Raw genomic sequence first — 72,089 nt, forward strand, 5'->3', positions numbered from 1 at the left:
TGACGAGGAGGGAGTAGTTCTCCCTCGAGGCTGAGGGTATGCACCAGTAGCTATGTGTTTGATCTCTCTCTCTCTCTCTCTCTCGTGTTCTTGAGATGATACGATCTTGATGTATCGCGAGCTTTGCTATTATATTTGGATCCTATGATGTTTCTTCCCCCCTCTACTCTCTTGTAATGGATTGCGTTTTCCCTTTGAAGTTATCTTATCGGATTGAGTCTTTAAAGATTTGAGAACACTTGATGTATGTCTTGCCGTGCGTATCTGTGGTGACAATGAGATATCACGTGATTCACTTGATGTATGTTTTGGTGACCAACTTGCGGGTTCCGCCCATGAACCTATGCATAGGGGTTGGCACACGTTTTCATCGTGATTTTCCGGCAGAAACTTTGGGGCACTCTTTGAGGTTCTATGTGTTGGTTGAATAGATGAATCTGAGATTGTGTGATGCATATCGTATAATCATACCCACGGATACTTAAGGTGACATTAGAGTATCTAGGTGACATTAGGGTTTTGGTTGATTTGTATCTTAAGGTGTTATTCTAGTACGAACTCTAGGGCTGTTTGTGACACTTATAGGAATAGCCCAATGGATTGATTGGAAAGAATAACTTTGAGGTGGTTTCGTAGCCTACCATAATCTCTTCATTTGTTCTCCGCTATTACTGACTTTGGAGTGACTCTTTGTTGCATGTTGAGGGATAGTTATGTGATCCAATTATGCTATTATTGTTGAGGGAACTTGCACTAGCGAAAGTATGAACCCTAGGCCTTGTTTCAACGCATTGCAATACCGTTTACGCTCACTTTTATCATTAGTTACCTTGCTGTTTTTATATTTTCAGATTACAAAAACCATTATCTACTATCCATATACCACTTGTATCACCATCTCTTCGCTGAACTAGTGCACCTATACAATTTACCATTGTATTGGGTGTGTTGGGGACACAAGAGACTCTTTGTTATTTGGTTGCAGGGTTGCTTGAGAGAGACCATCTTCATCCTACGCCTCCTACGGATTGATAAATCTTAGGTCATCCACTTGAGGGAAATTTGCTACTGTCCTACAAACCTCTGCACTTGGAGGCCCAACAACGTCTACAAGAAGAAGGTTGTGTAGTAGACATCAGCAATATGATATAAACCCCATCTTTTTATCCTCAATGGCAACAATACATTACGTGTCTTTTCCCTTTCTGTCACTGGGATCGAGCACCGCAAGATTGAACCCAAAGCTAAGCACTTCTCTCATTGCAAGAAAGATCAATCTAGTAGGCCAAACCAAACTGATAATTAGAAGAGACTTGCAAAGATAACCAATCATACATAAAAGATTTCAGAGAAGATCAAATATTGTTCATAGATAGACTTGATCATAAACCCACAATTCATCAGATCTCGACAAACACAGCAAAAAGGGTTACATCAAATAGATCTCCAAGAAGATCGAGAAGAACTTTGTATTGAGATCCAAAGAGAGAAAATAAGCCATCTAGCTAATAACTATGGACCTGAAGGTCTGAAGTAAACTACTCACACATCATCGAAGGGGCCATGGAGTTGATGTAGAGGCCCTCCATGATCGATGCCCACTCCGGCGGAGGTCCGGAAAAGGCCCCAAGATGGGATCTCTTGAGTATAGAAGGTTGCGGTGGTGGAAATAGGGTTTCGTGGTGCTCCTGGATGTTTTCAGGGTATATGAGTATATATAGGAGGAAGAAGTAGGTCAGTTGAGCCACGAGGGACCCACAAGGGGGGAGGGGGCGCCCAAGGGGGTAGGCGCCCCCTGCCTCGTGGCCTCCTCGGTTGTTTCTTGACGTCCACTCCAAGTCCCCTGGATCGTGTTTGTTCAAAAAATCACGCTCCCGAAGGTTTCATTCCGTTTGGACTCCGTTTGATATTCCTTTTCTGCGAAACACTGAAATAGGAAAAAAACAATAATTTGCACTGGGCCTTGGGTTAATAGGTTAGTCCCAAAAATAATATAAAAGTGTATAATAAAGCCCATTAAACATCCAAAACAGAATATCTAATAGCATGGAACAATAAAAAATTATAGATACGTTGGAGACGTATCAGGCACAAGGACGACACAATGTAAATGGCGTTCGCCGCGAGAAGCGAGACGACTACCCATGATGACGGGAAGAAGTGCAGTACATAGTCGCCACCTCCGGAAACACGCTCTTCATCACATACTCATGCATGAACGGCCCCACCGTGTCGCTGCACTCCTCCCACGTCATGTCCGGGTGCACGCCCAACATCGCCTTGATCTCCGCCTTGTTGACGAACTTGCCAGCGCCCACCAACGGATACGACCACTGCTTGGCGAAGTCGTAGAGCGTGGCAAGGTCCATGACATTCTGTAGTCGGTCGAGAATGCGGCCCCGCGCGTCAGACACCTCCCGCCACCACCTCCGTCTGCAACGCCTCTAGCTCCCCACACCGTCGTGCGTTGACGAGCCCCGTGAAGTAGGCCGAGTCGGCGTGTGTGGCCACCTACGCGACAGGGTGCGTGAGCCCATTCCTGATGGCCACACCGCAAAGGATGTGCCTTTGGCCCCGCTGATGGCGGGCTGGTCCCTAGGGATGAGGACGACCGGGTGATGACGCGACGCTAAATCCGATGCCAAGCGATTGTTGAGGAAGAGCAGCAGAAGCGGCGATTCCAGGCAAAGGGGTTGCGGGAGAGCACGGGGCCGCCCGGGCCAGTGCCCGGCGGAGCCACGCCGACTGGCGACATGGCGTGGGGCGAGGATGAGGACGAGGTGGGTGCCCCGTGTAGGAGGTCAGGGTGGCCGGATCTGACGTTTTTTGGCGGTGGTGGGACTTGGTGGCGACGTGGAGGAGGGCCGGGGGCGGGTTGACTCTTGTTTATTCTATGTAAAGGAACAGAGGGAGAAAGGTAAGAGAGAGGGAAGATAAGTGATCAAGTGCAAACACGTTCCCAGCGAGCCACCAACGTGCGCTCCAAAGCATCGCTCGGCCCTGACTCGCTGGAAACTGCCAAGAGATGCCTTAAGAACCATGCTATGCAGGGCCAATAGTATTCGATGTAACCAAACAACCCAACACCAAAAAGATGATGCATACAACGGGCCTGATTGCGATTTTGTGGGCTACCAAACGCGTCCTTAACCTTTGCAAAATCAATGGGTGGTGGACTGGTGGTGACCAATAGTATTCCTTACCCCGGGGTGGGGGCTTGATGCTGCTACAATTCGCTCAAAAAAGATGCTACTAAATTTGCTGCCATGCTTCTAATGGCCATGGCAGATCATTTAGACAGCTGCACCTGCCCGTCTCTACAATGTTGCCTATGTTCCCACCAAATGTACTAGTAGAAAATTGCTATCAATTCCATCGATGATGCCTGCCTCAAAACTGTGCTCATGAGTGGAATTCCCACTCATGTTTAAACCAGATTTTTCTCATATATTTTTGTGATAGTCACATCGATTTGCCTACTAATGACTAATAAATTTGAAGGGTTACAAATCTCCTTGTTTATATTGTTCCTTACAAAAATGTGTGATTTACATGAAAATTCAAGTCATATACTGAATATACTGATGAGAAGATTGTGCATGGTATGACCATCACTGGTTGTACCGCTACTCGTACCCCTGCCACCGCTTTGATGACACCATCCCCGACGACTATCGCAAAAGTACCCGATGCTTATTCATCGTACAGGCGCCCCAATATCCGTGTCTGTCCATTTGCACTATATAAAGGAGAGGAAAACCCTCGAGGAGTCCTAAGAGTTTTGAGTTCGCCAGTTTACCTTCCCGGTAGTCACCATTCCCATCCACATCGCCTTTGTGCTGCCACCATCGCCATCTCCACCACCATAGCCTCCATCTACATTAGTTTAATTACTTGCAATTGATATTACATCATGATCATGAGCATTGTAAGACTTTCAATCATTTATCTTCAAGTAACTTTGCTTATAATGTCTATTCTTTTGATTTATTCGCGATGTGTGAGTAGTCCCCTCGGGCTAAGGGCTGAGGCTTAACTTCGCAACCCCATGTATGTGCATTAGGAGATTGTTAGTTTACTTTGAGATAATATTATTTATATGTGTTGTGCAATTATATTATCTCTTCTCTCTACCTCAATCCTAGGGTTCGCTGGTACCTAAGATACCAAAGATCGAAACACAGAGGGTTAAAGTGTTGAGAGGAGTTGAAAGCTATGTTAAATGTTGGTCATAGTAAGATTAATATGATAGCTGGAATAAAATCTTTAGTGGTAATTATGGTGTAGTCAGTAAACGCCTAATGTGTTTGTCTGGTTATCATTAATAACGGAGATAACCCCATGAGTCAGATAAGGTCTCGGTTGGACAACAGAACCTCGATTTGGCGGTAGTCGGTCCTGGGATTGGATGCATTTCACACATAGCTCATGCACTACATATGTAGCAATGTTTACTAGTGCCATGTTGATTTATCTAGTTTGTATCCCGAGCCCATGTGTACGAGTGCAGATGAAATCTTAAGCCCGGGCCTATTTCTTTATTACTGCTTCCACCGCCTCTGCGGTTGGTCAGGCAAACTCGAACGTCTTGAAATAACAAGTATTTGCAGATATTTTTGTATCAAGCATCATCACTTTATGGATTTGATAAATTATAGGGTCTCTAGAGAAGAAGGCTATATCTACATCCAAAACAGGATCGATGATAATCAACCCTTTTTCTGGCTCCACTGACAAAGAAGATTCTTCCCTAGTAAGGATACTCTATTTTCGCGTCAGTTTTAATTTGTTTTTGTCGTCAATCTATTTTTTGCAAGTTAAGAAAACTCAATAATTTACCATTATGGCCACCAAGAAACTTGGGACTTCACTGCTTCCAAGAATGATTATATGTGTACACCTATTGTACAATATTATGTTGCGGTTAAGCAATATAAGATTAAGCTGAACTTGGTTATCTTTGCCCATGTTACTGATAATTTGCAAATCAAATTTTTTAAGTAATAAAATCTAATGAATGACGCCGGGTTTTGCATGTTTCTTAGTAAGGAGATACTTTAGACCTTGATGATCTATATCAACTGTTACTTTAAAATCAATAATATATGATCTAAACTTATCAAAGGCAAAAATGATAGCGCACTTATGAACGTGCCTTGTTACCTTGCACTGCATCGAACATTTGTTGGAGGAGTGTGCTTCTTCTTGGCGCGCTTCACTGTCGGCCTTGGCAACAGGGAGGCGATGGGTTTATGAAACCTGTCGTGGAAATTGGACACAACAACATCTCCCCACAGTTCGTTGTGCTCGGCCTCGTCTCCGGATAGGCCAGAGAAATTTCCAATCTGCCTCCAAGGAAAACCCTATTTGTCGCATGTTGCAACAAACTGTTGGGGCTGCGCACAGGGGCACCCCTGACTGGGCCGAACCCTATTCCCCACGTAGGTTGCTTGGTAGCGAGTAATCCTATCACCGTGTGATCATTACGCCTGACATTGAGCCAACCATATTTTCCATGTTCGGCATACTCCATGTTCTGAATATGGGAAGGATCTAAAGCCTTCCCACACCACTTTTTCTTTTTGTTTTTTGCATGTTCTTTTTATTCTGGGTTTTCCCTTTCCTTTTTCTCTTTTTTCATTTTGCGACCATCTTTCAAATCCATGAACATTTTTTCAATATGTGAACATTCTTAAAATCGTGAATATTTTTCCAAAAATTTGAACATTTTTTAAAAATCGTGAACAAGTTTTTGCAAAATCATGAACATTTTTTTTGAAATCATGAATTTTTTTGAATTCATGATTTTATTTGTGACTTTTTTGAAATTGCGAACAGTTTTTGAGTTTGCAAACATTTTACAAATCTTCTAACATTTTAATTCGAACACTTGTTCAAATCATGACCATTTCCTAAATTCATGAACACTTTTTGAGATTCTGAACATTTTTAAAAATATGTCAACATTTTCTGTAATATCTGAATTACTTTTGAAATTTAAGAATATTTTTTAACTTGGAAATATTTTTCCAAACCTGTGAAATGCAGAACTATTTTTTTAAGTCCTGAACATTTAAAAAAATAAAAACAAACAAAATAAATAGGAGTGTCCTGCCCCACAATATCAAAGTTGAGTTCAATCTTGTGGTTACTAACGTGCACACAACTATTGTTGCAAGATCAGGCACCAGGGGCCCTCTCGTCCCAAAAGCGCAATATGCTGACTGATAGCAAGGTGAGTAGGTGCCGGATCAGTACAAACTCTCCGAAATCGGTATGAGCCCTTGAGATTTGAAAACCGTACTATCGGTAGTATATGCTATCACCAGCAAGTATTATGGAAGATCCTAGAGGGCAAACTCAAGATTCTAATGCAGCGATATGGCGCTAGTCGGTGCTATAGGAGAAGAAACAGAAGTGCTAAAGTGAAGAGGAAAGTCGACAATGTCCTCCAAAGACCAAAGTTATATGGTTTTTTTTTAGACATGACCAAAGTTATATGTGATCGGCTATTTCTGCTTTATATGTCTTCGCGTTCAGAAAACTCCACGATCAAAACTGAAACTAAAGCAAATTTCACGCGCGCCAGTAAATCTTTGGACACCAGCCACGTGGTGGGTCGTCGGCCCATGTAAGCCTCGGTTTGCCTCAGTATGATGTGTATGAAAGTATTTAAAAAAAACTCAAAACAGAAAGTATTTAAAAAATATTAAACATGTATAAAAATATTCCTGATGTGTACGACAAATGTACAACGTATATGAAAAATAGTAAGCATTAAAAACATATATTGAGAAAATGTAATCATGTATTAAAATATGTTAAGTATGGTACTGATGTGTACGAAATCTAAGGCATACAGGAAAAAAATAGAGATCAAAACATATATTCGAATGTAATTATTTATTTGAAAATTTTAAACATGTAGAGAAAATGTTCCTGATGTATGCAGAACATGTACAACATGTATGAAAAAGTAGTCAACTAAACATATATATTGGGGAAGCGTTAATAATTTATTTAAAAAATGTTAAACATGTATAAAAAATGTTACAGATGTATGCAAACAATATATAGTGTGTATGAAAATAGTATTCATTAAAACATATATATTGGTGAAGTGTTAATAAATTATTTTAAAAATACTAAACATGAATAAAAATTTCCCTGATGTTGACAAAAAATCTTGTGTGTGAAAAACGTAGATTTAGTCGGCCTCGGCCCAGTAAATCTTTGGACACCTGCACGTGGTCGGCCGTCAGCCCATGTAAGCCTCGGCTTACCTCAGTATGATGTGTATGAAAGTATTTAAAAAACCCTCAAGACAGAAAGTATTTAAAAAATATTAAACATGTATAAAAATATTCCTGATGTGTACGACAAATGTACAACGTATATGAAAAAAAATAAGCATTAAAAACATATATTGAGAAAATGGAATCATGTATTAAAAAATGTTAAATATGCTACTGATGTATATGAAAATCTAAGGCGTACATGGAAAAAATAGAGATCGAAACATATACTCGAATGTAATTATTTATTTGAGAATTTTAAACATGTACAGAAAATGTTCTTGATGTATGCAGAAAATGTACAACGTGCATGAAAAAGTAGCCAACTAAACATATATATTGGGGAAGTGTTAATAGTTTATTTAAAAAATATTAAACATGTATAAAAATATTACTGATGTAGGCAAACAATATATAGTGTGTATGAAAAAGTAGTCATTAAAACATATATATTGGTGAAGTGTTAATAACTTATTTAAAAATGCTAAACATCAATAAAATACCCCTAATGTAAAACAAAATCTATATTGTGCTTGAAAAAGGTAGACGCGTGTAGGAAAAGGAAAAAGGAAAAGTAAAGATAAAAATAAAAAACCGATGAACCGAAAAGAGAAAACAGAAACCAGAAAACAGACAAAAGAACAAAGAAAACAAAATAAAACCGAAAAATGAAAATACCATAGAAAACCGAAAATAAAAAAGAAGAAAAAAAACCAAACCAAAGGGAAAAAAGGAAAATACACCAAAACCTGCTCCCAGAAACCGCTATTGGGCCGAAGCATCTTGCGCTCACCTACTGCGAGTCGGAGTAATATGTCTGACACACATAGCTCTCACGGGTTAACCGGTCCAGAACCCAGTGTTTGCCTTGGATCCTGCCTCAACGGTTGGTTTTGCGAAGTTCAATGTTGACAGTACAGTTTAAGAAACGATGGAAGCTATTGAGGCTATTTGATGAGACCAAAGCGACCTCTATCTTGATTCATCTTCACATGCATTTAGTGACATAATTGATGTATCGACTCTAGAAGACCTAGTGTGTCGGGTAGCCCAAGAGCCAAGACATTGCCGATGATCCACTAGTCATGCGGATTCTAATAGCTTTGGATTGTGCCAAAGTTGTAAAGGATATCTCGGATAAAGCAGGCGGGCATCATGGAGCGATAGCCAATCAATGCTCGTGTAATTTCGAGGAATGCAACTTCATCTATGACAGACAAGATAGCGATCATGAAGCTGAAGTTTAGCGAAATACTCTCTAGATTTAAATTTTGGATGTCATGTCCGGCTTACTGCGCCACATGATCCTGTAACAGTTCCTTTGAACATTGTTGATCCATAAAATGCAGCCAAGTCTCTAACAAAAGGCAACTGTGTGTAGCCAACTTTTTTATATTTTATGGTTTTTTTCAATTAAAAAAAGTTTAGCAATTTTTTTTACTAAAAAAGGCTTTCACCCTGCTTTTTTATAAAACACCGATCCACAAGCATCACGATACAAACTCACATCACCACTGCACACGGCACACACACCCAAGGCAAGATACAAAGGTGCCGAGCACCGCCGCACCATCCCCAATGACTACCAAGCCACTACAAATGCGCAAGGACGGAACCGCTCGGAGCCAACAGAGACCTTGTCCAAGGAGAGGTGAGACGGGAAACAACGGAACAAGGACTCCAAGATGGTGCCTCCTAGAAGGGAACGATCACTGATAGCCGCCATCACCCGATCAGAAAGATCGAGTTTTCACTCGACGCAACTCGAAGGAGTAAGGACACCACGACAGAGCCTTCATGAAGGATACAGTGTCCACGAACGCCGGCGCTATCGGCCAATACAAGATTGGGCAAGTGATGTACCCCGGCACGACCACCCCTCCGATGCATCCTAGCTCCGCCTGAAGGAAATATGCCCTAGAGGCAATAATAAAGTTATTAATTATTTCCTTATATCATGATAAATGTTTATTATTCATGCTAGAATTGTATTAACCGGAAACATAATACATGTGTGAATACATAGACAAACAGAGTGTCACTAGTATGTCTCTACTTGACTAGCTCGTTGATCAAAGATGGTTATGTTTCTTAACCATAGACATGAGTTGTCATTTGATTAACGGGATCACATCATTAGGAGAATGATGTGATTGACTTGACCCATTCCGTTAGCATAGCACTTGATTGTTTAGTTTGTTGCTATTGCTTTCTTCATGACTTATACATGTTCCTACGACTATGAGATTATGCAACTTCCGTTTATCGGAGGAACACTTTGTGTGCTACCAAACATCACAATGTAACTGGGTGATTATAAAGGTGCTCTACAGGTGTCTCCGAAGGTACTTGTTGGGTTGGCGTATTTTGAGATTAGGATTTGTCACTTCGATTGTCAGAGAGGTATCTCTGGGCCCTCTCAGTAATGCACATCACTTAAGCCTTGCAAGCATTGCAACTAATAAGTTAGTTGCGGGATGATGTATTACGGAACGAGTAAAGAGACTTGCCGATAACGAGATTGAACTAGGTATTGAGATACCGACGATCGAATCTCGGGCAAGTAACATACCGATGACAAAGAGAACAACGTATGTTGTTATGCGGTCTGACCGATAAAGATCTTCGTAGAATATGTGAGAGCCAATATGAGCATTCAGGTTCCGCTATTGGTTATTGACTGGAGACATGTCTCGGTCATGTCTACATAGTTCTCGAACCCGTAGGGTCCGGACGCTTAAAGTTTCGGTGACGATTGTATTATGAGTTTATGTGATTTGATGTACCGAAGGTAGTTTGGAGTCCCGGATGAGATCGGGGACATGACGAGGAGTCTCGAAATGGTCGAGACGTAAAAATCGATATATTGGACGACTATATTCGGACATCGGAAAGGTTCTGAGTGATTCGGCTATTTTCTGGGGTACGGGGGAGTTACGGGAATACGAGGAAGAAGTAATGGGCCTCATGGGCCAAGTGGTGGAAGAGAGGAGGCAGGGCGCGCGGCCCCCCTAGCCCAAACCGGATTGTACTAGGGGGCCGGCCCCCCTTTCCTCCTTTTCCTCCTTCTCCTTCCTTCTCCTTCTCCTCCTTCCTTTCCTCCTCCTAGTAGGAGTAGGAAAGGGGAGTCCTACTCCTACTAGGAGGAGGACTCCTCCTCCTGGCGCTCCCATAGAGGACCGGCCGCCCCCCCCTTGCTCCTTCATATACAGGGCAGGGGGCACCTCTAGAGACACAAGTTGATCAGTTGATCTCTCCCAGCCGTGTGCGGTGCCCCCCTCCACCATATTCCACCTCAGTCATATCGTAGCGGTGCTTAGGCGAAGCCCTGCGTCGGTAGCAACATCAGCACCGTCACCACGCCGTCGTGCTGACGGAACTCTCCCATGAAGCTCTGTTGGATTGGAGTTCGCGGGACGTCATCGAGCTGAACATGTGCTGAACTCGGAGGTGTCGTGCGTTCGGTACTTGGATCGGTCGGACCGTGAAGACGTACGACTACATCAACCGTGTTGTGCTAACGCTTCCGCTTTCGGTCTACGAGGGTACATGGACAACACTCTCCCCTCTCGTTGCTATGCATCACCATGATCTTGCGTGTGCGTAGGAAATTTTTTGAAATTACTACGTTCCCCAACAGTGGCATCCGAGCCTGGTTTTATGCGTAGATGTAATATGCACGAGTAGAACACAAGTGAGTTGTGGGCGATATAAGTCATACTGCTTACCAGCATGTCACACTTTGGTTCGGCGGTATTGTTGGATGAAGCGGCCCAGACCGACATTACGCGTACGCTTACGCGAGACTGGTTTTATCGCCGTGCTATGCACACAGATGACTAGCGGGTGTCAGTTTCTCCAACTTTAGTTGAACCGAGTGTGGCTACGCTCGGTCCTTGAGAAGGTTAAAACATCACTAACTTGACAAACTATCGTTGTGGTTTTAATGCGTAGGTAAGAACGGTTCTTGCTCAGCCCGTAGCAGCCACGTAAAAACTTGCAACAACAAAGTAGAGGACGTCTAACTTGTTTTTGCAGGGCATGTCGTGATGTGATATAGTCAAGACGTGATGAGATATAAGTTGTTGTATAAGATGATCATGTTTTGTTGAAGTTATCGGCAACTGGCAGAAGCCTTATGGTTGTCTCTTTATTGCATAAGATGCAAGCGCCAAATAATTGCTTTACTTTATCGCTATGCGATAGCAATAGTTGCAAGAGCAATAGTTGGCGAGACGACCATGTGACGACACATTGATATAGATCAAGATGATGGAGATCATGGTGTCATGCCGGTGACGATGGAAATCATGACGATGTTTTGGAGATGGAGATCAAAGGCACAAGATGATGATGGCCATATCATGTCACATATTTTGATTGCATGTGATGTTTATCTTTTATGCATCTTATCTTGCTTTGATTGACGGTAGCATTATAAGATGATCTCTCACTAAATTTCAAGATAAAAGTGTTCTCCCTGAGTATGCACCGTTGCCAAAGTTCGTCGTGCCCAGACACCACGTGATGATCGGGTGTGATCAGCTCTACGTCCATCTACAACGGGTGCAAGCCAGTTTTGCACATGCAGAATACTCAGGTTAAACTTGACGAGCCTAGCATATGCAGATATGGCCTCGGAACACTGAGACTGAAAGGTCGAGCGTGAATCATATAGTAGATATGATCAACATAAGTGATGTTCACCATTGAAAACTACTCCATTTCACGTGATGATCGGTTATGGTTTAGTTGATTTGGATCACGTGATCACTTAGAAGATTAGAGGGATGTCTTTCTAAGTGGGAGTTCTTAAGTAATATGATTAATTGAACTTAAATTTATCATGAACTTAGTCCTGGTAGTATTAGCATATCTATGTTGTAGATCAAAAGCTCGCGTTTAGCTCCCTTGTTTTATTTTTGATATGTTCCTAGAGAAAACTAAGTTGAAAGATGTTAGTAGCAAGGATGCGGATTGGATCCGTGATCTGAGGTTTATCCTCATTGCTGCATAGAAAAATTATGTCCTTGATGCACCGCTAGGTGACAAACCTATTGCAGGAGCAGATGCAGATGTTATGAACATTTGGCTAGCTCAATATGATGACTACTTGATAGTTTAGTGCACCATGCTTAAACGGCTTAGAATCGGGCCTTCAAAGACGTTTTGAACGTTATGGACCATATGAGATGTTACAGGAGTTGAAGTTAATATTTCAAGTAAATACCCGAGTTGAGAGATATGAAATCTCCAACAAGTTTTATAGCTAAAAGATGGAGGAGAATAGCTCAAGCAGTGAGCATGTGCTCAAATTGTCTGGGTACTACAATCGCTTGAATCAAGTGGGAGTTAATCTTCCAGATAAAATAGTGATTAACAGAATTCTCTAGTCACCATCACCAAGTTAGTAGAACTTCGTGATGAACTATAATATGCAAGGGATAACGGAAACGATTTCCAAGCTCTTCGTGATGCTGAAATCGACGAAGGTAGAAATCAAGAAAAGCATCAAGTGTTGATGGTAAACAAAACCACTAGTTTCAAGTAAAGGGAAGAAAGGGGAACTTCAAGGAGAACGGCAAACAAGTTGCTGCTCAAGTGAAAAAACCCAAGTCTGGACCTAAGCCTGAAACTGAGTGCTTCTACTGCAAAGAGACTGGTCATTGGAAGCGGAACTACCCCAAGTAATTGGTGGATAAGAAGGATGGCAAAGTGAACATAGGTATATTTCATATACATGTTATTGATGTGTACTTTACTAATGTTTATAGCAACCCCTCAGTATTTGATACTAGTTCAGTTGCTAAGAATAGTAACTCGAAACGGGAGTTGCAGAATGAACAGAGACTAGTTAAGGATGAAGTGACGATGTGTATTGGAAATGGTTTCAAGATTGAAATGATCATCATCGCACACTCCCTATACTTTCGGGATTAGTGTTAAACCTAAAATAAATGTTATTTAGTGTTTGCGTTGAGCATGAATATGATTGGATCATGTTTATTGCAATACAGTTATTCATGTAAGTTAGAGAATAATTGTTGTTCTGTTTACATGAATAAAACCTTCTATGGTCATACACCCAATGAAAATGGTTTGTTGGATCTCGATCATGGTGATACACATTTTCATAATATTGAAGCCAAAAGATGCAAAGTTAATAATGATAGTGCAACTTATTTGTGGCGCTGCAATTTAGGTCATACTGGTGTAAAGCGCATGAAGAAAATCCATGCTGACGGGCTTTTGGAATCACTTGATTATGAATCAGTTGATGCTTGCGAACCATGCCTCATGGGCAAGATGACTAAGACTCCGTTCTCCGGAACAATGGAGCGAGCAACAGATTTGTTGGAAATCATACATACTGATGTATGTGGTCCGATGAATATTGAGGCTCGCGGCAGGTATCATTATTTTCTGATCTTCACAGATGATTTGAGCAGATATAAGTATATCTACTTGATGAAACACAAGTCTGAAACATTTGAAAAGTTCAAAGAATTTCAGAGTGAAGTGGAGAATCATCGTAACAAAAATAAAAGTTTCTATGATATGATCGTAGAAGTAAAATATTTGAGTTACGAGTTTTGCCTTCAGTTAAAACAATGTGAAATTGTTTCACTACTCACGCCACCTGGAACACCACAGTGTAATGGTGTGTCCGAACGTCGTAACCGTACTTTATTAGATATGGTGCAATCTATGATGTCTCTTACCGATTTACCACTATCGTTTTGGGGTTATGCATTAGAGATAGCTACATTCACATTAAATAGGGCACCATCTAAATCCGTTGAGACGACACCGTATGAACTATGGTTTGGCAGGAAACCTAAGCTGTCGTTTCTTAAAGTTTGAGGTTGCAATGCTTATGTGAAAAAGTTTCAACCTGATAAGCTCAAACCCAAATTGGAGAAGTGCATCTTCATAGGATACCCAAAAGAAAATGTTGGGTACACCTTCTATCACAGATCCGAAGGCAAGATATGCATTGCTGAGAATGGATCATTTCTAGAGAAGGAGTTTCTCTCAAAAAGTGAGTGGGAGGAAAGTAGAACTTGATGAGGTAACTATACCTGCTCCCTTATTGGAAAGTAGTTTATCACAGAAATCTGTTCCTGTGACTACTACACCAATTAGTGAGGAAGCTAATGATGATGATCATGTAACTTCAGATCAAGTTACTACCGAACCTCGTAGGTAAACCAAAGTGAGATCCGCACCAGAGTGGTACGGTAATCCTGTTCTGTAGGTCATGTTACTTGACCATGACGAGCCTATGAACTATGAGGAAGCGATGATGAGCCCAGATTCCGCGAAATGGCTTGAGGCCATGAAATCTGAGATGAGATCCATGTATGAGAATAAAGTATGGACTTTGATTGACTTGCCCATTGATCGGCGAGCCATTGAGATTAAACGGATCTTCAAGAGGAAGACGGACGCTGATAGTAGTGTTACTATCTACAAAGCTAGAATTGTTGCCAAAAAGGTTTTCGACAAGTTTAAGGTGTTGACTACGATGAGAGTTTCTCACTCGTATCTATGCTTAAGTTTGTCCGAATCATGTTAGCAATTGTCGCATTTTATGAAATCTGGCAAATGGATAAACAAAACTGCATTCCTTAATGGTTTATTAAAGAAGAGTTGTATATGATGCAACCAGAAGGTTTTGTCAATCTTAAAGGTACTAACAAAATATGCAAGCTCCAGCGATCCATCTATGGACTGGTGCAAGCATCTCGGAGTTGGAATATATGCTTTGATAAGTTGATCAAAGCATATAGTTTTATACAGACTTGCGGTGAAGTCTGTATTTACAAGAAAGTGACTGGGAGCACTACAACATTTCTGATAAGTATATGTGAATGACATATTGTTGATCAGAGATAATGTAGAATTATTCTGCAAAGCATAAAGGAGTGTTTGAAAGGAGTTTTTCAAAGAAAGACCTCGGTGAAGCTGCTTACATATTAAGCATCAAGATCTATAGAGATAGATCAAGACGCTTGATAAAGTTTTTCAATGAGTACATACCTTGACAAGATTTTGAAGTAGTTCAAAATGGTACAGTCAAAGAAAGAGTTCTTGCCTATGTTACAAGGTGTGAAGCTGAGTAAGACTCAAAGTCCGACCACGGCAGAAGATAAAAAAAGAATGAAAGTCATTTCCTATGCCTTGGCCATAGGTTCTATAAAGTATGCCATGCTGTGTACCAGACCTATTGTATACCCTGCCCTGAGTTTGGCAAGGGAGTACAATAGTGATCTAGGAGTATATCACTGGACATTGGTCAAAATTATCCTTAGTGGAATAAGGATATGTTTCTTGATTATGGAGGTGACAAAAGGTTCGTCGTAAAGGGTTACGTCGATGCAAGTTTTGACACTGATCCAGATGACTCAAAGTCTCAATCTGGATACATATTGAAAGTGAGAGCAATTAGCTAGAGTAGCTCCGTGCAGAGCATTGTTGACATAGAAATTTGCAAAATACTTACGGATCTGAATGTGGCAGACCCGTTGACTAAACTTTTCTCACAAGCAAAACATGATCACACCTTAGTACTCTTTGGGTGTTAATCACATAACGACGTGAACTAGACTATTGACTCTAGTAAACCCTTTGGGTGTTGGTCACATGTCGATGTGAACTATGGGTGTTAATCACATGGTGATGTGAACTATTGGTATTAAATCACATGGCGATGTGAACTAGATTATTGACTCTAGTGCAAGTGGGAGACTGAAGGAAATATGCCCTAGAGGCAATAATAAAGTTATTAATTATTTCCTTATATCATGATAAATGTTTATTATTCATGCTAGAATTGTATTAACAGGAAACATAATACATGTGTGAATACATAGACAAACAGAGTGTCACTAGTATGCCTCTACTTGACTAGCTCGTTGATCAAAGATGGTTATGTTTCCTAACCATAGACATGAGTTGTCATTTGATTAACGGGATCACATCATTAGGAGAATGATGTGATTGACTTGACCCATTCCGTTAGCATAGCACTTGATCGTTTAGTTTGTTGCTATTGCTTTCTTCAAGACTTATACATGTTCCTATGACTATGAGATTATGCAACTTCCGTTTACCGGAGGAACACTTTGTGTGCTACCAAACGTCACAACATAACTGGGTGATTATAAAGGTGCTCTACAGGTGTCTCCGAAGGTACTTGTTGGGTTGGCGTATTTTGAGATTAGGATTTGTCACTCCGATTGTCGGAGAGGTATCTCTGGGCTCTCTCGGTAATGCACATCACTTAAGCCTTGCAAGCATTGCAACTAATAAGTTAGTTGCGGGATGATGTATTACGGCACGAGTAAAGAGACTTGCCGGTAACGAGATTGAACTAGGTATCGAGATACCGACGATCGAATCTCGGGCAACTAACATACCGATGACAAAGGGAACAACGTATGTTGTTATGCGGTCTAACCGATAAAGATCTTCGTAGAATATGTGGGAGCCAATATGAGCATCCAGGTTCCGCTATTGGTTATTGACCGGAGACATGTCTCGGTCATGTCTACATAGTTCTCGAACCCGTAGGGTCCGCACGCTTAAAGTTTCGGTGACGATTGTATTATGAGTTTATGTGATTTGATTTACCGAAGATAGTTTGGAGTCCCGGATGAGATCCGGGACATGACGAGGAGTCTCGAAATGGTCGAGACGTAAAGATCGATATATTGGACGACTATATTCGGACATCGGAAAGGTTCCGAGTGATTCGGGTATTTTCGGGGGTACCGGGGAGTTACGGGAATACGAGGAAGAAGTAATGGGCCTCATGGGCCAAGTGGTGGAAGAGAGGAGGCAGGGCGCGCGACCCCCCCTAGCCCAAACCGAATTGGACTAGGGGGCCGGCCCCCCTTTCCTCCTTTTCCTCCTTCTCCTTCCTTCTCCTTCTCCTCCTTCCTTTCCTCCTCCTAGTAGGAGTAGGAAAGGGGAGTCCTACTCCTACTAGGAGGAGGACTCCTCCTCCTGGCGTGCCCATAGAGGACCGCCCCCCCCCCCTTGCTCTTTTATATACAGGGGCAAGGGGGCACCTCTAGAGACACAAGTTGATCAGTTGATCTCTCCCAGCCGTGTGCGGTGCCCCCCTCCACCATATTCCACCTCGGTCATATAGTAGCGGTGCTTAGGCGAAGCCCTGTGTCGGTAGCAACATCATCACCATCACCACACCGTCGTGCTGACGGAACTCTCCCGTGAAGCTCTGCTGGATCGGAGTTCGCGGGACGTCATCGAGCTGAACGTGTGCTGAACTTGGAGGTGCCGTGCGTTCAGTACTTGGATCGGTCGGATCGTGAAGACGTACGACTACATCAACCGCGTTGTGCTAACGCTTCCGCTTTCGGTCTACGAGGGTACGTGGACAACACTCTCCCCTCTCGTTGCTATGCATCACCATGATCTTGCGTGTGCGTAGGATTTTTTTTAAAATTACTACGTTCCCCAACACCGCCAACCACCAGCGACCATCCACCCACGTGGCCATGGCCTCTGGCCCGCACCACAGGTGCAAGTTCCGCCCACGAATGTCGTGCCTCCCGCCGCCAAGGCTGCCACTCTGCATCGAGACACCCCCAAGACCGACCAAAGTGACCAGCTTTGGGCCAAAGGGCGCACCCGACCGAAGAGACCGCAACATACTCCCGCCTCTAACAAAGCAGGAGCCCTGTAGCCCACACACGACCGGGGAACGGGGGAGGAGGGGGAGCGAACGCATCCAGGCCGACACACCCTTGTGCTAGTGACGGGTGATCCGAGCTCGTCGGCGCCTCCCATCCCTCCAGCCTGCCTCCCCACTGGACACCTCCTATGTCGCCCCACCTCGGCGACGAATGCAACTCCATGCGAGGCCACCAACACATGCCCACCCACTGGCAAGGAAAGATCCCAAGGACCGCCGCCAAATTACGAAGAAGCTCATCGAGGAGCCCATCTGCGCTGCTTGCCGTCGTCCAGCCGTCGAAGCCTCTGGATCCTGGCCAACCCGCCCACCGGCCAGCCACTGCGTCGCACCACCACCTGCTGTGGCCATGGCAGGGACAAAGACCTATAGCCACGTCGACAGGCCCTAGATCTAGCCTCGACGTCGCCGGCCCTCGCGACCAAGGCGCGTTCGCTACCACCGCGCCGCCCGACGCACCGCCGCTGTGCCGCCGCCGCTGACCAGCCCCAGCGCGTCGTCGTGCTGCCATGCCGGCGCGTAGCGCGACACCCAGGCCCTAGTGAGCTGCCCCGCATCTCGCCACCCGTGCGAGGGAAGGAAGAGCACCCCACCGCCGCCATCGCCAGTCGGGCTTCGCCCGGTCGCGCCCTTACCGGCGGCGAGGGAGGGGAGGAGTGGAAGAGGGGTAGCCCACCGGTGGTTAGGGTTAGCCTCCTGTGCGCCCGCGGGGGTGTCGCAGGAGGAGGGACCGAGGAGCCCATCTGCTCTGCTTGCCGTCGTCCAGCCGTCGAAGCCTCTGGATCCCGGCCAACCCGCCCACCGGCCAGCCACTGCGTCGCACCACCACCTGCTGTGGCCATGGCAGGGACAAAGACCTATAGCCACGTCGATAGGCCCTAGATCTAGCCTCGACGTCGCCGGCCCTCGCGACCAAGGCGCGTTCGCTACCACCGCGCCGCCCAACGCACCGCCGCTGTGCCGCCGCCGCTGACCAGCCCCAGCGCGTCGTCGTGCTGCCATGCCGGTGCGTAGCGCGACACCCAGGCCCTAGTGAGCTGTCCCGCATCTCGCCACCCGTGCGAGGGAAGGAAGAGCACCCCGCCGCCGCCATCGCCAGTCGGGCTTCGCCCGGTCGCGCCCTTACCGGCGGCGAGGGAGGGGAGGAGTGGAAGAGGGGTAGCCCACCGGTGGTTAGGGTTAGCCTCCTGTGCGCCCGCGGGGGTGTCGCGGGAGGAGGGAGGGGGTGTGATTAGATTGTAAGAGGTTGGTTAACAATTTTAATAAAATGACTTACATTTAATAAAAGATATTCGTGAGTTTTTCAAATCTTGATGAGTTTTAAGTAAAATATTCATTTATTTTCGAAAATGAAACCCGAGAAATAAAAGCAAAAATGTTCATGAATCTTAAAAATGTTTGCGGATTCTAAAAATGCACATGATACTCTTTATAATTGATCATGTACTTTCATATATCCAATCATGTTCAACACACATACATTTTGCAGAAGAGAGCTACAAGCTTTTTGTTAGGCATCAAGCCAGCAACCACGATCACGACGGAATCTCGCCTTTCTCTAAATCCTCTTGGAAGCTTTGACGGTGCTGCTCTTTCAACATTTTTTTGTTTTTCTCTCCAGGCTGAAGCTTAAGGCTGTATACATGTATGCCGCTGGATTTTACGTATATTCTATCTTTAATCTTCTGTTCTGGGAAACAAGACGCCAAGGACTTCGGAGTCATGATGTCTCACCATGTGGCAATTGTTGTTCTGATTGTTGTGTCCTATATTTGCAGGTATGCAGCCCTTATATACCATAACAATACACAGCATAGTCAAATTTGAAGTTGTTGCTACTTCCAAACAGATTATCTCGTCCTGGCTCGGTCATTTTACCCCTCCATGATGCAAGTGATATATTCCTAGAGATCGGAAAGATGGCCAAGTACAGTAGCTGTGAGTGGCTAGCTGTTGTAGCATTTTTACTTTTTGTGGTTTCGTGGATCCTTCTTCGGCTAATAGCGCAATTCATGAACCTTTGGAATGAGTTGCAGCCGATCCAACTCACTCAGGCTCAAGATGATTCACTAACTTGGAGATGGACAAACGATGGTCAGTTTTCCTCCAGCTCGGCGTACACTGCCACTCTTACTGCCAACGTTAGGCCACCTTATGCGAAGCTGGCCTGGAGCTCGGATGCCCCTCCCAAATGTCAGTTCTTCGTCTGGCTGGCTGCTCAAGATCGATGTCTAACGGCGGATAACCTTGTTAAGCGAGGGTGGCCCCATAATCCGCTGTGTCTGCTATGTCTACAAGAGCCTGAAACTGCTGCCCACCTGCTTACTTCTTGCTCTTTTGCGAAGGAAGTTTGGCACCTGACACTCTGCAAGCTGAACATGACCCCGGCTATGGCGGCAGTTCATGACGATTCCCTAGTTAGCTGGTGGCAGCGAACAAATGCTTCCATGGGAAAGGAAAGAGCAAAATCTTGGAGATCAATTTTGGCCCTGGTTTGGTGGAACCTCTGGAAAGAAAGAAATGATAGAACATTCAGAAATATTTCTTGTCACCCCACACAACTGTTTCTGAAGATTCAGGTCGAAGCAAAGGACTGGGTTGACGTTGGGCATAAGCGTGCAATGGCTCTTGTAGAGCGCCCCCTAGAACCAGACTGATGTACTTCTGATGTATCTCTAACCCCAATCCGCCTTCTCTAATCTTGTTTTTGTAATTGTTTATTTCTTCTATACAAAAGCAGTGGCCCTGCCTTTTCGTCAAAAAAAAATAGTGTTTCCTTTCTGGATCCTAAGAAGCACAAGGTAAACATTCTTGGTTGTTCAGGCATGTGGTGCTACTTTACCTGATTAGAAAGCAGCATTACTCTAGTAAATTTTTTAGAGCATTTGTTGATCAATTCAATGGTCTTGCGTCTTTTTCAGTTATGAAATAGCTATGATCCTGGACAAGGAGAAAAAAATATGTACAGAACCTCATACTACTATCTTTTCAACACTCTTATTTTCACTTCTAGTCTTTCACATATATTGGTGTGTACCGATTTACCGGATTCTCATCAGTCAAATTCAGTCCAGAGGTCATGTTGGTGAGGATGTTCGATCCGGTCAGTGATTCTTTTCTTGCTCATTTCCTTGGTGTTAGATTTATTTTCTTTCTCAGCAGCATATTCTTATGTATTTATTATAAGCTACCCCTGCTATTAAACAGATTCTGAAGGCGAAAACGACCATGAAGATTAAGCTGTAGGTTGTTGGATGCTTAACTGAAGAACTGTACAGTTCGCAGTTGGGAATGAGAATGGTGCAAGCGGGTTGTATATAAAGAATGAGAATGTCAAGGAGGAACTAATTAGCATATCCATTAGGAGGAAATTCAGGCACAAAATGAAAACTGAAAAGGCTTGAATCTCGGTGCCACTGGAACAAGCCTCCTTGATGTATCTTTTTCTGTAAACCGAATGCATGAGGTGATGCTACCATTCAATGTCTTCAGGCATCAATCTTACATCGTGATATTAATCTCCATATGTATGTGAAGATCTCTTTTCAGAAATACCGAGCCTCCAAGCTATAAATTTTTTTTAGTGGTCCTTATATGTCATTATTATATATGCTTGCAGTTCATGTTAAATATTCAGTATGATCGATATTGGAAATGGACATCTCTGTTAAACATGTGTATAAAGAAGATATCACTAATTTAGCTGATACTCAGTGTAATCGATCATGTACTTTCATATATCCAATCATGTTCAGCACACATACAATTTACAGAAGAGATCGAGCTACAAGTTTTCTGTGAGGCATCAAGCCATGAGCAGTTACATCACTTGTTATAGCACCTTGCTAGCAACGACGATCACGACCGAATCTCGCCTTCCTCTAGGTCTTCTTCGAAGCTTTGACGATGATGATAATGCTGCTGCTGCTTCCAGTCATCGTTGTCAAGCTTGCGGAAGAGTCCAATCTGCCGCAACAAGTTGTAGTTGTTGGGCCTCGCCGTGTTGTACTCATCAATGCCGAGCCTCTTCAGATCCTCTGGGTGTAGGGTATCGTCGGGCATTGCCGTCCTCTCCGTCTCTAGCAGCTCCTGACGGGCCTTCTCCCTCGCCCGGGACGTGGCCTCCTTTCGCTGCCTTTCCAGAGCACGGGCGAGCTGCTCGCATGTTGGAGGAGCTGGGCTGTCGACGATCTCGTCTGAATCAGAATCTGAGTCACTGCCGCCGGAGTCGCTGCTGCCGGAATCAGTATCTGAATCGCTGTCGCTGGAAGAATCAGTATCCGAACTGCTGCTGCTGGAGCTTGGGCTGCCACAGCCACTGGCTGTTTCATCTTCGACGAGCAGAAGAGGTGCCGGCACTATCGGTAAGGGGGAGACGCCACCACAGATGTCAACATCTTCCTCCTCCTCCTCTTCGGCCATGGCCTTAGGGTCGTCTTGGTGCCGTTCTTGGGCCAGAGGTGCCGGCATGATCGCTAAGGGGGAGACGCCGCCACAGATGTCAACTTCTTCGTCGTCGTCCTCCTCCTCTTGGGCCATCACCTTAGGGCCGTCTTGGTGTCGTTCTTGCAGCGACGGATTCGCCGTTCTCCTCTCTCGAGCGAACTTGTCAACCTGCTCCTGTAACTCGACGGCGGCGGCGTCATCCAACGCGTGGACGTCGATCTCGATTTCGCCGGGGCGGGTGGCGCAGCTGTGCTTCTTCAAGAGCTCGACGACGTGATCGGGGATCTCCGCAACGAACAGCTTCAGGTCTTCCGCGAGTATCTCCCTCTCAGAGCCCGTCATCATCTTCTTCCTGGGCGCCTTCTTGCTCTTGATCAGAGGAACGGGAGGGGACGCCTTCCTCTTCTTGGCCAGCGGCTCCTCGGCCAAGAACCCTGGACGACTCTCCTTGACGCGGGGAGCCGACGGGGATGATGCGGGAGCTAGCACGGCGGCCGCCTTGTGGAGGAGGCGACGGACGGCGACGAGCTCGGATTGGAAGCGCTGCCGAAGGATCTCCATCTCCCTCGCGCGCTTCTGGCCGGACATGATGCCGGTCTTGGCGTCAAAAGGCTCGCCTGTGACGAAGCCGTGCTTCCTGGTGAGCTCCCCGCCGTAGGGGTAGGCAATCTCCATGGGAAGGGAACAGGGGACGCCGGTCGCTTCGCTGGGTAAGGGCTGGTGATTGGTGATTGGTGAAGATTGGAAGCTGGAGAAGAGAAGATTGGTCAGAGCGAGGCGAGGGCAAAGGCAGCAGGTTGGCTGCCTTTTATTGATGAGCTCAGGCCGATTCCAAACCGTGGACGTGGATGCGTATGTGATGTGATCCGTCAGGAAACCGGATTTGCATGCGTGCATTTGAAGTTTGGACGCGTCTAGTGGGCGGCCGGCCGCCCTGGGATCGCTAGCCAGCGGCCACCCGAAAAAGGAAACCACCTGGTCTCCCCTCGAGCGAAAAGAGGAAACAGTCCACCTGGTCCCTGCCCGTCGGAGCCAAAAAGGCAACTGCCCCGCCCACCAGCTGGCCGCGGGATCACGTGCACCCTCCTCGCCAAACTGCGCCCTGGCTATCTTCTTCTTCCTCACGAAAGAAGGAGGATCTGCCCAGGTTGCAGAATCCACGCCATCTCTCGCCCCCACGCCTCAGCCCCACCGACGCTGCCTTCTTCTTCTTCTGCACGCCAGAAACAGATCCAAACGCAATCGCCCCCAGCCCTTCTTCCTCCTCCTACACAGCCGTCATGGGAGCCCCAAAGTAGAAGGAGCTGCTTCAAGATCTAAAGGGCAGGGTGGTCAGAGCCATACCAGGCAGTAAGATCGAGCAGGTAAGCCCCCTCTGCACCTCTTCGCTTCCCCCTTCTCCATGGATCCATGGAGAATCTGCTTCAAAAAAGAGGTGAATCTGGCACATCACACCAGATGTTAAACATGCTGGATGTGTTAAACATACCAAAAACTACCACCTGGATGTGTTAAAAACAAGCCAACTAAAAACGAGTTATCTGACCAATTAAAACATGATTAAAAGCCAACTTCTAGTTATTATTTGCAAAATGAACAAAAAATTGACTGCCCAATGCTTTGTTGAACATGTGCAACGAAAAATTCATAAATGTGCAACTAAACATGCATCCCAGCCAACTGAACATGTATCCTGGCCAACTAAACATGTATCCTGCCAACTAAAAACATATATCTGGCAATACATGTTTCTGAGTGAACACTTTGGAAAAAATGTAGTATATGTGAAAATAAAAAACATGTTTTCTGGCCAACTAAATATGCATGTTGGCCAAAAACTGATGACCAACTAAGACATCTATTCTAGGCAACTAAGACATCTATTCTAGCCAACTGAATGCATTAACTGTCCAACTGAACATGCATGTTGGCCACAAAACTGAAAAAATGCAATCTGGCCAGCTGAGACATCTATTCTAGCCAACTAAAAGCATTGAATGTCCAACTGAATATGTATGCTGGCCAAGTGGAAATCCTGGAAATTGAGACGTCTATTCTAGCGAAAACCAGAAATCTGTAGTGCAACAGGAAAAACATAGGAACTTTTGTCCATGGCTAATGAAGCCACAAACCATATTAACATATTCACACACAAATCTTGTCCCACGCATATATTCTGGTCCCACACCTATTGCAAACCATATTAATATGTTCAAATATACCAGATCTAGAAACATAAACGGCGATGAAAAATATATAACTATAATCTGTCCTTCAATTCTTCTTTCTTCTTTCACCTGGATTTTCCTGCTCAAATGTAGCATCCAATTATGTGCAGAAAAATCTGAAAAGAGCTCCTTGTGAAACGGAAACCTACAGATCATTGCAACAAAACAAAAAGGGAAAAGGAAAAAGGTTAAATATTTAGTTGTTGAACAATTGTATATACAGTGCTCCTAATGTATCAACAAAAGTGATGATATTGAGTTGCAAAACGCAATTACTAGCAGTGTGCAACTACAAAATCTACTTAATAAAATTGTACAAACCAGAAACTTCCTCCATGGAGCCGGAAAAAAAGTACTGACCTACTCCTTGTCGTATCTCAGCAACTTCCTCCATGGGGCGGTGTTGTGCACGCTGGTGACCCAATCATACGTCAGCTTCTTCCTGATGTTGAGTACTTCCTTGGGGTCGTAGTTGGGCAGTTGGCTACCATTCCACTCGGTGGCGTTAAGCAGTGCGAACAACCCACACTCATTACTGCAAAAAATGGGCAAAAAAAATTGTCACATAAAATTAAAACCAAAAAAAGGTAATGCACTCTGTGCAACTACTTATGTCCTACTGTGCAACTGCTTGTGTTCTACTGCAACTCATTATGTGCCACTTTGCAACTACTTACGCGCCACTCTGCAACTAGCTAGATAATCCATTAGAAACTCATAAAAATGATAATACAGATTGAAGACTAGTACTGTGTCTTAAAAATACTAAAGATTGCACATGTAGAAAAATTTAAAAACTACAAAATGATTGTATTTGATTGAGAAGGAATGAAATGCTTATTGTCTTACTTGCCAAGCTGCTTCGGTACGTCAATGTCAATAATCTGGAAGTGCTCGATGCTGAACTTTGGGTAATGCTTCCTCCATAGCTGGCGTACTGCCCCCGCAATGGTAGAGGCGTTGTTCATCAGCTCAATGTTCTCTAGCGTCCTGCTTGAATCAAGAACTTCGAAGCGTCCGTCCCTCAAGTTGACACTGAAGACCCAATAATGCCTCCCTCCGTCCTTATCGGTTACATCTGCGCACTCGAGCACTGGCAGCATGACCTGCAAGCGTGAACGATTTCAGACACAAAAATACAAGATGTAGTTAAAAAAAACAGTAAAAGACTTGGTCAAGTTAAAAACGGGTTGCAACAAGTATCTGCCAACTAACAGATGTGTCATGTGCAACTGGACATGCTGTGGGTGCCAACTAAAAAAAGATTGATGATGTGGGCACAACACTCACTAAGTCTTTCTTGTCGAGACGGTTCTTGTAATCAAACATCTTGTTCATCTCATTCACATTGTGGATCCCTTGCTGTAATTTTATCTGCAGAGATTATAAAACATGGCTCAAAACTCCTTAGTAGGTGAAAGGCCTCCCTCAAATGGTCAACGAAAAGTGCTACAGAACAAAGATGAGGGTAAAAAGAAGGTTTTGAAAAAACTTACAGAAAACCTCAGTGGCATAACAACCTTCTTTGACCCTTCTGGTAAGTTATCCATGATGTGCAAGATTCCAGTCTCAATAACAATTTTTGACAACCATTGAACCGGCTTCATCGAATCAACTAACTCCTTTAAAGAAATGTAGAAAGCACCATACCTAATTATCTCAGGGCTGATTTTTTTTGAAAGCAATAAAAAGACAAGTTAGCTCGAAGGGTCACAACAGCAAAAAAATGTGCATGAAAATGAAAAAAGAACAGTGTGCAACTAAAAGCCCTGTTCTGTGCAACATACTATGCTTTCTGTGCAACTAAGTGGCTGGTGCTATGCAACTGAAAAAGATATGTATGTAGGCTGTGGGGAGTTAGTTTACCTGGTAGCTCCATCATTTGCTCCTTTGTGATGCCTGACCCAATACAAGAGGGCAGCGTAAAGCTTGTTCACTACCTCATTGGTGCTGAAAGTCTTGTTCTTGTTGTAGTCGATGAATGGAGACCTTTGAGATGCTGCGGGCCTTCTTACCCTCCTCTGTCTTCGTGCAAGAGGTGGCCCCGAAGAACTGCTCGTGCCAAGTTCTGGTTCTGCGCATATCGGGGTGTGGCAATTCTCTGGTGAACCAACATCTAGTTCTTGAGCTATTGCCTTGCCAACATCAGCAGCATCACATCCTTCATTCACAGCTGCTGGGTCTAACTCACACTCATCAATGCTAATCACACCGGCTTCCGCTGTATCTACTGCTGGAGCAGGTGCTGGAGCATCACCATCTATGCCGAGGTCAAAAGATGGTGCATCGCAGAACCCGTCACCATGATAAGAGTTTGATCTTCGTAAGGGTTCAAGGACCAGGGCATCTCCTTGCGGCACAAACATGGGTGCATCATTCGCTGACTTGGTTCGCAATAGTGTTGTAGTTGGCGGCCTTGGAGGCTTGCACCTACTTATAATGTCGAACACCTCCTCTTGTGTTAATGGTTGCTGAAAGACAACTCTTGGGGACGGCACTTTGATAGTTGGATCACCTCCTTTTGTGTTTGGCATTGAAGCATCTCTATCAGTAGGCACCTTGGGACTTGCAGTTGCAGTGGTGCCTTCCTGACCAGCTGTGGTGGTTTTGACTGTGACCATACTGCTAACTGACACATCAGTGTTGGAAATATGCCCTAGAGACAATAATAAAAGTGTTATTATTATATTTCCTTGTTCATGATAATTGTCTTTTATTCATGCTATAACTGTATTATCCGGAAATCGTAATACACGTGTGAATACATAGACCACAATATGTCCCTAGTGAGCCTCTAGTTGACTAGCTCGTTGTGATCAACAGATAGTCATGGTTTCCTGGCTATGGACATTGGATGTCGTTGATAACGGGATCACATCATTAGGAGAATGATGTGATGGACAAGACCCAATCCTAAGCCTAGCACAAAGATCGTGTAGTTCGTTTGCTAGAGCTTTGCCAATGTCAAGTATCTCTTCCTTTGACCATGAGAGCGTGTAACTCCTGGATACCGTAGGAGTGCTTTGGGTGTATCAAACGTCACAACGTAACTGGGTGACTATAAAGGTGCACTACAGGTATCTCCGAAAGTATCTATTGTTTTATGCGGATCGAGACTGGGATTTGTCACTCCGTGTAAACGGAGAGGTATCTCTGGGCCCACTCGGTAGGACATCATCATATGCGCAATGTGACCAAGGAGTTGATCACGGGATGATGTGTTACGGAACGAGTAAAGTGACTTGCCGGTAACGAGATTGAACAAGGTATTGGATACCGACGATCGAATCTCGGGCAAGTAACATACCGATAGACAAAGGGAATTGAATACGGGATTGATTAAGTCCTTGACATCGTGGTTCGTCCGATGAGATCATCGTGGAACATGTGGGAGCCATCATGGGTATCCAGATCCCGCTGTTGGTTATTGACCGGAGAACGTCTCGGTCATGTCTACATGTCTCCCGAACCCGTAGGGTCTACACACTTAAGGTTCGATGACGCTAGGGTTATAAAGGAAGTTTGTATGTGGTTACCGAATGTTGTTCGGAGTCCCGGATGAGATCCCGGACGTCACGAGGAGTTCCGGAATGGTCCGGAGGTAAAGATTTATATATGGGAAGTCCTATTTTGGCCACCGGAAAATGTTCGGGATTTTTCGGTATTGTACCGGGAAGGTTCTAGAAGGTTCCGGAGTGGGGCCCACCTGCATGGGGGGACCCACATGAACGTGGGTAGTGGGGGCAAGGCCCCACACCCCTGGTCAAGGCGCACCAAGATCCCCCCTTAGAAGGAATAAGATCATATCCCGAAGGGATAAGATCAAGATCCCTAAAAAGGGGGGATAACAATCGGTGAGGAAGGAAATGATGGGATTTCTTTCCTCCCACCTTGGCCAACGCCCCAATGGACTTGGAGGGCAAGAAACCAGCCCCTCCACCCCTATATATAGTGGGGAGACGCATGGGAGCTGAACACGAAGTTCTGGCGCAGCCCTCCCCCTCTCCCAAGTCGTCCTCCTCTCCCGTGGTGCTTGGCGAAGCCCTGCTGGATTGCCACGCTCCTCCATCACCACCACGCCGTTGTGCTGCTGTTGGATGGAGTCTTCCTCAACCTCTCCCTCTCTCCTTGCTGGATCAAGGCGTGGGAGACGTCACCGGGCTGTACGTGTGTTGAACGCGGAGGTGCCGTGCGTTCGGCACTTGATCATCGATGATTTGAATCACGACGAGTACGACTCCTTCAACCCCGTTCTCTTGAACGCTTCCGCTTAGCGATCTACAAGGGTATGTAGATGCACTCTCTTTCTACTCGTTGCTGGTCTCTCCATAGATAGATCTTGGTGACACGTAGGAAAATTTTGAATTTCTGCTACGTTCCCCAACAGTGGCATCATGAGCTAGGTCTATTGCGTAGATTCTTTGCACGAGTAGAACACAAAGTAGTTGTGGGCGTTGATGTTGTTCAATATGCTTACCGTTACTAGTCCAATCTTGTTTCGACGGTATTGTGGGATGAAGCGGCCCGGACCGACCTTACACGTACTCTTACGTGAGACAGGTTCCACCGATTGACATGCACTTGGTGCATAAGGTGGCTAGCGGGTGCCAGTCTCTCCCACTTTAGTCGGAACGGATTCGATGAAAAGGGTCCTTATGAAGGGTAAATAGCAATTGGCATATCACGTTGTGGTCTTGCGTAGGTAAGAAACGTTCTTACTAGAAACCCATAGCAGCCACGTAAAACATGCAACAACAATTAGAGGACGTCTAACTTGTTTTTGCAGGGTATGCTTTGTGATGTGATATGGCCAACAAGAATGTGGTGAATAATATGTGATGTATGAGATTGATCATGTTCTTGTAATAGGATTCACGACTTGCATGTCGATGAGTATGACAACCGGCAGGAGCCATAGGAGTTGTCTTTATTTATTGTATGACCTGCGTGTCATTGAAGAACGCCATGTAAACTACTTTACTTTATTGCTAAACGCGTTAGTCATAGAAGTAGAAGTAGTCGTTGGTGTGACAACTTCATGAAGACACGATGATGGAGATCATGGTGTCATGCCGGTGACAAGATGATCATGGAGCCCCGAAGATGAAGATCAAAGGAGCTATATGATATTGGCCATATCATGTCACTACACTATTTGATTGCATGTGATGTTTATCATGTTTATGCATCTTGTTTACTTAGGACGACGGTAGTAAATAAGATGATCCCTTACAAAATTTCAAGAAGTGTTCTCCCCTAACTGTGCACCGTTGCTACAGTTCGTCGCTTCTAAGCACCACGTGATGATCGGGTGTGATGGATTCTTACGTTCACATACAACGGGTGTAAGACAGTTTTACACAGCAAAAACACTTAGGGTTAACTTGACGAGCCTAGCATGTGCAGACATGGCCTCGGAACACGGAGACCGAAAGGTCGAGCATGAGTCGTATAGTAGATACGATCAACATGAAGATGTTCACCGACGTTAACTAGTCCGTCTCACGTGATGATCGGACACGGGCTAGTTGACTCGGATCATGTGATCACTTAGATGACCAGAGGGATGTCTATCTGAGTGGGAGTTCATAAGATGAACTTAATTATCCTGAACATAGTCAAAAGACCTTTTGCAAATTATGTCGTAGTTCACGCTATAGTTCTACTGTTTTAGTTATGTTCCTAGAGAAAATATAGTTGAAAGTTGACAGTAGCAATTATGCGGACAGTAGAAAGCTTATGTCCTTAATGCACCGCTCAGTGTGCTGAACCCCAAACGTCATTTGTGGATGTTGCGTACATCGGACATACACGTTTTGATAACTACGTGATAGTTCAGTTAAACGGTTTAGAGTTGAGGCACCAAAGACGTTTTTCGAAACGTCGCGGAACATATGAGATGTTTCGAGGGCTGAAATTGGGATTTCAGGCTCGTGCCCACGTCAAGAGGTATGAGACCTCCGACGATTTTCTTAGCCTGCAAACTAAGGGAGAAAAGCTCAATCGTTGAGCTTGTGCTCAGATTGTCTGAGTGCAACAATCACTTGAATCGAGTGGGAGTTGATCTTCCAGATAAGATGGTGATGTTTCTCCAAAGTCATTGCCACCAAGCTGCTAGAGCTTCGTGATGAACTATAACATATCAGGGATAGACATGATGATCCTTGAGGTATTCACGATGTTTGACACCGTGAAAGTAGAAATCAAGAAGGAGCATCAATTGTTGATGGTTGGTGAAACCACTAGTTTCAAGAAGGGCAAGGGCAAGAAGGGATACTTCATGAAACGGCAAATCAGCTGCTGCACCAGTGAAGAAACCCGAGGTTGAACCCAAACCCGAGACTAAGTGCTTCTGTGATAAGGGGAATAGCCGCTAGAGCAGAATTACCCTAGATACTTGGTAGATAAGAAGGCTGGCAAGGTCGATAGAAGTATATTGGATATACATTATTTTAATGTGTACTTTACTAGTACTCCTAGTAGCACCAGGGTATAAGATACCGGTTCGATTGCTAAGTGTTAGTAACTCGAAATAAAGAGCTACGGAATAAACGGAGACTAGCTAAAGGTGAGCTGACGATATGTGTTGGAAGTGTTTCCAAGTTTGATGTGATCAAACATCGCACACTCCCTCTACCATCAAGATTAGTATTAAACCTGAATAATTGTCATTTGGTGCTTGCGTTGAGCATAGACATGATTGGATTATGTCTATCGCAATACGGTTATTCATTTAAGGAGAATAATGATTACTCTATTTATTTGAATAAAACCTTCAATGGTCTTGCACCTAAAGGAATGGTTTATTGAATCTCGATCATAATGATACACATTTTCATGCCAAAAGATATAAGATAGTAATGATAGTACCACTTACTTGTGGCACTGCCATGTAAGTCATAATGGTATAAAACGCATGAAGAAGCTCCATGTTGATGGATCTTTGGACTCACTCGTTTTAGAAAAGTTTGAGACATGCGAACCATGTCTATTGGTGTATACGCATGAAGAAACTCCATGCAGATGGATCTTTTAGACTCACTTGATTTTGAATCACTTGAGATATGCAAATCATACCACATGGACAAGATGACTGAAAAGCCTCGGTTTCAGTAAGATGGAACAAGATAGCAACTTGTTGGAAGCAACACATTTTGATGTGTGCAGTCCAATGAGTGCTGAGGCATGCAGTGAATATGGTTATGTTCTTACTTCACAGATGATTCGAGTAAATGTTGAGTATATTTACTTGATGAAACACAAGTCTGAATTATTGAATGGTTCAAGTAATTTCAGAGTGAAGTTGAAGATCATTGTGACAAGAGGATAAAATGTCTATGATATGATCATAGAGATGAATATCTGAGTCACGAGTTTTGGCACACAATTAAGACATTGTGGAAATTGTTTCGCAATTAATACCGCCTGGAACACCATAGTGTGATGGTGTGTCCGAACATCATAGTTGCACCCTATTGGATATGATGCATACCATGATGTCTCTTATCAAATTGCCACGATAGTTTCATGGGTTAGGCATTAGAGACAACCACATTCACTTTAAATAGGGCACCACGTAATTCCGATGAGATGACACCGTATGAATTATGGTTTAGAGAAACCTAAGTTGTCGTTTCTTAAAGGTTTGGGGCTGCGACGCTTATGTGAAAAAGTTTCAGGATTAAGCTCGAATCCAAAGCGGATAAAATGCATCTTCATAGGACACCCAAAACAGTTGGGTATACCTCCTAATTCAGATCCGAAAGCAATATGAATTGTTTCTTGAATCGAGTCCTTTCTCGAAGAAAGGTTTCTCTCGAAAGAATTGAGTGGGAGGATGGTGGAGACTTGATATGGTTATTAAACCATCACTTCAACCAGTGTGTATTAGGGCACAGGAAGTTGTTCCTATGGCACCTACACCAATTGAAGTAGAAGCTTATGATAGTGATCATGAAACTTCGGATCAAGTCACTACCGTACCTCGTAGGGTGACAAGGATGCGTACTACTTCAGAGTGGTACGGTAATCCTGTCTTGAAGGTCATGTTGCTAGACAACAATGAACCTACGAGCTATGGAGAAGCGATGGTGGGCCCAAATTCCGACAAATGGTTAGAAGCCATGAAATCCGAGATAGGATCCATGTATCAGAACAAAGCATGGACTTTGGTGGACTTGCCCGATGATCGGCAAGCCATTGAGATAAATTGATCTTTAAGAAGAAGACGGACGTGGACGATAATGTCACCGTCTATGAAGCTCGACTTGTGGCGAAGAGTTTTTCACAAGTTCAAGGAGTTGACTACGATGAGATTTTCTCATCCGTAGCGATGCTTAAGTCCGTCGGAATCATGTTAGCATTAGCTGCATTTATGAAATCTGGCAGATGGATGTCAAGACAAGTTTCCTTACCAGTTTTCGTAAGGAAAGGTTGTATGCAATACAATCAGAAAAGTTTTGTCGATCCTAAGGATGCTAAAAGGTATGCTAGCTCCAGCGATCCTTCTAAGGACTGGAGTAAGCATCTCGGAGTTGGAATGTACGCTTTGATGAGATGATCAAAGATTTTGGGTTTGTACAAAGTTTATGAGAAACTTGTATTTCCAAAGAAGTGAGTGGGAGCACTATAGAATTTCTGATGAGTATATGTTGTTGACATATTGTTGATCAGAAATGACGTAGAATTTCTGGAAAGCATATAGGGTTATTTTGAAAGTGTTTTTCAATGGAAAGCCTGGATTAAGCTACTTGAACATTGAGCATCAAGATCTATAAGGATAGATCAAAATGCTTAATAATACTTTCAAATGAGCACATACCTTGACATGATCTTGAAGGTGTTCAAGATGGACCAGTCAAAGAAGGAGTTCCTGCCTGAGTTGCAAGGTACGAAGTTAAGACTTAAAGCTCGACCTCGGCAGAATAGAGAGAAAGGACAAAGGTCGTCCCCTATGCTTAAGACATAGGCTCTACAGTATGCCATGCTGAGTACCGCACCTGAAGTGTGCCTTGCCATGAGTCAGTCAAGGGGTACAAGAGTGATCCATGAATGGATCACAGACAGCGGTTAAAGTTATCCTTGGTAACTAGTGGACTAAGGAATTTTCTCGATTATGGAGGTGGTAAAAGAGTTCGTCGTAAAGGTTACGTCGATGCAAGCTTAACACCTATCCGGATAGCTCTAAGAAGAGATACCGGATACGTATTATGGGGCAACAATTTAGAATAGCTCCAAGTAGAACAGTTATTTGGAATAGCTCCAAATAGAGCGTGGTAGCTACATCTAGGAGATGACATAGAGATTTGTAAAGCACACACGGATCTGAAAAGTTCGGACCCGTTGACTAAAACCTCTCTCACAAGCAACATGATCAAACCTAAAACTCTTGGGTATTAGTCACATGGTGATGTGACCTATGAGTGTTAATCACATGGCGATGTGAACCAGATTATTGACTCTAGTGCAAGTGGGAGACTGTTGGAAATATGCCCTAGAGGCAATAATAAAAGTGTTATTATTATATTTCCTTGTTCATGATAATTGTCTTTTATTCATGCTATAACTGTATTATCCGGAAATCGTAATACACGTGTGAATACATAGACCACAATATGTCCCTAGTGAGCCTCTAGTTGACTAGCTCGTTGTGATCAACAGATAGTCATGGTTTCCTGGCTATGGACATTGGATGTCGTTGATAACGGGATCACATCATTAGGAGAATGATGTGATGGACAAGACCCAATCCTAAGCCTAGCACAAAGATCGTGTAGTTCGTTTGCTAGAGCTTTGCCAATGTCAACTATCTCTTCCTTTGACCATGAGAGCGTGTAACTCCTGGATACCGTAGGAGTGCTTTGGGTGTATCAAATGTCACAACGTAACTGGGTGACTATAAAGGTGCACTACAGGTATCTCCGAAAGTATCTATTGTTTTATGCGGATCGAGACTGGGATTTGTCACTCCGTGTAAACGGAGAGGTATCTCTGGGCCCACTCGGTAGGACATCATCATATGCGCAATGTGACCAAGGAGTTGATCACGGGATGATGTGTTACGGAACGAGTAAAGTGACTTGCCGGTAACGAGATTGAACAAGGTATTGGATACCGACGATCGAATCTCGGGCAAGTAACATACCGATAGACAAAGGGAATTGAATACGGGATTGATTAAGTCCTTGACATCGTGGTTCGTCCGATGAGATCATCGTGGAACATGTGGGAGCCATCATGGGTATCCAGATCCCGCTGTTGGTTATTGACCGGAGAACGTCTCGGTCATGTCTACATGTCTCCCGAACCCGTAGGGTCTACACAATTAAGGTTCGATGACGCTAGGGTTATAAAGGAAGTTTGTATGTGGTTACCGAATGTTGTTCGGAGTCCCGGATGAGATCCCGGACGTCACGAGGAGTTCTGGAATGGTCCGGAGGTAAAGATTTATATATGGGAAGTCCTATTTTGGCCACCGGAAAATGTTCGGAATTTTTCGGTATTGTACCGGGAAGGTTTTAGAAGGTTCCGGAGTGGGGCCCACCTGCATGGGGGGCCCACATGAACGTGGGTAGTGGGGGCAAGGCCCCACACCCCTGGTCAAGGCGCACCAAGATCCCCCTTAGAAGGAATAAGATCATATCCCGAAGGGATAAGATCAAGATCCCTAAAAAGGGGGGATAACAATCGGTGAGGAAGGAAATGATGGGATTTCTTTCCTCCCACCTTGGCCAACGCCCCAATGGACTTGGAGGGCAAGAAACCAGCCTCTCCACCCCTATATATAGTGGAGAGACGCATGGGAGCTGAACACGAAGTTCTGGCGCAGCCCTCCCCCTCTCCCAAGTCGTCCTCCTCTCCCGTGGTGCTTGGCGAAGCCCTGCTGGATTGCCACGCTCCTCCATCACCACCACGCCGTTGTGCTGCTGTTGGATGGAGTCTTCCTCAACCTCTCCCTCTCTCCTTGCTGGATCAAGGCGTGGGAGACGTCACCGGGCTGTACGTGTGTTGAACGCGGAGGTGCCGTGCGTTCGGCACTTGATCATCGATGATTTGAATCACGACGAGTACGACTCCTTCAACCCCGTTCTCTTGAACGCTTCCGCTTAGCGATCTACAAGGGTATGTAGATGCACTCTCTTTCTACTCGTTGCTGGTCTCTCCATAGATAGATCTTGGTGACACGTAGGAAAATTTTGAATTTCTGCTACGTTCCCCAACAATCAGTTGGCACACTGGTATCTGTAATTGGTATCTTTCCAGTCTGAGTTGGCAGCAACCTGGCAGAACTTGGCACCCCTGCATCAATGGCTGCGGCTCGCAGCTCTCTCTCGTCTCTGAATCCCAAATCTTTTGTGGCCTGTTCCCCCTTTGCGCCCCTGGCAAACTTGACAATCTTCTGCTTAGGTGGTTTTGGTGCGACTGTTGAAAGGGGAGTCTTCCCCTTGATCTGTTGAACTTCTCTGACATTGGTTGGCTCTCTGCTCACTACTGTTGGCATATCAGTTTGAAGCACAGCTTCCTTGACCATATTTACTTCAGCAACTTCACTCACCATCTTCTCCTTGGTTTGAGGCAACTGCAGATTCTTCTTCATTGAAACTGCTTTACACTTCTGGACCACGTGAGGGTTTGCCGTGGATGCTGCCTTGCTCTTGCTGGAGCTTAGGTCTGGGAGCAACTTTAAATATTCCTTGTATTTTTCCTTTGAATGAACCCAGTCAAGACCCTTTCCTGCTTCCTCCATGTCAATTTGATTCTTTTCAGCTTCAGTTGATAAGAACAGACTCTTGTCAATGGCAAAGTTGATCTTCTCACACATATCTTTGTCGCTGAAATCTGGCACGGGAAAGGTGGTTGGTAAAGCTGGCTTCAAGTTGCAGAGCTTGAACATATCAATGCTTCCCTGAGACTCTGCTTCGTCATTTTTCTTTAACTTTGGCAAATCCTTGTCTTTCCAGCAAGTCTTGTCAATCAACAACTATAGTGTGCTCCTGCTACTCAATGAATTGCTGCTGCTCGCAGGGGTGGCGTGAGTGCTAGTCCTCCTGGATGTGTTGCCACCTGTACCACCAGAACCAGGAGCGTTGTCATCATCATCGTCATCGCTGCTGTCGCTGCCTCCATCGGATCCCCCTTTATCATCACCATAATCATCCTCGTCTTCTTCATCCTCGTCTTCTTCCCTCTCACTGCCATCAGCTGCTGCGCCTTTGTCTTCTCCCCTCTCACTGCCATCAACTGCTGCCCCTTTGTCCCCGTCCCCCTCTCTGGCCTCACCTTCTTCTTCCTCCTCCTCTGCATCACTATCTTCTTCCTTGTTCTCCTCCTCTCCTTTGTCCTCTTCTTATTTGTCCTCCTCCTCCTCCTCCTCTTCCTCCTCATCCTCCTCCTCCTCTGCATCTTCTTCATTGTCATCCTCATCCTTGTCCTCCTCCTCTGATTCATCCGCATCTGTCTCCTCATCGTCGTCAGCATCTATCGCTGCTCCCATTTCCTCATCTTCTTCTGAATCATTCTCAACAAATTCTTCTTCTTCTTGTATAGTTGACCGCCGTCTCTTTCTTTTTGGAGCACGGCGTGATGCCCCAGTTTGCATTGATGGCTGCTGTACGTAAGGATCAATATCTGGTTCCTCGTCATCAATCTTGGCAACTTCTTTAATGAAGGTGCCAACCTGTTCAGTTACAGCCTTGCATAGCTCATTGACCACTTTCGCAATTTTTGCCTTTTTCTGCATCAACACAAAAAAGATTCAGTACTGATTCAGTTAGAAAAAATAATAAAAAGTAAAAATGTCTATAACTGACCATGATGTGATAAGTAAAAATGACTAATACACACTTTCTGACCAACTAAAAACATGATTCTAGCCAACTACACATGCACTGTGGCACAAAGTAAAAACCATGCATTTCTGCCAAAAGTTGATGACAATGGTTGTAAATGAACACTTTGACTATCCAAAAGAACATGTGCAACTACAAAACCTTATATGTGCAACTGAACATACATCACAGCCAACTAAATTCTGAATTTTCGCAACTACAAAAGTTATACATGTCCAACTGAACATACATCCCAGCCAATAGAAAAAATATTGGTAAGTGATATAAGTTTATGTATGCAAAACACTAACCTGCGGATTGTATGTTATTGGTAACTTGGATGCCACAAATGCTTCAGCTTGCAAAATTCCACCAAACAGTGGTGTCTGCTCCGTGCCTCTATACTCCTCTTTAAGCTGATGTAAAAAAAAGAGAAACAGAAAATAATAAGGTTATCAAAATAGATTTGTGTGTTGAATGAAACCACACATTACAACCTGTGCAACTACAAACAAGATACTGGGGTAGACAAATTCAACTATACATATATGCAACTGAACAAAGACACAAAAACTGTGCAACACACATGGCACCTAAAAAAAAGTTCCTATCAACTGATGCAACACATCTGTGCAACAAGATTAGTAAAACTGTGCAACTTAAAAAAGATGGTGTGCCAATTTAAAATAAACATGTGTGCAGATTGCCAAACTTAAAGCTATAATCTGTGCAACTACATGCATTGTTGTGCCAACTGATGACAGTTTTCTGTGCAATTTCCAAAAAGAGTGACCAGACATCAAAAGAACATAGAAGGAAGACACTGTTGGAAAAAAAACAAAAAAGAACTCACTTGTAATTTGCCGAACACACCAGGAGAGATAGTATCCTTCTTGATCACCTTGGCAATTAGAGTACTATCCCATGCATTCGATCGTATCGCGCAGTTGCTTACTGGGATGTCATGTACGAGCGCATCAAGGTATAGTATCTGCACTAGACCCAAACAAAAGAAAAAGCCAAGTTCAGTTATTGTTATGAGAATTTCAGCAAACTATAACTGCACAGAAAGAACAGGAACAGATGGAAAAAAGTGATCGTTTTCACTAACCATCAAGTGATACAAGCAGTAGCAAACAATTGCTTCTCCTGGTCCATGTTCCGGAAAGCTTCATTAATGTGTTCTGCTACAAAGAGGCAGATGTTTGTATTCTTTAGCATTTGATGATCTAGCACAAGTCCATAACACTTTGGGCTGAGCTTCAAGGCCGTGGTTGGTGCTAGAAAAGTACTGAAGGCAACCGCAAGCCAGGCCATAAAAAATGTGTCATCCGTTCTTCCAGCCATATGCTCAATCATCTTGAGCCATGTAGTGATCTGGGGATGAGAATTTCCAGTTATGTTGAAAGCCTGTCTGAATCTCCTAGTAGCATCCTTGTCAACTAAATATCTGACTTTTGGACCCTTGTTTGGGAGATCAAATACCCTCTGAACACTGTCAGCATCGACACGGATCCTTCCCCTTCCTGGGAAAACCATTTCAGAGGTCTATGGCTGGTAGGACTGCACCAGGAACTTAGTGAGGTCCGCTGGAAGTGTGTCTGATAAGTTCAATAGCCCCCCGACCGACCTCGAAACTAGCTCTGATTTCTGTAGTGGAGTTAGAGAGGCGTTGAAATTTGCAAAGCGCGCTGGTGATGCCCTTATCCTGCCTGCTTGTGATGGTCGCTCCACATCTTCCCCTGGAGCCACCTCAACTCCTTCGCCGCTGCCCTGTTGATTAGAAAATGAAAGCATTACACAAACATTAAACACAAGAGAAAAAACAAGAATGAAAAAAAACTAGCAATCATCATGATGTATTTGTGCAACTAATAAAGCTCATGAGGACAACTGCAAAGACTGCCAGTGTGCAACTGAATGTGCAACAATAAAACAGTAAATAAAAAAAGAACGAGACCTGGCAGCTACAAAAAGTTCTAGTGTATGTGCAACAATAAGAAATGATATTGCAACACAAGAAAAACAGTAACTAAAAAAAAGGTTTGCAAAGAACTATTCAAATAGCTCATAAAAACACAAAAAACCCACATACCTCAGCATCTGCTGCGGAAGATGCGACAGCTTCTCCAACAACTGCTGCCTGCACAAAAAAATGACCACTGATGTCAACTATGAAAACATGCCAACTAGTGAACTACAAGATGCCAACTAATGCCAACTAATGTCAACTGTATTTAAATCAAAATGACTAGAGATGTCAACTACAAAAGGTTGTTATTGACAGACTAAAAACAAAAAATAGTGTTCCGAACTGCTGCATAATTTCATCACTATCTAAAAAAAGGCGAGAAAAAACACTTATATTTGAGATTTTACTTACCCTAGAAGATGACTCAGCTCTCTTGCCAAGTGCTGCACGTCTAGTCCGCTTTACAACACGGAACTGATCAGCATCCTAAGAAAAAAACATGAGCATGGGAAAAAATAAAAAATGTTATATGACCCAAACAAAACCAAAAAATGGACTTGTGTCATCAACATGCCACTTACCTCAACATCCTCTCCCTGCTCAACACTCTGCGCAAGTCGTGGCTGGCGATTAGCAGGACGCTTCGAGTTCCGGCGAAGAGGTTGACTTCCAGAACGCTGATTAAGCAACCAAAAGAAAACATGAAAAAAAGACATTAGCATACATGCATAAGTTGAAAAACAACTCAAAAACAAAAGAAAAAAAAGTGAATAAAAATACATCTCCTTCATTGCCACCCGCATCTCCTCCTATTATAACCATTTTTGCCCTGCGGAAGGAAATACAACAAAAAAACATAGTTAGAAGATGTGGACAACCAACTACTACAATCATGCAGCCAACTGGGCAGTAAACCTTGTGCAAACTGGACGTCAAATAAGCCAACTAACTTTTTTTTTGCCTAATTATTACTTGCCAACTGTGACAAGTAATACCTAGACAGAAAAAAGTTAAGTAAAGGCAACAAGCTCAGTGAGATAACTTATTCTGAAAAAAGCGTCCCTAGTTGAACATGAAGGGAGACACATGAAAACAACCACATCCACAACAAAAGACTTGCACATTGAGAAAAATTAAAATGGAAAATTGGCAAGCATTGGTACTAATTTGCACAAATCAAGGGGTCCTAGTTGCACAAAAGCAGGAGAATAACACATAAACCACCATAGCCACCACAACGCTGGTGGATTGGGTAGATTATATTGGAAAATTGGCAAGCATTGGTGCTAAAATTGTACAAACAAGAGTCCCTAGTTGCACACAGCAGAGGGGGGAACAGCCAACTAGTAAAAGTGTATAACATATGCAACTAAGTAAAACCAACTAAGTAGAGCAACTGGCACAAGTGTATAACATATGAATAGCCAACTTAGTAAAAGTGATGCAGCCAACCGAGCAGGCAACTTGTGCAACTGAACACAGTATAGACAACCACCTAGTATAAAAACAGTGAGCCAACTGACCAAAACAACTGCTGCAACTGCAGAGCATATGAACAGCCAAGTACTATATGGACGCAGCCAACTGGGGAGAATTTTTTGCAACTAACCATTTAAATCTCTGAACACCAACTACGAAATCAGCCAATGCATTGCACACAAAAACAGTGAGCCAACTGACCAAAACAACTGCTGCAACTACAGAGCATATGGACAGCCAAGTACTATATGGACGTAGCCAACTGAGGAGAATTTTGTGCAACTAACCACTTAAATCTCTGAACACCAACTACGAAATCAGCCAATGCATTGCACACAACATTGCGCACATCTAATACAACTTACAGAATAACTAAAGAATCATGTGCAGGTGTAGAACATATGGACAGCCAACTAGTAAAAGTGATGTAGCCAACTGAGCAGGCAACTTGTGCAACTGAACAGTATGTAGAAACCCAACTAGCAAAAAATTGGTGCAACTGCAGAACATAGGGACAGCCAACTACTATATGAATGAAGCCAACTGGATAGAATTTTGTGTAACTGGAACACAAGTGTCTACCAACTAAAAAGTGGCCGTGATACAAGTTTCACCCTCTTAGTTGGTTAGCACAGGTAATGGTCCCTAATTTGCACAGGTACTAATTTGCACTGTAATGGTCCCTAATTACAAACAAGAGGAGAAAAACACATGACCCACGAGAACCACCAGAAGGCTGGCAGATTGGCTATATTATCTCAAAAATTGTCTACTGCTGCTCCTAATTTGCACGCAAGGGGCGACAGAGTTGCACACCGCGGGGGAAAACACTCATCAAAAACACCAGATCCACCGCGAAGCTTCAATCCACAGAAGAGGCACTATCGCCGCGAACCACTCATCCTCCCTGAACCATATGCACGAGCTCACCCCCTACTGCAACTCAAAAACGACAGGATGAGCACAACCCTAACCCATCCCTGCCAATCCGGCGGTTTCCCAAACGAAGTAGTCCGCTGGGGTGACCTCAACCTCGCCGGAAAATGAGTTCGACCTCCCTAACCCCGACCGCGACCTCGACCTCCCTGACAACGACCGCGACCTCACCGGAAAACGAGCGACCTCATCGAAAAAAGGAGGACGGGCGAGTAGAGAAACAAACAGGGACGAAGACGAGGAGCGCGCGTAGGAGCAGTACCAGAGCCGCCGCGTACGACGACCCTCGCGGCGCGCCCCGCCGTCGACCACAACCCAGCGGATTTGGAACCGCCTCCGAGCACCAACCAACGGCGAAAGCAAAGGGGGAAAGTGGAGGAATGGGCGGCGAGAGGTGGGGGTGGACGGGGTAATGGCATGAAATTCGAAACCGTCGCCCACTACGCACGACGGCTAAAACGCTGGAGAACTGCCTAATCCTCGATGACATGTGGGTCCCACGGACGATTTATCTCGCGGGCGCGGCGCAAATCGGACCAGGCGACTGGTCCACACGCGGGTCTGAGCGGCGCGGCCCCACCTCCCGACCAGGGGACACCTGGACACCGCGCGGCGTTGATCGGGACGAGATCGAGCGGCTTTCGTTCGGCCGCTCGTTCTGTCTATTTAGTGGCCGGCCGCTTTTTAGATTTCAGGTAGATTGTTTGTCAGGTAGTACATGTACCACCGCTTGGACGAAGTCCCTCGTACGTACGTAGCTGGGCGCCTGGGCTCTTGGTGCCTGGCCATCCGGCTGGAGCGTGACCACCAGTGCGACCGATCCGGGCGGCACGGCCAGGCATGACGTCGCTGTAACGAGCTCCATGTCGTCCTCTGTTCGGAACCCTATCAAGCCTCCACGCGCGGCCGCTCTAGACTTGATCCTTGCCCATGCACTCGTCGTAGCTCCAGAGCACCCACGAGGAAGTCTCATCCGGACGGCACCGAAGCCCCTGGCCTCGATCTGAGGGAGAATCCGTTGAAGCTGGAACACGTCCAAAGGGGCAGACAACGCCAAAGTCGCTGGCTTCTTTCCCGGTGAGCTGGGTGAGGATTCGCTCGAACCTTGAAGCCCGCCGTCCTCGATCCAGGTGAGCAAGGCGAGCATCCGTGCTCCTCCTCCGCTGTTGTCTATTTTTTCCTGTTCGTGATGAGCTCCTCTCTCTTTCCCCATCTCTTTCTGAGCTCTATCGTGGTCAAACTGCTCCTGCCTCGATCGTCGAGCAGGCAGAAGCCCTGCGCCTCCACCACGGCGGGCATGGCGGGCCGGCGCCGAGTTGACTGAATACTGAATACACTGATGACGTAGAGATAGTATTGCCGTCGAAGATGGACGGCAAGGAGAACATCCGCCACTGCTCCGGTGAGGCGAACGCTGTGTCGATGGCCTGCTATCTCTTCAGCGCGCTCACGTGCTTCCGCCGAGTCTCCTCGCCGCTTGTGGAGGCGCCGCCAAAGATTGATCGGACAGGTAGGGCGTTGTATATGGGCGAGTGGTACGCGCCGGCGCACCGGCCGAACTGTTCGGCCGGTCCAGCCCAAGCCGTGCGATGCGGTCAGCCCCAGCCGTTAGATTTCCGCGCGAGACCACCACCGAACCAACCATTACAGCAAAAAGAACACGTTTTTGTTGCAACCGTTGTACGAACAGCCACAATGAGAAAAACAGGGGAGCTCGATCCCCCGCGTCCGCCCATTCCCGATCCGCGGCAGTGGCGACCGGATCCGCCTGTTCTTCGTTGCCCGCAGCCGAATCACGTCTAGGAGGGGCTCCCCCACCTATCAAGCCGCCTTGGGATTGCTTCAATCATGTCGTACATACGTCATGACCTCCTTGCCGCCATGGATTTAGGCTCGAGCTCCGCTGCCGTTCATGGCCGGAGTCCCCTGAGGAGGCAGGGCCCTGGTGGTAGTGGACCGGTGTTGCAACGGTACTACAACCCTGATGTCTCATGTGTTTCTCGTTGGCTCCATGCATGCAGCAGCGTGTCCCCGTAGTTGCATCTCCCGGTGACGACGGTCGCAACTCCGGTGATGACGAACGCAGCTCCGGCGTTCTGCGGCTGCAGGTCGCACCACCTCCGGCGACGAGCTCGTAAGAAAACTGTACTCTTCGTTCGGGGTGTCGGTAGCAGCAAAAAGAACGCCCGGATGTAGCAAAAAAGGGCAACGCTTCCAACAAATTAAAAGCTCGCCGGCACCATTGTAGCAAAAATGTTAACCAATTGTATCTTCTGTGGCTGCCGGTTGCAGCAAAAAAATGACACGGTTGTAGCAAGAAAAACATTGACGTCGACCGGTCGCTGCATATGGTGGTAGCAAACCATGTCGCCGGTGGTAGCAAATGAAGCCGTCGGTGGTAGCAAAACAAAAAACTAGTTCCAGCAAAAAAGAATCAGCTACAAATACAGTAGTTGGTTCCAGCAAAAAAGTTTATGGGTTGAAGCTTTTTAAATGTAGGGTTGAAGCTTTCATGTAAACGGTTGCAGCTTTTTTTATTTGGGCAAGAAATCGATAGCAAAAAAAGGATGTAGCAAAAAACACGCTGGTCGTAGCAAAAGATAACGGTAGTTGCAGCAACAAAATGTCGTTGTTGCAGCAAAAAATGGATGCAACTTTCGTCCGTCTGCAGTTGTAGATATTTTTCCCACCCCACAGCTTGAGCGGTTGGTGAAAAAAAAAGCTGACCGAGTAAACGTGGTGGGCCAAGGCCAGCGTGATGGGCCAAGGAAAAAACACAACGTGGATCGGGAGGTGCGGGAGCGCTGGATCGCTACCCGATCAAGCGGCGTGCGCGGGACCGGCCGAAACGCTCGGCCGGTGCACCGTCTGGGAACATTAATACGTTGCGGTCGAGTATGTACGATTCGTCCAACGATCAGGTTTTCTTTTTTGAGGGAAATTGATCGATCAGGTAGGATCCATCAGGTCCAGCCCAAGATCGACTACGCTGGGAAACAATTGTCACCAGCAAACGAAACGGTTTTTTAGTACCACCTCGCAGACAGATTTTGTTATGAAGAGGTACAGTAGAAAGAAAAAAATTCCTAGGAAGAATCAAGCCGTCACTAAGAAGAACATCACCTCACGTCACAGCAGGGTGGATTCCCATTGCTCAGTTGCTCTATTGGTTGGGCCATATGTTCTAGATATGGAATAGACAGACAACTCCTGTATAGTAGTAGTACGAAGAAGATCCTCAACACATCATTGCCAGTTTTCCGTCAAGACAAGATTTCAGATATGCTCGCGACCAATCTCTAGTTCATACAGCTGGGAAAGGTAACAAATGTTCCTTAATAATAGAAACAAGTGGGGGATCATGGAGCCCCATTAAGCATAATTTTCTGTTTGTTTTAACTATTTCGACAGCTAAGCTGTCGATTTCTTTTGGAAATCCTGAATCACAGCTCCATTGACCTGATGCTCTGGCATACATAAAAGATAGTGTTTGACTATATTCTAAACAGTATTTAAACCTGGGTTTAGACCAAAATTAGACACTGCCTGATTATGCATCTCTGACATAGGGCCAGTTCTTTTCGGTGATTCTCCCAGAATCTCCCCCCTCCTCAGCTTCTCCCAGAATCGTCACTCCATATTTTTTTTACAATCCTATTTAGTTAAGGTCTAATTAGTTAGGATTGTAAAAAACATATGGAGTGATGATTCTGGGAGAAGCTAGGGAGGGGGGTGATTCTGGTAGAATCGCCCAAAAGAACTGGCCCATAGTCTAGTATCTTAGTACTCTAAATTTTATGATTAAACTATAAACTTCCTAAAATAATTTAATTATCCAGGTAAACATCAGAATGAAAATTCGAGCACACACCTTCAGCTAAGCAGCACGCAGAGCATATTTAACTCAGACCTGAATACTGAACATCACCATCAAGTGCAATAAAATTTATAACACCTGAACAATATTGCTCCGATGATCCATTTCCACGTCCTATGCGCGTCTCAAATACGATAAACAATGGATACTTTGCAGAATAACATCGCTAAAAGGAACTGCAAAACTATCATCTTCACCAAACGAAGCTGCAGTGGCTAACAAGCTCCAGTAAAGAATCCAACTCCATAGATGCAGTGCAAAGTAATCTACACCACAATATCTCAAAATATGCCCAAGTTTACATCGTCCGATGTTCAAACTACATACTTTTGGAATGTAACCATACTAAGGATCGATAAATCATATCTCTTGGGGTAAATTAACACAGAAACATCCATAAAAGCACAATTATCTTAATCCATACCAAATAGTTCAATGTCTCCTGAGAGCTCAAATAGATAGTTCATAAATAAGAGTAATGCCGTAATGGTGAGTAATACAACACAAATTTTACAGGTGTAGCCACTTGATCACGCGTAATGTTCAAAATAATTCAAACACACAAATTCAATAGCTGTAGGCAGCTACCAAATGCAAACGCAATGGATCAATCGAGCAGGCCGGTCTTCCACCACACGGCATTGCGTACCTGGCGGAGGTGCCTGCCCTTGAGCGTGTGTCCAGCGCCCTCCAGCAACCAGAAGGTCGTCATGGGAGCGTGTGTCCAGCGCCCTCCAGCATCTAGAAGGTCGTCATGGGCGACTCCCACGCCGGCGAGCGCGCCACCATCTCGTGCGGCGACAACATCTCCACGTCGTAGTCGTCCTCATCTGCTTCACTCGCGAAGTTGCGAACGCCTCGACCGTCGGTCGCCGCATCCGCGCCGCTGGCACATTCATCGGCGCGCATTGCGGCATGTGCATCGCCGGCGACGGCACTGGGCGGGGGATGGCGGGGATCATGCGTGGAAGGGCCATCGCCGGAGACGCGGGGGATGTCGAGACGAATGAAGCAGACGGGGGCGGCGAGAAAGGCCCGAGGCGCTCGGGGAGGGCCTCGAGGATGGCCCCGGCGGGCGGCGCGGGGGGCTAGGGTTTGCGGCGCAGATGGAGGAGATGAGCAAGGGCCGGCGTCGCGGCTGCGGTCGCGGCCGCTCGGGAGAACCGAAGAGGTCGTCCACGTCGAGCTCGAAGGCCGCCGAGGCGGGTTGGTCGCCGGCGGCCGCGCGGGGGAGGAATGCGCCGAGGAAGCGCTCGGAGCTGGGCGAGCTCTTATGGCGCGCACGATCTATGGCGAGGCTCCGCTGTGCAGGCGGGTGGCTGGTTTTTTCTTTTCACACACGTACCGGCGGTTCAGGTTTGGTGGCCTGTACGTAAAACAACGGCAACCTATGGAAGTTTTGACGGACGGACGAAATTAGTACCACCTCATTTATATTACGATTTTGTTTATACAAATTGTAAAAGCGTATTATAATATGAAAAGAAAGCGTATTATATATATATGTATATATATATATATAATATAATATATATAATAGGGAGAGATAGGGAAAGAGCCCGTGCGTTGCAACGGGTATACATATTCTATGCTCGTGTTTTTCTACGGAGCGAACACAAATTTCATGAACCACAACTGGCCGATTTGCTCTCCTAGCTAGCAATTCAGCAACCAGTCACATCTTCCATCACCGATGCATCCCTCCCCCACTCATCGGTTCCCTCCCATTTACTTTGGTCAGTTCCATGCCATCTCTCCTCAATCCCCCCTCCCCCTGGCCACTTACACTTTTAGCCGTAACCGTATGATCAATCTTATTGTCGTCCATCTTCGTGTGCCTGTGCTTGAGGGGCACATGATCAGAGCGAAACTCTTGCTACCCACTGATCTACATGACAATCTTCTCTTTCCTCCTCACAAGGCTGACCACTGCCACCATGGTACACAACAAGCGGCTACACGGCCGGCCTTCCGATTCACCACTGCGAGCAACATCGGCACATAACTACGCAACAGACGGCTACACGGCCGGCTTTCCATTCACCACCGCAAGCAACATCAACACACAAACTGCAAACTCTCACAGTGGGGCCTCCCTCTCAATTTCTCTACCACAAATTACAAGCAGTGGGAAATAAATCACCCCAGACAAATAAAACAAAATTGTGATAGACCCTTGTAGAAACTAACAAAATAAGGAGAGTTGCATACACATATCAGCATAGATGTCATTGTTCTACATATATACACTAAATATGCACTCGGAGAAGAAGCCGTAGAAAGTAAATAAAAATACGATGAAATTGCACCTGATTCTTAAGTATACATAACTCTGCATATGTGACGTAACTCTGCATATGAGGCATGATCCCTCTACCTTTGCAAGCATAGCAAGAAGAGTAATTAAGTGCTAATTAAAGCTTCATACTATAGCTTGAGCACAATAGTAATAAAATCCAATATAAGCTGGCTTTGTTGGCATATATATATGTGCACTTGCAGAACTATGTAATCCATATAAAAAATACAACATGCAGTGGGAGGGACTTGCGTTGTTATCAGATGCATTGGCACTGTGCATATCCATACATTGCTATATGTACGATGAAATTAAAAAATTGTGAAGAGAAATAAATAAAATACGTGTGTAATATATGTAGAAATATTACTGTTTGGGAGCTGCCTCGAGTGTTAGCCAGCGTGCAGCCGTTCCCGAACAGGTTGCACTCGCCGCCGTGCTTTGGCTCCGCAGCAGTGCATGCTCGGGCTGTTAGGCAACTGCTGGAATGCTGGTTTTCGCATCACGGCTCGATGCAGCCGCTCGCTGCGTTGCTGGCTGCCGCTGGTGTGCCGGTGCCGAGCCTCAATGCCATTGCCATCTGATGCGCGTCGCCGGCTCTCACTCGCATGCCTCCGCCTCCCGTGCGCTGTCGCGAGCATCACACGTCTGCCTGCAGGAGTCGCTGCACCGCTCCTGGCCGTCACCACCATGCATCAACGGCAACCGTGTTCCCAAACAGCCCACGCACCTTGGCCTACCTGGCCGCGAGCATCGCGTTCTTGGCACCACTGCGATGGGCCAAGGCCACGTCGCACGCACCATCGTGCCGCCGTGCCACCACGAGCCGTTTTGCCGCCCAAGTGCCCAGGGCACGCCGGCCAGCAAGAACTTGGGTGGGAAACCATGGCCGTCGGGGGTAACGCGCGAGGGCCGGCGTGGCCGAGCGCCCGACGGCTTGGTGAGCCCCAGCCATCTTGCCACCACGGAGTTGATCCCGTCGCAGCCGACCAGCACCTTTGCCCGGAGAGTCGAGCCGTCAGCGAGGTGGAGCATCTTGGCGCCGTCGCCGTCGCCGTCGTCGATGGACACGATCCTGGAGGAGTAGCGGATGGTGCCCGTCGGCAACTCCGCCGCCAGGACCTACAGCAGCATGTCCCGCCTGACGCAGCGGAACTCGTCCCTGAAGTCCACTTCCTTCACTATCTCACCTGTGGACGCTGACATGACGCGCAACCCTTGGATGTGCAGGTGGAGCTTCCTGATCTGGTCACCGACGCCGAGGGCGTCGAGCGCGCGGAAGGCGTTGGGCCAGGTGGCGAAGGCGAACCCCGAGGCCCAGAGCGCCGAGGACGACTCCAGCACCACGCTCCTCATCCCTTTCCTGTGCAGCCCGAGCGCGGCGGCGAGCCCGGTGAGCCCGGCTCCCACGATCACGATGTCCTCACCGGACTCCCCTTGCCGCTGCATGCTTGCTGCCGCTGCTGATAGCAACGAGGTCGAGGCCACGTAATCGGTGGACTTTCGGAAGAGAGCGCTTGTTGACACGAATCAACCAACCAATCTAGCTAGAGCTAATTAGTATCACCTCGTTTATATTACGATTTTGTCTACACGAATCGTAAAAACGTATTATGACTGGGCGAAAGCGTATTGTGATGGTGAACCCACGGAGTCAATCCATGCTTTATTATTATTAGGGATAGACTAGTACAAATGCCCGTGCGTTGCACCGGGCAAAAAAATGAGGCACAACCTACTTAAGATCGCCAATATGATGTTAATATGCCGGCAGTTTATTGTGCCTCTGTTGCGATCCTCTTTCCAACCAACATAAATCAGTATTGTAGAAAACTGATTTTGATGTATAAAGGGGATGCAGCAACCAGATAAAGAAATCATATACTCCCTCTATCCGGAAATAAGTGATGTTGTTTTAGTTCAATTTTGAATTAAAACAGCGCACTTATTTCCGGAAGGAGGGAGTAATAATTAATGGTCTGTACACTATTGCACCTTGAATCGAATGGAACAGAGGTGCATTATGGTATTTAAGGTTATTTTCATCCTTATACTCATAAACCAGAGTCTGCAATCTTATGTACTGAAAGGAGAATCAAAAGAGGAGAACAACGTATTTCGAGAGCTCTTAGATCCTTGATGATAAATTCTTATTGTTTCTGATAAACTTGTGTTCTCCAATTTTAGTCCAACACTCTGAACTATCTCATCATACAGTTTTGATAAGCAATACAAAGTGTTTTCGCTTTCGAATATGCTTGGAGATGAAAACTGTTTGTTGCTATTTATAAAGAATGTTAGTTGGTTATGTACTGCTAAAGCGGTAGCACATAATACCTCAACCACAAGAATTTTAGTTGGTTTTGTACATATGCCCGTGCATTGCAACGGGAGATGGAAAAAATATTTTGGAATGAATCTACGCTCAAACACGTGCTATTATCATACTGAGGCTCATTGATCCGAACTCATAAGGAAGAGCCTAACAAAATGAATTGGAAAGTTCATGTCAAAACAACATTCTGATGGCCGCATCAAACATTGATCGAGACGCATGTGCTTCACTGAAGAACGAATGTCAGTTTTCATGAAGCAGGCTTGGCCAGATCATGGAGATATGCACGCGTCATAGCTCGTTGCCTGACTGCTTTTTGGACTGGGCGAACGAACTGGTGTCGGTTGAGGTCACGATCATCGCCTTTACCATCTGTTTTTTTGGATCTTTTGCGACCTTGAGGCGGATGAATATGGTAGCCGGGGCAGTAGACATAATCTTATATCGTGCATGATAAAGTTGTTGCTAAGCTCGTCCTTGTCGAGGTAGAAGGTGAGGTTATACCATTTATACTTGATGTTCACCTCACGGTCATTGTCATGCGCGAGCCAGGGCGATGGTCGCAAAGTAGGCCTTCTGCCCGTGCCAGTCGCCACCTTCGACTATGCAATTTTTATGGTGTCCCAAAGAAGAATGCTTCGTCAATTAGTATGTTTCTCGAGTCGTCTACAATGACACGTGAGCATGTGGTTCGGAGATAAAAAGATTAAGGCAATTTGAAGTATTTATTGACCTTTGACAAATTAGTTATATTATAAATAAAAAATGATCTAACAATTCGTCTCTCTTTTGCTTGGAGATGTTTTTGATTCCTATAGTGTAGAGTTGTACGATACATCAATCATGATAGAAAATAGAAATTGAAAGGCAAACTCTGTCGAAAAGAAATGGACGGTTGTTTGTTTGGATAACTCACAACAAAATGAAGAAGTCACGTGCATGTTTATCTCTCACAGAGCACGCGGCAGAACCTGGCGTCGCCTCGATTGCCTCGCCTGCAAGCTTTCAACACATGTCCCTACTCTCTACTACGTGTTGCATAGTACACCATCTCATGACGGCGGATTCACACAAACTCCATATCTCCACAGCACAACACAGCATGACCGCACGGACATGCCAGTGACAAGCGAAAGGAGGACACATGCATGCGCATGGCAAAGAGCGGCCGACACCGAGGAGTGACGTCGCGCCAGCCAGCCGCGGTGGCGTCCCACGGAACTACGGAAGGTCCTGCACCGCACCAGCGAGGTGACCGCCTGATGTACAGGCTCGGGACGATGACGCTGATGGGGTTCGGCATGCATTATCGCTGTCATCGGCTATCTAGTGCTCTATCAGAATCCAGAAGGCAAGGCCCAACACTACGGCCACAGAGGTCGCCGACGTGGACATCGGACACGGCAGCGACCCAGTGGAGGTCGCGAGGTGGCCGACTGCCGCACAGGGCTGCTGGGACGATGGCGTTGATGGGGTTCGGCATCATCGTCGTCATCGGCTATTTGGTGATGTACAAGAAGGCGCGAGGCCCAGCCGCCAGCCCTATGCCATGGAGGTTGCCAAGGTCGCTGTCGGGCACGGCGACCCTGCCGTCGGCCTCCTAGCCGTCTACCTGAATGGGCCTTGCTACCAAGTGCCCTCCTGTAACTACACGCGCTCCTACCATGCTTAGATGATCCAATCTATGTCTCAGGTTTTCGTATGGACGCAAGTAGTACGATGTAATTAATTCTGAATTTTCTTGCAGGGACCTTATACAACCCCAGCTTCCCGCCTCCCGATGGCACATCCACGCCTTCTTCGCCGGCAAGGTTAGGCATATTCTCCTCCAGCACTCTGGTCACGAGCAGGACAACGATATGAGGGTGTAGACCCCGAAGCTTGTCGTTGGAGAACCAAGTGCCAATTTTGGCTGGGGCGACGAGTCCATCCTGCTACTGCACAGTATTCTTGCCTGCACTCTCCCACGGCGGCGCCCTACTCACGCCCGCCCTTAGGAATTTTGCAACGGCATCAGAGGTAAGCAAAATGAAAACACCTTCCTCCGCGTGTTAATTGGTATCTGGCGAGTCATTGTCGCCACCGATGATGATTTCTTGTGAAGTGGGATGCAAAATTAAGCAGGCGAATATGTATATCATGGTGCAGGAGGAGGGCTCGTCACCCATTGATGCTGGTGGTCGGCCAACTCTGTGCCTCCATGCTCATCACCGAGCTCCACGATATATTCTCGTGTGCCTATTCATGTTAGGTCGCCGAGACGGTACGCTGGAATGAGCGGCTTGGTGTGTCTAGTGCTCGCCGTCTGGCAGCACGACGCGATGTGTCATGGGTCGATGGAAGTCAATCCCACCCAAATCGACGGCATAGGCTTACGGGCTTGGAAGAAGTAGAAGAGGAGGCTTTGGTTGCGGCTGTATTTATTGGAGGAGGGTTGTGCGTGGCTGGTTGTGTTTGTGTCCTTCACGGCAAGTCATGGCAGCGTATTATATTGGGACTTTCTACAGGTGTGGCTTCGAGCACACGATCGATAATAAGGTATATACGGACGGACGATGCTTGCTTCTTTCTCTTCGGTACCCTTGTTGATCCGGTTTTGCCTGGGCTGGGTTTGGTGGGCTGAGGCCAGATGGATCAGGAGAAGTCCAACTGACTTAAAACAACAGTGACCTACGGAAATTTTGACGGCGGACGAACCTACAGATGGTTCCCTGAATTAGTACCACTTCGCATATATGTTTTAAATCAAACTGAAAGCGTAAATTCGTGGGAAGAAGGGTATTGTGACGGTGAACCCATGGAGTCAATCCGTGCTTTATTATTAGGGACATATATGTTTTAAATCAAACTGAAAGCATAAATTTGTGGGAAGAAGCGTATTGTGACGGTGAACCCACGGAGTCAATCCGTGCTTTATTATTAGGGATACTAGCAAAAGGACTCGTTCATTGCAACGGGAGAAAAAAATCATAAACTTCAATGGGCATGACAACATTTTGCTGCATCATCGATAACATTTTGGCGACCATTTTGTTCAATTTCATTAATAATTCGTAATAAACAAAAATTTAAAAATAATATTTTTTGATTTCCCAAACATTTGTTTTAAAAATTGCAAACATGTTTTAAATATGCGACACAATCATTTTATGCTTTATTCAAAAATTTACTTAAAAGTTCTTTTTTAAAATTTTGGAGGTTTTTTTAAGTACCAAATTATTTAAAGGAGAAAAAACGATAATGGAAAAGAAAAAATAAAAATAAAAAACGAAATTTAAAAACGGAGCGCCCGCACATGGGCCGGCCCTAATTGGAGCGCCGTGTCTTCTCGCTACGTGCAGAGCGCGGTATAGGAGATCACTACTGCGTGGGATGGCCCAGGCAGGGGATTCCCTAGTGTGAAATGTTTTTGTCAACTTATAGATGACATTGGTGGGTCATATTTTATAAGTTTGGAAGCAATTGATGACTTTAATAATAATAATTATTATTATAGTGCATATGCCGTGCATTGCAAGAAGATCAAATAAAAAATAGCATGTCCATCAAAACATCACGATAGCGTTCAGACGCTGCCAACTGGTAGCTACAAGAAGGTCCATGTTCATATCTAGAAGAAATGTATAATCATAAAGCGACCTTGCAATGACATACGTCCGACCTGTAGCATCGCCAGTCATCCTTGCAACTTCCACGTGGTCGCCTTTGCAGTGTTTTTCATCCAACTGGTAGGACAAACGACCGTCCTTCCAGCGTCCATGTAATAATTTTGCAGCACTTTGGTCCGAATTGCCAATAGAAAAAAGGACAGCGGAGACTGATGTTACATTGACGTGTTTCAAGCTAGACACAGTGGGCACTCGACTTTACAGCGACGCGTGCCGCTTGCAGTGTAGTGTTTGCCGTTTGAAGCAGTGAAACTTGAGCGAAGTTGCACGTAGATCAAGCAGGTATATTTAAAAAAAAAATAACAGGAAAAATGCCGAGAAATGAAAAGATTTACGTTTGCAACTCCAAACCAAATGCTTGCAGTTGCAGTACTTAAAGAAGGACGTGCATGCGCGTGCATCAAAATAAGGAGCTACCCTGAGGAGCATGCCACGCATATCATCATACGCCAGAAGTTGCAATCATTATCGGGGTTAGTTTTTTTAGACAAATAACCTGGGTTTTTTTTGGAAAGACAAAGAACCTGGGTGAGCTGGTTCGGGGCGTGGAGACCAGAGTACATCCCCACACGCTGCTGATTTTTGGATCGTATCCAATGAAGCCTGGGAGGAGGCCCATCAGCATATATCAGCCCAATATATGGCTAGCGTGCGAAGTTGGAGGTACGACGTAGCACAAAACAACGATTGAGTCGTTTTTTTAGCAGAATTAGTACCACCTCGCATATATGTTTTAAATTCAAATGAAAACGTAAATTCACAGGAAGAAAGCGTATTGTGATGGTGAATCCACGAAGTCAATCCGTGCTTTATTATTACTAGCAAAAGGCCCGTGTGTTGCAACGGGAGAAAAGAATACCACACACTCTTAATTTAAAAAAAAAGGTCTATAATCCGAGTATTTGTAGCTACGGCCCAAACAAAGATGGTCTTTGCCTACAAAAGCGCAAGTTCAAGATTCCACATGTCTTTTATTTAAACGTGGCTTGCATGTGGATTTAATACGTACTCCCTCCGTCTCAAAATTCTTGTCTTAGATTTGTCTCCAATCCTCCGTATCTAGATAAATCTAAGACAAGAATTTTGGGACGGATGGAGTACAAAGAAACGGGCAAGTGACCTTCAATTTCGTCTCCAATCCTGATTTTGCTGAGATGTTCATCCACAATCCGGATTAGTACTGATATGAAAGAAAGACGGATAATGCACTGTTGATTAAGATTGCACCTAGATAGTATTCTTATTAAATGGTGAACAGATAAAATAATATCATATTCAGATTCTATATATTTTTCTAATCAAATTCCATATATAACATGTTAAATTTGGAGTTACGGTTTAGAAGATATGAGTATTTTAAAAAACATTTAATATATACTGCGGATCTAATGTCAGAAACATCAGGGGTTTTCTATAAATAGCATGACGGACTAAGAATACCTATTTCTTTTATTAGCAGGTAATAGAAAATAAATAAATAAAATAGCACAAATGCCCGTGCATTGCAACAGAGAAAAAATTGATGTGTGTTCACCAAAAAGAAAACGGCACGACGACATTCGTATGTTGCCACCTAGTGGTCGCAAAAAGGCCATGCCGAGATTTAGAAAAAAAGCATCATCAACTACACATTAGTCATAATAAAAGAAGCCTTAACACCGATAATAAGAAACACTTTTTTTGTAACCCTGAAATCTACTCTCTCTCTTCGGGTTTCTCAGGCCTATCTCACAAATCTCAGCAAATAGGAGTAGATAGTGATTGAAGAGAATGGATATCACATGCTCAAAACCACACAATTAACACACTTGCGTTTTTCATAAAATATTGGATTGGAAAGATAATTGTTGCATGAATGTGCAACTACTATCCACTGTTCAGTTTGTCAGCTTGTTTGCAACAACTTCTTTTCGGGGCGCTAGTTCAAGACATGTCATAGTGAATTGATCCGGGTGAATAACACTAACTTTTGATTGACATGTTGGTCACATCCTCCTCGACCCCGACATGATGTATTGCTGGTAAAAATTGGTAAATATGTATTGTCATTGAATTCTGATAAACTGACCTTTTGTATGTTAGACCTATATAAGAGAGCATAGAGCTAGAAAAGTAACCGAAATTAACCAATAAGGTCTTATATATAGCGTTTTTCTTGTCGGGCTTGCAAAATTAATCAGTAATATGAATCATGCTAAACTACAGAATGCACTCTCATTCATGAGATTTAACCGGTAATTCCATGAAGTGCCAATGTATGCATGGAGAATACATATAAACCTTTAAAGGAGAAACACCCCTAAAATTTTAAAACATAATGATATACAAGAAAATTAATACCAAATCCCCTATAATTAGACGATGACAAACATGGCACTGCTGTTGGAGGGTTAAATTATTAGTGTAACCTATGTTGTTGAGAATTTCATCAAACGCGTGGAAAGCACGTATAGTATGCCTGCAATACGATAGATCAGCACCATTCCCAGCATAACAAAGAACATAAATTATAATCTTGACCTCTAGTTGTGGATTGGTGCAGCACTTGAAGGTTTCCTGCCACCACATTAGGGCATGCTATTGGTGCGAAGCGGCACACTGGAAGCAGAGGGGCTTAACCTCATTATTTCTCTAGCAGGTGAAGAACACGGCCACGTGAGGTCGCCATGGTGATACATGCAGTCAGCAGCATTGATCTGACCAAGCGTTTTGTCCATTCTTCCTAATCAAGGAACGATGTCACCTGTTCTCTTTCTAATCCAGCAGCGACGGCACCTATTTAGACTGAGCGAGCGATGTTTGCCGCACGTCATGTCAGCTCTTCGCTGAGACGGGCTTGGCCACACCTTCATGACCTCCTGCCGGCACTGAACAACTGCACCAGGAAAGATGCCATGCCGAGGTGCCGCACAATTTTTGCGATCAACTCCCTCGTCCACCCCTTCAGTCCTCCTCCCCCGACCTCCTCCTCCTCCTCGGCATCTTCCCCAATCACAGCCTCTAGTAGCCCACGGATCCGTCTGACCGCGAGCTACCGCCCCGTGGCACGTCCGCTTCTACGGCCCGCCCATAATGCATGCATCGACGATAATGTGGGTGTCCGCCATGGCCAGAATACCACCAACGGCATTGACGCCAGGCCCCACGCCCTCAACCACACATGGAGGTAGCTTTTGCTGCTGCCTCAGCCGACCTGATCCTCTTTATTAGGCCCCTGGATCGGCGGTAAATAGCAACTGGAAATTACGTTGAGTCCGTCAAGGACACAAACATCATGATCGGCCGAGCAGTTGCCTTCCCAGCTTTGGAGCAAGGAGGAACGCGGTCTCTGGCACAACACCGAACAGCTGAACAATGGTGATCTCGACGAGCTCTATCATCATCAGGTTTGTCAAGGACAGATTCAATACTAACTCAAGTGCGTTGTACTTGGTCCCGAGACTGGCCAGTGGAACTTGCCGTGGCACAGCGTGACCGTGAGACGGGACACAGAACTGATTCGCCCAAACATTGCCTCACAAGGCCGCCACCAAGGAGCCGCCCAGATTGTACTCGTTCTTGGCCTCGGCGAGCGCAACAAAGACTATGCATCAGAAGATTCAGTAATCACACAAGATGAAGCAGTAACAAAAGTCACGGTTTGCATCAGAAGTTCAGAACCCCCTCGTGAATTCATCATGGCTGAAGTAGAGCAAAAAAGGCCTTGGACCCTCAACTGAACCGTGCACCTCTGAAAATTGCTTCCGCGTCTCAACCAGCGCTACACCGAATTTATTTACACCATCACGCCCCTGTTCTCGACGTTTGCACTGCGCCACTGCCTGTACAGGCACCCCGTTCGCTTGTTACGAAATCGCAATCTACCGAGGAGCAAGTCGACTACCACATCCACATGGCCGGCCACGTAAGCTATACAAGTCAGAACACCGACGAGAAGTCCGACGACGGCGATGACGACGACGAGCCCGACTCTGGAGGCGGCGGCGCCGGCGACTGGTGGAGCTTCTTGAAGTAGTCCCTCACGTCGAAGCCCTCGCCGTCGGCTGCGTTGTCCTCCGCTGGCGGCGGGATGTAGGGCGGGTGGGTCACATCCGCGAGCATGTCCCATGCCATCCCGGCGAAGAACGGGTGCACCCGGATCTTGTCAGTGTTGGGTTTCGTAGTAATTTCAAAAATTTTCCTACGCGCACACAGGATCATGTGATGCATAGCAACGAGAGGAGAGTGTTGTCTATGTACCCAACGCAGACCGACTGCGGAAGCGATGACACGACGTAGAGGAAGTAGTCGTACGTCTTCACGATCCAACCGATCAAGCACCGAAACTACGGCACCTCCGAGTTCGAGCACACGTTCAGCTCGATGACGATCCCCGGACTCCGATCCAGCAAAGTGTCGGGGAAGAGTTCCGTCAGCACGACGGCGTGGTGACGATCTTGATGAACTACAGCAGCAGGGCTTCGCCTAAACTCCGCTACAGTATTATCGAGGAATATGGTGGCAGGGGGCACCGCACACGGCTAAGGAATCGATCACGTGGATCAACTTGTGTCAACTTGTGTGTTTAGAGGTGCCCCTGCCTCCGTATATAAAGGAGTAGAGGGGGGAGGCTGGCCGGCCATAGAGGGAGGCGCAGGAGAGTCCTACTCCCTCTGGGAGTAGGATTCCTCCCCCCAATCCTAGTCCAACTAGGATTCCTCGGAGGGGAAGGGAGAGAGGGGGGCCGGCCACCTTCTCCTAGTCCTAATAGGACTAGGGGAGGGGGAAGAGGCGCAGCCACCTTGGGCTGCCCCTTTCTCCTTTCCACTAAGGCCCATGAAGGCCCATATGGCTCCCGGGGGGTTCCGGTAACCTCCCGGTAACCCGGTAAAATCCCGATTTCACCCGGAACACTTCCGATGTCCAAACATAGGCTTCCAATATATCAATCTTTACGTCTCGACCATTTCGAGACTCCTCGTCATGTCCGTGATCACATCCGGGACTCCGAACAACCTTCGGTACATCAAAATGCATAAACTCATAATATAACTGTCATCGTAACCTTAAGCGTGCGGACCCTACGGGTTCGAGAACAATGTAGACATGACCGAGACATGTCTCTGGTCAATAACCAATAGCGGGACCTGGATGCCCATATTGGCTCCTACATATTCTACGAAGATCTTTATCGGTCAGACCGCATAACAACATACGTTGTTCCCTTTGTCATCGGTATGTTACTTGCCCGAGATTCGATCGTCGGTATCCAATACCTAGTTCAATCTCGTTACCGGCAAGTCTCTTTACTCGTTCCGTAATACATCATCTCACAACTAACATATTAGTTGTAATGCTTGCAAGGCTTATGTGATGTGTATTACCGAGAGGGCCCAGAGATACCTCTCCGACAATCGGAGTGACAAATCCTAATCTCGAAATACGCCAACCCAACATCGACCATTGGAGACACCTGTAGTACTCCTTTATAATCACCCATTTACGTTGTGACGTTTGGTAGTACCCAAAGTGTTCCTCCGGTAAACGGGAGTTGCATAATCTCATAGTCATAGGAACATGTATAAGTCATGAAGAAAGCAATAGCAACATACTAAACGATCAGGTGCTAAGCTAATGGAATGGGTCATGTCAATCAGATCATTCTACTAATGATGTGACCTCGTTAATCAAATAACAACTCATTGTTCATGGTTAGGAAACATAACCATCTTTGATTAACGAGCTAGTCAAGTAGAGGCATACTAGTGACACTCTGTTTGTCTATGTATTCACACATGTATTATGTTTCCGGAAAATACAATTCTAGCATGAATAATAAACATTTATCATGATTATAAGGAAATAAATAATAACTTTATTATTGCCTCTAGGGCATATTTCCTTCAGTCTCCCACTTGCACTAGAGTCAATAATCTAGATTACACTGTAATGAATCTAACACCCATGGAGCTTTGGTGCTGATCATGTTTTGCTCGTGGAAGAGGCTTAGTCAACGGGTCTGCAACATTCAGATCCGTATGTATCTTGCAAATCTCTATGTCTCCCACCTGGACTAGATCCCGGATGGAGTTGAAGCGTCTCTTGATGTGTTTGGTCCTTTTGTGAAATCTGGATTCCTTTGCCAAGGCAATTGCACCAGTATTGTCACAAAAGATTTTCATTGGACCCGATGCACTAGGTATGACACCTAGATCGGATATGAACTCCTTCATCCAGACTCCTTCATTTGCTGCTTCCGAAGCAGCTATGTATTCCGCTTCACATGTAGATCCCGCTACGACGCTTTGTTTAGAACTGCACCAACTGACAGCTCCACCGTTTAATGTAAACACGTATCCGGTTTGCGATTTAGAATCGTCCGGATCAGTGTCAAAGCTTGCATCAACGTAACCTTTTACGATGAGCTCTTTGTCACTTCCATATACGAGAAACATATCCTTAGTCCTTTTCAGGTATTTCAGGATGTTCTTGACCGCTGTCCAGTGATCCATTCCTGGATTACTTTGGTACCTCCCTGCTAAACTTATAGCAAGGCACACATCAGGTCTGGTACACAGCATTGCATACATGATAGAGCCTATGGCTGATGCATAGGGAACATCTTTCATATTCTCTCTATCTTCTGCAGTGGTCGGGCATTGAGTCTTACTCAATTTCACACCTTGTAACACAGGCAAGAACCCTTTCTTTGCTTGATCCATTTTGAATTTCTTCAAAATTTTGTCAAGGTATGTGCTTTGTGAAAGTCCAATTAAGCGTCTTGATCTGTCTCTATAGATCTTAATGCCTAATATGTAAGCAGCTTCACCGAGGTCTTTCATTGAAAAACTTTTATTCAAGTATCCCTTTATGCTATCCAGAAATTCTATATCATTTCCAATCAGTAATATGTCATCCACATATAATATCAGAAATGCTACAGAGCTCCCACTCACTTTCTTGTAAATACAGGCTTCTCCAAAAGTCTGTATAAAACCAAATGCTTTGATCACACTATCAAAACGTTTATTCCAACTCCGAGAGGCTTGCACCAGTCCATAAATGGATCGCTGGAGCTTGCACACTTTGTTAGCTCCCTTTGGATCGACAAAACCTTCTGGTTGCATCATATACAACTCTTCTTCCAGGAATCCATTCAGGAATGCAGTTTTGACATCCATTTGCCAAATTTCATAATCATAAAATGCGGCAATTGCTAACATGATTCGGACGGACTTAAGCATCGCTACGGGTGAGAAGGTCTCATCGTAGTCAATTCCTTGAACTTGCCGAAAACCTTTTGCGACAAGTCGAGCTTTGTAGACAGTAACATTACCATCAGCGTCAGTCTTCTTCTTAAAGATCCATTTATTCTCAATCGCTTGCCGATCATCGGGCAAGTCAACCAAAGTCCATACTTTGTTCTCATACATGGATCCCATCTCAGATTTCATGGCTTCTAGCCACTTTGCGGAATCTGGGCTCACCATCGCTTCTTCATAGTTCGTAGGTTCATCATGATCTAGTAGCATGACCTCCAGAACAGGATTACCGTACCACTCTGGTGCGGATCTTACTCTGGTTGATCTACGAAGTTCAGTAGTATCTTGATCTGAAGTTTCATGATCATTATCATTGGCTTCCTCACTAACTGGTGTAGGTGTCACTGAAACAGTTTTCTGTGATGAACTACTTTCCAGTAAGGGAGCAGGTACAGTTACCTCGTCAAGTTCTACTTTCCTCCCACTCACTTCTTTCGAGAGAAACTCCTTCTCTAGAAATGATCCATTCTTAGCAACGAATGTTTTGCCTTCGGATCTGTGATAGAAGGTGTACCCAACAGTTTCCTTTGGGTATCCTATGAAGACACATTTCTCCGATTTGGGTTCGAGCTTATCAGGTTGAAGTTTTTTCACATAAGCATCGCAGCCCCAAACTTTAAGAAACGACAACTTTGGTTTCTTGCCAAACCACAGTTCATAAGGCGTCGTCTCAACGGATTTTGATGGTGCCCTATTTAACGTGAATGCGGCCGTCTCTAAAGCATATCCCCAAAATGATAGCGGTAAATCAGTAAGAGACATCATAGATCGCACCATATCTAGTAAAGTACGATTACGACGTTCGGACACACCATTACGTTGTGGTGTTCCGGGTGGCGTGAGTTGCGAAACTATTCCACAATTTTTCAAATGTACACCAAACTCGTAACTCAAATATTCTCCTCCACGATCAGATCGTAGAAACTTTATTTTCTTGTTACGATGATTTTCAACTTCACTCTGAAATTCTTTGAACTTTTCAAATGTTTCAGACTTATGTTTCATTAAGTAAATATACCCATATCTGCTTAAATCATCTGTGAAGGTGAGAAAATAACGATATCCGCCACGAGCCTCAATATTCATCGGGCCACATACATCGGTATGTATGATTTCCAACAAATCTGTTGCTCTCTCCATAGTACCGGAGAACGGTGTTTTAGTCATCTTGCCCATGAGGCACGGTTCGCAAGTACCAAGTGATTCATAATCAAGTGGTTCCAAAAGTCCATCAGTATGGAGTTTCTTCATGCGTTTTACACCGATATGACCTAAACGACAGTGCCACAAATAAGTTGCACTTTCATTATCAACTCTGCATCTTTTGGTTTCAACATTATGAATATGTGTATTACTACTATCGAGATTTAGTAAGAATAGACCACTCTTCAAGGGTGCATGACCATAAAAGATATTACTCATATAAATAGAACAACCATTATTCTCTGATTTAAATGAATAACCGTCTCGCATTAAACAAGATCCAGATATAATGTTCATGCTCAACGCTGGCACCAAATAACAATTATTTAGGTCTAATATTAATCCCGAAGGTAGATGTAGAGGTAGCGTGCCGACCGCGATCACATCGACTTTGGAACCGTTTCCCACGCGCATCGTCACCTCGTCCTTTGCCAGTGCCCGCTTATTCTGTAGTCCCTGTTTCGAGTTGCAAATATTAGCAACAGAACCAGTATCAAATACCCAGGTGCTACTGCGAGCATTGGTAAGGTACACATCAATAACATGTATATCACATATACCTTTGTTCACCTTGCCATCCTTCTTATCCGCCAAATACTTGGGGCAGTTCCGCTTCCAGTGACCAGTCTGCTTGCAGTAGAAGCACTCAGTTTCAGGCTTAGGTCTAGACTTGGGTTTCTTCTCTTGAGCAGCAACTTGCTTGCCGTTCTTTTTGAAGTTCCCCTTTTTCTTCCCTTTGCCCTTTTTCTTGAAACTAGTGGTCTTGTTAACCATCAACACTTGATGCTCCTTCTTGATTTCTACCTCCGCAGCTTTCAGCATTGCGAAGAGCTCGGGAATAGTCTTGTTCATCCCTTGCATATTATAGTTCATCACGAAGCTCTTGTAGCTTGGTGGCAGTGATTGGAGAATTCTGTCAATGACGCAATCATCCGGAAGATTAACTCCCAATTGAATCAAGTGATTATTATACCCAGACATTTTGAGTATATGCTCACTGACAGAACTGTTCTCCTCCATCTTGCAGCTATAGAACTTATTGGAGACTTCATATCTCTCAATCCGGGCATTTGCTTGAAATATTAACTTCAACTCCTGGAACATCTCATATGCTCCATGACGTTCAAAACGTCGTTGAAGTCCCGATTCTAAGCCGTAAAGCATGGCACACTGAACTATCGAGTAGTCATCAGCTTTGCTCTGCCAGACGTTCATAACATCTGGCGTTGCTCCAGCAGCAGGCCTGGCACCCAGCGGTGCTTCCAGGACGTAATTCTTCTGTGCAGCAATGAGGATAATCCTCAAGTTACGGACCCAGTCCGTGTAATTGCTACCATCATCTTTCAACTTTGCTTTCTCAAGGAACGCATTAAAATTTAACGGAACAACAGCACGAGCCATCTATCTACAATCAACATAAACAAGCAAGATACTATCAGGGACTAAGTTCATGATAAATTTTAAGTTCAATTAATCATATTATTAAAGAACTCCCACTTAGATAGACATCCCTCTAATCCTCTAAGTGATCACGTGATCCAAATCAACTAAACCATAACCGATCATCACGTGAGATGGAGTAGTTTCATTGGTGAACATCATTATGTTGATCATATCTACTATATGATTCACGCTCGACCTTTCGGTCTCCGTGTTCCGAGGCCATATCTGCATATGCTAGGCTCGTCAAGTTTAACCTGAGTATTCTGCGTGCGCAACTGTTTTGCACCCGTTGTATTTGAACGTAGAGCCTATCACACCCGATCATCACGTGGTGTCTCAGCACGAAGAACTTTTGCAACGGTGCATACTCAGGGAGAACACTTCTTGATAATTTAGTGAGAGATCATCTTATAATGCTACCGTCAATCAAAGCAAGATAAGATGCATAAAAAGATAAACATCACATGCAATCAATATAAGTGATATGATATGGCCATCATCATCTTGTGCTTGTGATCTCCATCTCCGAAGCACCGTCATGATCACCATCGTCACCGGCGCGACACCTTGATCTCCATCGTAGCATCGTTGTCGTCTCGCCAATCTTATGCTTCCACGACTATCACTACCGTTTAGTAATAAAGTAAAGCATTACATCGCGATTGCATTGCATACAATAAAGCGACAACCATATGGCTCCTGCCAGTTGCCGATAACTCGGTTACAAAACATGATCATCTCATACAATAAAATTCAGCATCATGCCTTGACCATATCACATCACAACATGCCCTGCAAAAACAAGTTAGACGTCCTCTACTTTGTTGTTGCATGTTTTACGTGGCTGCTACGGGCTTAAGTAAGAACCAATCTCACCTACGCATCAAAACCACAACGATAGTTTGTCAAATAGACTCCGTTTTAACCTTCGCAAGGACCGGGCGTAGCCATACTTGGTTCAACTAAAGTTGGAGAGGCAGTCGCCCGCAAGCCATCTCTGTGCAAAGCACGTCGAGGGAACCGGTCTCGCGTAAGCGTACGCGTAAGGTTGGTCCGGGTCGTCTCGTCCAACAATACCGCCGAACCAAAATATGACATGCTGGTAGGCAGTATGACTTGTATCGTCCACAACTCACTTGTGTTCTACTCGTGCATATAACATCAACATCATTAACCTAGGCTCGGATGCCACTGTTGGGTTTCGTAGTAATTTCAAAAAATTTCCTACGCGCACACAGGATCATGTGATGCATAGCAACGAGAGGAGAGTGTTGTCTACGTACCCAACGCAGACCGACTGCGGAAGCGATGACACGACGTAGAGGAAGTAGTCGTACGTCTTCACGATCCAACCGATCAAGCACCGAAACTACGGCACCTCCGAGTTCGAGCACACGTTCAGCTCGATGACGATCCCCGGACTCCGATCCAGCAAAGTGTCGGGGAAGAGTTCCGTCAGCACGACGGCGTGGTGACGATCTTGATGAACTACAGCAGCAGGGCTTCGCCTAAACTCCGCTACAGTATTATCGAGGAATATGGTGGCAGGGGGCACCGCACACGGCTAAGGAATCGATCACGTGGATCAACTTGTGTCAACTTGTGTGTTTAGAGGTGCCCCTGCCTCCGTATATAAAGGAGGAGAGGAGGGGAGGCTGGCCGGCCATAGAGGGAGGCGCAGGAGAGTCCTACTCCCTCTGGGAGTAGGATTCCTCCCCCCAATCCTAGTCCAACTAGGATTCCTCGGAGGGGAAGGGAGAGAGGGGGGCCGGCCACCTTCTCCTAGTCCTAATAGGACTAGGGGAGGGGGAAGAGGCGCAGCCACCTTGGGCTGCCCCTTTCTCCTTTCCACTAAGGCCCATGAAGGCCCATATGGCTCCCGGGGGGTTCCGGTAACCTCCCGGTAACCCGGTAAAATCCCGATTTCACCCGGAACACTTCCGATGTCCAAACATAGGCTTCCAATATATCAATCTTTACGTCTCGACCATTTCGAGACTCCTCGTCATGTCCGTGATCACATCCGGGACTCCGAACAACCTTCGGTACATCAAAATGCATAAACTCATAATATAACTGTCATCGTAACCTTAAGCGTGCGGACCCTACGGGTTCGAGAACAATGTAGACATGACCGAGACATGTCTCTGGTCAATAACCAATAGCGGGACCTGGATGCCCATATTGGCTCCTACATATTCTACGAAGATCTTTATCGGTCAGACCGCATAACAACATACGTTGTTCCCTTTGTCATCGGTATGTTACTTGCCCGAGATTCGATCGTCGGTATCCAATACCTAGTTCAATCTCGTTACCGGCAAGTCTCTTTACTCGTTCCGTAATACATCATCTCACAACTAACATATTAGTTGTAATGCTTGCAAGGCTTATGTGATGTGTATTACCGAGAGGGCCCAGAGATACCTCTCCGACAATCGGAGTGACAAATCCTAATCTCGAAATACGCCAACCCAACATCGACCATTGGAGACACCTGTAGTACTCCTTTATAATCACCCATTTACGTTGTGACGTTTGGTAGTACCCAAAGTGTTCCTCCGGTAAACGGGAGTTGCATAATCTCATAGTCATAGGAACATGTATAAGTCATGAAGAAAGCAATAGCAACATACTAAACGATCAGGTGCTAAGCTAATGGAATGGGTCATGTCAATCAGATCATTCTACTAATGATGTGACCTCGTTAATCAAATAACAACTCATTGTTCATGGTTAGGAAACATAACCATCTTTGATTAACGAGCTAGTCAAGTAGAGGCATACTAGTGACACTCTGTTTGTCTATGTATTCACACATGTATTATGTTTCCGGAAAATACAATTCTAGCATGAATAATAAACATTTATCATGATTATAAGGAAATAAATAATAACTTTATTATTGCCTCTAGGGCATATTTCCTTCAGTCAGTGCCGCCGGCGTACCCGAGCCGCCTCGCGGGATCCCGCTGCAGCAGCCACGAGATGAGGTCGGTCAGCTCCGGCATCCGGCGCTGGGTGTCGCACGGGAACTCGACCTCCCTGTGCAGCACGTTCCGGAACGTCTCCTTGCAGTTCTTGCCCTTGAACAGCGTGCGGCCGAACGCCATCTTATAGACGAGCACGCCCACGGGTCTTCCCACCGCGCGCGGCGGTCGGCGTCAGGCTTGGTCGGACTTCGATGAGAACAACCACCATGAACGCACGTCTCGCGGCATCGCCTCCCATCATGAGTTTATGTAGGCGTCAGGAAGGCTAATAGATGTCGGGTCGGTCTTGTATTTTTCTGAGTTTCTTGCTGGGTATTTTTTTCTCGAGTAAAGGACGGGAGACGTGTCCTGCATGGAAGATATATAGGTTGCACTATCGATGGATATCAAATTGGTTGTATAGGACATCCCCAAATTATTAGTACCACCTCGTTTATAAAGAAATTTTATCTATACAAATCGCAAAAGCGTGTTATGACATGAGAAGAAAGCGTATTGTGACGGTGAACCCACGGAGTCAACCCGTGCTTTATTATTAGGGAGAGATTAGGGATAGACTAGCAAAACATGCCCGTGTGTTGCAACGGAAGAAAATGTGTCCTTACACCGTCCTACTTGAATGCAACATGTAAGCATGTTTATGACCGGAGCAAACACGGTTGCGATGAATCATACGACAATGCGGTTCGAAGATAGTGCCGGCATGGATGAGCGCAGAGTTGAGGTGTTGAAAACGGCATTGCAAAGACGTCCACAACCGTTCGTGATGTTGATCTCTATCTCTGGTGTTGGAGTGAATGAGCGTGGAGCCCGGACGGAAGTTGAAACAGGGCATGTCTTCGGTTGGCATGAACAGTGTAGCATCCGGACTGTCTCATCTGGTGACAGGGGGTTGCACGCCAAATTCTATAGAAAACACATATCAGCTGCATTTTTTTAGAAAATAGAGCGGACAAGATGAAAAAACGGTGCAAATTTCATGTATCAAGCCGGTGTTGTGGGCAGCTTAGAGATCGCCGACTTTGCACTTTCTCAAGTACCGGACACATCACCCGCAAAAAAAAGTACCGGACACATGCACAGAATACTAATATTCGTTATAGCTTCCCTTTTGCACTACTGTGCATGCATATATTGTGTGCACGCAACGATCAAGCACCGCTTCCATCATTTTCAACGAAGCCACAACTTCGTTGAAGTTCCATCATTCCATTTCTCAACAAAGCCACAAATTCTTTGAAGTATCCCAGCCTACTATTGCACGCATGCACACATGAGCCTCTTGCATCAATATTAAGCCCAACCAAAGCACCTCTTGCATCACGTATGAGCCACAACTTCTTAAGCAAATTTTCAGTATATCCCATGTATCATGCAGCCTCCAAGCCTCCAAAGCACTTCCCTCTTCCATGTGAAGGAGTCCTTTTAATTAGCTCACACCATACAATGTTGTTAAACATATATAAATTAGTGAAAATAATGTGATTGGAGCCATGTGGGATTATTCAACATGAAATATCCAAAGACATTAATACTGTAGGTTGGGCTCTATTTTTTGTATGTTGATGAAGCCATGTGCACGTGGCCCAGCCGCTAGAGCAATGGCCCAGGCCCAATCCTGATATAATTACAGGTTGAAGATCATATACAAATAGAGCGCAACTCGAATTTGTAGATAAAAAATTACCTGTCGCAGTTGGTCATCACGTTCCTTCCATTGCAGGCTGCCAGAGAGAATGTCGTTGGTTCGAATCGTAAAAGCGAATTACAACGGGGCAGAAGCGTATTGTGACGGTGAACCCACGGAGTCAATTCATGCTTTATTATTAGGGAGAGACTAGCAAACATGTCCGTGCGTTGCAACGGTAGATACAAAAATTATACTCTGGTCAAATAAGTATGACTCAATCAACATCCTTTATTTTTAACACGGTGGCTCATCATTTTGCCATTTACCTTTCTTCCGACTCTCGCTGATGATGGACGTGATGTCCACATGATCACAATGCATTCGACATGGTAAATCCCAAGACAATGAGCTTGCCACCGCATGACACACTTGTCATTGTGTAGCGCAAGAAAATGTTTAAAACTTTTAAAATAAATCTCATCTACCACGAACTACTCCCAACGCCTAGACATATAAAGACTTTCCAAAAACTGATCAAAACGTAGACATAAAAGACTTTTGAAACGTCAAAAAGTTTTTGGAATTGACAAACATTTTTTCTAAATAATTGGGCATTTTTAAAATTCATAAACATTTGTTTTGTTTAGACGAACATTTATTGAACACATGAATATTTTTTAAATTCCTGAACATTTTTTGAATCAATGGTTTTTTAAAATTAGTGAAAAATTCGCAGAAAAGTTGATTTTTTTGAGAATTTTCTAAAATTTCATGGATATTTTTTTAGATTCATGATCGCGAATATGTTTTGTATACATGATCATTTTTTCAAAATCAAGAACATGGTTTTATTTTCCGACAATTGTTTTCCAAATTGTAATTTTTTTTATAATTTTCCAAAATCTTTGTAAAATTACCAACATTTTTTAAACCACGAAAATTTTATGATTTTTCAAACATTTTTAAGATTCGTAGACATTTTATGATTTCTTGACCATTTTTTTCCAAAATCTGCAACTTTTTTAAAAAATTCAATATTGAGTTAACTCAAAAAAGAGAGTAAAAAACAGAAATAAGAAAAGAAAAGACAAAAAAATGAAGAAAAATAGAGATGCCGCGTCCCGCGGGCCGGCCCATGAAGACATTCAGGGGGGATGAGGTGGGTGAGAAAAAGGAGTTGAAAAAACGGTGAACGCAGGGTTCGAACCCTGGTCTTCCGAGTGGGAGAAACAGGCTGTTGCCACTACGCCACCAGCTCACATGTGCTAAATGATGGGTATCGTACCTATAAAACACTTATAGCGACGGTGTCTTAATAAAAAACGAATCGTTTTCCGTTTAGATGGCATAGCGGGTATGTAACGCCCCAAGACCGATGTGCCAGGTGTCGTCCAGTTATTCGCTGTTGTTGCCTTGTCATTGCTTACGTGTCATGCATTGCATATCATGTCATCATATGCATTTCATTTGCATACGTGTTCGTCTCATGCATCCGAGCATTTTCCCCGTTGTCAGTTTTGCATTCCGGCGCTTCGTTCTCCTCGGATGGTCATTTCTACCTTTCTTTCATGTGTGGGGGTTAAACATTTCCAGATTGGACCGAGACTTGCCAAGCGGCCTTAGTTTACTACCGGTAGACCGCCTGTCAAGTTTCGTACCATTTGGACTTCGTTTGATGCTCCAACGGTTAACCGAGGGACCGAGAAGGCCTCGTGTGTGTTGCAGCCCAACACCCTTCCAAAGTGGCCCAAAACCCACCTAAACCCTCTCCATCATCTCGGTCGTTCGATCACGATCGCGTGGCCGAAAACCGCATCTCATTTGGACTCTCCTAGCTCCCTCTACCTATAAATATGTGCCCCTCCCCGAAATTTCAGATCATTTCGCGGTCAAACCCTAGCGTCTTCATCCTCGCGCCGCCGGACATGTCCAACCACGCCGGACATGTCCACCGGACACGTCGCATCGACCAACCCCGTCGCGCCACGTCAGCTCCTCCTCCGCCTCGCCCAACCACAGCGCGACACCTCAGCCTCACCGCCTCTCTCTCTCCACCACGCGCGCCGCCGGCCCGCGGGGCCCGAGGCCGGCCCACCCGAGCCGCGACCGGGCCCGAGACCCCGCACGTCGCCCGCCTCCCTGCCTGCGTCGCCGGCGCGTTTCCCCGTCGCCGCCGCCAACTCCGGCCGCCGCCCGGCCACCGCCTCCACCGCGCGGCCTCGCCGGCCGCCCTCGTACGCCGCCCCGGCGACAGATCCGGCCGCCCCATCGCCGGATCTGCCGACCCCGCCGGATCCGACGCCTAGGCCCTCCTCTCCGGCCTCCTTCCTCCTCTCCGGCCAAGTCCGGCGACTCTCCGGCGAGCTCCCGACCATCCTCGGTTTCCGTGCCAAACCCTAGATCTGTTTTCAGAGGGTATATTTTTCCTAAGTCCCCGAAATTCCCAGATTCATGTGCCCATGTTTTTCATGCCGTAACTTTGCATCCTTAGCTCCGATTCATGCATATAGCATATCAAAATGTTCGTCTCAGAGAGTACATCATTTCATATCATTGCATCATTTTCATTTGAGTTCATCTTGATGCCCGAAATGCTATTAGAAGAGGGCTAGTTGAGATAATTGTCAGATTTGCAGCTCCATTTAGATATTTGTCATTTTTGCCATGATTATTGTGTGCATGATATGCCCCTGAGCTCTACATATGTTTTGTTAAGGGTTTTGCCATCTTTCTAGAGGTGCAACCCATGTATTTTTGTGATGTGTGTGGTGACTAGCACAAGCTTGCCAAGTGAGGCACTTGGTAATGCTGATTTCAGGGACCTAGCATTTCCACTAAGTCCTTGATCTGTTTATCTCTTATTGCCATATGTTCATGTTGTTTCCTAGTGATCCGTGCCTCTTTTGAGGATGATCAGTAAGGATGTTTTGTTAATCTTGTAGTGCTCTATCCATCCATGTCTTTGTTTGCAATTATGGAGCACCCTAGCTTGAGTCAATCGAGCTCTACTTTTACTATTTTGTGAATCTGGGCAGATTGTCTACTTGTTAGCGATTTTGCCGAGGATGTTGTAGTTGATCCGTGCATGCTATGTTATTGTTCTTGCCATGTCTAGCTTGTATAATGTGTATTCTTGATGGGTGTATGCTTAGATTGTCATGACTTGCTCTGTAGTGAGTGCATCGAGCTCGTTAACATGCCTACTTGATATCTGATTTGCATGTTCCAGTTTTGCACTAAGTCTGTAATCCGATTATGTTTTTGCCATGTTCACATACTTGCAATTGTGTTTTCTGATCCCTTTTGGCTCAAGGTCACTAAGGGACTTTTGTTAAGCTTTTCGAGTAGATCCATGCCATGTTTTACTTTGCCATGTTCATATCCGGTAGCATGTAGTTTTGTTGCTCTAAAGAGTGCTATATGATCTGAGATTC

At 45.2% G+C, this 72,089-nt stretch overlaps 1 long non-coding RNA gene and 3 pseudogenes across 1 annotated transcript; 1 reads left to right on the forward strand and 3 right to left on the reverse strand.

Moving 5' to 3' along the window:
* Positions 1–19,646: 19,646 nt before the first annotated feature.
* On the forward strand, positions 19,647–21,257 carry LOC123106983 (ASC1-like protein 1; annotated as a pseudogene).
* Positions 21,258–39,923: 18,666 nt separating this feature from the next.
* Positions 39,924–40,298, reverse strand: LOC123106984 (uncharacterized). Its single transcript, XR_006451561.1, has 3 exons — positions 40,272–40,298; positions 40,073–40,168; positions 39,924–39,977 (listed from the first exon to the last, which is right to left on the reverse strand). It is a non-coding gene; the product is annotated as an uncharacterized lncRNA (long non-coding RNA).
* A 5,878-nt stretch (positions 40,299–46,176) lies between these two features.
* On the reverse strand, positions 46,177–48,656 carry LOC123101326 (uncharacterized protein DKFZp434B061-like; annotated as a pseudogene).
* Positions 48,657–48,682: 26 nt separating this feature from the next.
* Positions 48,683–49,531, reverse strand: LOC123101327 (monooxygenase 2-like; annotated as a pseudogene).
* Positions 49,532–72,089: the final 22,558 nt, after the last annotated feature.

The sequence above is a fragment of the Triticum aestivum genome, chromosome 5A, assembly GCF_018294505.1.
Source record: "Triticum aestivum cultivar Chinese Spring chromosome 5A, IWGSC CS RefSeq v2.1, whole genome shotgun sequence".
In the NCBI taxonomy this organism is placed as follows: Eukaryota; Viridiplantae; Streptophyta; class Magnoliopsida; order Poales; family Poaceae; genus Triticum; species Triticum aestivum.